The sequence below is a fragment of the Carcharodon carcharias genome, chromosome 5 (genome assembly GCF_017639515.1).
Source record: "Carcharodon carcharias isolate sCarCar2 chromosome 5, sCarCar2.pri, whole genome shotgun sequence".
In the NCBI taxonomy this organism is placed as follows: Eukaryota; Metazoa; Chordata; class Chondrichthyes; order Lamniformes; family Lamnidae; genus Carcharodon; species Carcharodon carcharias.
In genome coordinates this window covers 184979323-185048983 of record NC_054471.1, presented here as the reverse complement: position 1 = coordinate 185048983, position 69661 = coordinate 184979323, and the positions used below count along the sequence as shown (strand labels likewise).

Genomic DNA, 69661 nt, shown 5'->3' with positions numbered 1-69661 from the left:
GTCCTTCTAGATTGTAGCAGTTGTAGGTTTGGAAGGTGTTGCCTAAGGAGCCTTGGTGAGTTTCTGCAGTGCATTTTGTAGATGGTACACACTGCTGCCATTGTTCATTGGTGATGGAATGAGTGAATGTTTGTGGAAGGGGTGCCAATGAAGTGGGTTACTTTGTCCTGGACATTGTCAAGCTTCATGAGTGTTGTTGGAGCTGCACTCAGCAGGCAAACAGAGAGTATTTCATCACGCTCCTGACTTGTGCCTTGTAGATAGTAGACAGGGTTTGGGGGGGTGGGCGTCAGGAGTTGAGTTACTTGCCTCAGGATTCCTAACCTCTGACCTGCTCTTGTAGCCACAGTATTTATATGGCTAGTCCAGTTCAGTTTCTGGTCAACGATAACCCCCCAGGATGTTGATAGTGGGAGATTCAGTGATGGTATTGCCATTTCATGTCAAGGGTCAATGTTAGATTCTCTCTTGTGGGAGATGATCATTGCCTGGCACTTGTGTGGCGCAAATGTTACTTGCCACTTGTCAGCCCAAGTTTGGATATTGTCCAGGTCTTGCTGTATTTGGACATAGACTGCTTCAGTATCTAAGGAGTTGCAAATAGTGCTGAACATTGTGCAATCTTCATTAAACCCCCACTTCTGACCTTATGATGGACTGAAGGTCACTGATGAAGCAGCTGATGATTGTTGGGCCTAGGACACTACCCTGAGGAATTCCTGCAGTGACGTTCTGGAGATTGACCTCCAACAACCACACCCATCTTCTGTGCTAAGTATGACTCCAACCAGCAAAGAGTTTTCTCCCGATTCCAAATTGATTCCAGTTTTGCTAGGGCTCCTTGATGCTGCACTTGGTCAAATGTTGCTTTGATGTCACTCTCACCTCATCTCTGGAGTTCAGCTCTTTTGTCCAGGTTTGAACCAAGACTGTAATGAGGTCAGAAGCTGAGTGACCCTGTCAGAACCCAAACTGGGCGTCAGTGAGCAGGTTATTGCTAGGCAAGTGCCACTTGATAGTACTGTTGATGACCCCTTCCATTGCTTTGCTGATGATGGAGAGTAGACTGATGGGCGGTAATTGTCTGGGTTAGATTTGTCCTGCTATTTATGACAAGGACATACCTGGGCAATTTTCCATGTTGCTGGTAGATGCCAGTGTTGTAACTGTACTGGAACAGCTTGGCTAGGGGTATGGCAAGTCCTGGTGCTCAAATCTTCAGTACTATTGCCAGTATATTGTCAGGGCCATAGGCTTTCCAGTATCTAGTGCCTTCAGCCATTTCTTGATATCATGTGGAGTGAATCGAATTGGCTGAAAACTAGCATTTGTGACACTGGGGAGCTCTGGAGGAGGCTGAAATGGATCATTTCTCAGCATTTCTGGCTGAAGATTGATGCTAATGCTTCAGCCTTATCTGTTGCACTGATGTGCTGGGCTCCCCCATCATTGAGGATGGGGATATTTGTGGAGCTTTCTCCTTCAATGAGTTGTTTAATCTTCCACCACCATTCACGACTGGATGTGGCAAGACTATTTCAGATTTATCGGATACTTTTAATGAGTGGTTAATATTCATTTTCTTGAACCATCATCATGAGCAATCTTATTTAGCATACCATTACAACAAGTTATCACAAAGCATTTTGTATAATGAATTTGTTCTTGATGTTGAATAGCCATTATTATGTGATCAAACATAGCGATCCTTCTGAACCAGTAATGTTTCACAACCCTCAATGAGTTGAATAACTGACTAGTTTGTTATTTTGTAGTGTTGCTTCAGGTAGGAATGTTGTTCAGGAACTTGGAAGTTTTATGAGATTTTTTTTACATAAGACTTCCATTGGAACTTGTAGACAGGGACCTCAGTCCAACATCTCGTCCAAAGCACAGCACTTCCAGAGATGCAGCACACTCTGACCACAACATTGGACTGTCAGTTTAGATTATAACCTCAAATCTTGGTGGGGCACACAAACCCATAGCTTTCTGACCCAGTGACAAGAGTACTAATGGGTGCCACCTGAAACTTGATGCACCTTATATCTATGTTCACATTCAAATCTATTATTTCTTAATCGATCCACTTAATTAACCTGGATCCCTTTGAATGGTATTAACTTCTTTTATATTAATCACGACCAAATAGGCAATAGCATAATGACATGCTACCATGAGTAGTACCCATCCCATATCACTTTGTACTTGTTTTTCCATTCCTTCAATTATGTAACATCAATCTCAATGGGACAATATTCACTTGATTGGGAAATCTCTCACCAACAAAGTAGCATATTTTCATCTGAAGAAGGGTCATAGGGACTTGAAATGTTAACTCTGTTTCTCTCTCCACGGATGCTGCTAGATCTGCTGAGTTTTTCCAGCATTTTCTACTTTTGTTTTAGATTTCCAGCATCCGCTATATTTTCATCTAGATTGGGCACATAAGTAAAACAAACCCAAGACCCCTAAAAAGAAATGCTATGATGCTTATTTCTGAATAAAGGAATTCACAGTTGGCTGGAGGTTTTGCATTCCATTGATGGCTCACTTTTTGCCTTTGCTTGTTTTACCTTCATTTATTTTATCAATGGTGTTACTAATCCTATTGAGGTGTTTATTGTGTAAGTTGAGGTGATTTCCTGGTACTATATTTGGTACTTCATAATAGCACTGGAATGAATACTAGAAGCATGCACAATGTCTGCATATATTTTCACAAGATGTCCAGCATGTCTGCTATCTCCACAAGACATTAATTTGGCATGAGATTGCCATTTTGTTACAGTAACCCTAAATTGAAAGCAATGCAGTTCACATTTTTAGAATGTGACTTACCTGCTGGCAATAGTTGATAAAAATGCTTGGCATGTATTATTCTACCTGATGATCCATTCAGCAAAGCAACGGTCTATTTATGACTTATGACCAGCAACATAAGTGGTCTAAGAATATCAAAGTTGATGACTGCAAATTCTTTGGGTGCTACAGGGACCATTTGGGTTCCAAAATGGTGCATGTATACACCTCTGGTGTGGGCCATTTTTTTTTTATTCATTCACTGGATGTGGGCTTCACTGAGTGGGCCAGCATTCATTGCCCATCCCTAGTTGCCCTTGAGAAGGTGATGGTGAGCTGCTTTATTGAACCACTGCAGTTCCTGTGGTGTAGGTCCACCCTCAGTGCTATTCGGGAGGGAGTTCCAAGATCTTGACCCAGTGGCAGTGAAGGAACGGCGATATATTCCCAAGTCAGGATGGTGAGTGGCTTGGAGGGGAACCTCCTGGTGGTGGTGTTCCCGTCTATCTGCTGCGCTTGTCCTTCTAGATGGTAGTGGTCGTGGGTTTGGAAGGTGCTGTCGAAGGAGCCTTGGTGAATTCCTGCAGTGCAGGAATTTTGAGTAGGGGGCTAGCATAGGTGCAGGGAGAATATGTCAGGGAGAGTAGGCGAGAAGTTTGCAAAGTAGGTAGATCATGACATCACTCAGCATATAACGTTCATTTGATGCCAGCACTGCTCTTTTGGAGCTCAACACACCAGCTAACATTGGCCCTTAACCATGCAAGGCTGAACACCTGCTTAACAATTGGAAGGACCCTCCCCCACACCAATACTATTTAAAGGGATCATCAACTCCTTACAGGTCATTTACTGATTGATTTCTGCTGGCTGTTGCTGCACTTGTAACTCTTTCGAGTACAAACCTGTTTCCATCTGTTTCAGATGAAGTTACGTTGTTTCATAGTTTGCCATTGTGAGATTTGAACTCTCGATCTTGGGGTTACAAACCCAGTACCATAACCACTTGGCTATTTAGGCCAAGCCAAAATTGGTTTCTGTTTACACAGAGTAACTCTTTCAAGTACAAACCTGTTTCCATCTGTTTCAGATGAAGTTACATTGTTTCCCATTGTGAGATTTGAACTCTTGATACTCTTTTGAGTAAACCTGTTTCCATCTGTTTCAGATGAAGTTACATTGTTTCATAGTTTGCCATTGTGAGATTTGAACTCTTGATACTCTTTTGAGTAAACCTGTTTCCATCTGTTTCAGATGAAGTTACATTGTTTCATAGTTTGCCATTGTGAGATTTGAACTCTTGATCTTGGGGTTACAAGCCCAGTACCATAACCACTTGGCTATTTAGGCCAAGCCTTTGCTGCACTTGTAGAAGTGCTTGATTGTTTATTGACATTTAAAGTTGTTGATGTCTGAAGGAATTGGTGTGGCAGATGCTGAAGGACTTCATCCTGACTTCAAGGAATCTGGCTCTCTAACAATGGAGCAATAGTTTCAACTCCTCTCTCACCCCGCCCTGGCCTCAGTACAGCAAGGATGGCATTGCCAGTGACTGTGAAGGTGACTGTGGCTATGAACTTTTGTGCATCTGGCTCCTTCCAGGCTGCAATGACAATATTTGCAACATCTACGCTTGCTGTGCACTGTTGCATAAGGGAGGTCACTGAAGCTCTGTATTCAAACAGTGCTGAATATATTTACAATCTATATTAATGACTTGGATTCAGGGATAGAAGGTACTATAGCTAAATTTGCAGATGACACCAAAATAGGTGGGAAAGTAAGCCGCAATGAAGAAATAAGAAATTTACAAATGGATATGGACAGGTTAGGTGAATGGGCCAAAATTTGGCAGATGGAGTTTAGTGTGAATAAGTGTGAGGTTATCCATTTTGGTTGGAAAAATAAAAAGGCAGATTATTACTTAAATGGAGAGAAATTTCAGAATGCTTCAGTGCAGAGGGAACTAGGTGTCCTCGTGCATGAATCGCTGGAAGCTAGTATGCAGGTACAGCAGGTAATAAGGAAGGCAAATGAAATTTTGGCATTTATTGCTAAAGGAATAGAGTATAAAAATAAGGAAGTGTTGTTGCAACTGTACAAGGCATTGGTGAGACCACACCTGGAGTACTGTGCACAGTTTTGGTCCTCTTACTTGAGGAAGGATGTAGTTGCACTGGAGGTGGTTCAGATGATATTCACTAGATTGAATCCAGAGATGTGGGGCTTGTCTTATGAGGAGAGATTGAGCAGTTTAGGCCTATACTCACTAGAGTTTAGAAGGATGAGAGAAGATCTAATTGAGGTATATAAGATGCTAAAGGGGATAGACAAAGTAGACACGAGTGGATGTTTCCCCTTGTGGGGCATCTTAGAACGAGAGGCCATAGTTTTAGGCTAAGGGGTGGTAAATTTAAATCAGAGCTGAGAAGAAATTACTTTTCTCAAAGGGTCATGAATCCGTGGAATTCAGTACCTCAGAGTGTAGTGGATGCCAGGACGCTGAATAAATTTAAGGAGATAGACAGAATTTTAATTAGTAACGGGTTGAAAGGTTAAGGGGAGAGGGTGGAAAATTGGAGTTGAGGCCAAAGTAAGATCAGCCATGATCGTATTGAATGGTGGGGCAGGCTCGAGGGGCTGAATTGCCTACTCCTGCTCCTAGTTCTTATGCTCTTATATTTTTCATTCTCTTTTGCCAGGGAAAAGCAGGCAGATCAAGCACACAGCTCACTTCCCCATCGATTCACTTGACCGCACGCACATCGTCTTGCTCTGAGGTATATTGCTACCAGAAGGATTTTATTACCTTAACATGTAGCTGGTGTGCGACCATATGAAGCGTACCATGCAGGTCAATACCCGGTATCCTGGCAACAGGCATTTTGCCTTCATCCTGTGAAAGTCAGCTGTACTGTTATGGAGTTGATTTTCCAGGCAACTTTTCTTGGTGGAAACATTGAACTTTATTTACAAGACAGCAGCAACAGATACATGTGTACATCAAGCTCTATAACTAAAGAAGGACTCCCTCCTAGAGGTTCCCTGTGCTACAAACTGATTGGTTTACACAGATCATGTGATCTTACAATGCAATTATTCTTAAGACTATAGTCCTATGTTTATCCAAATTATAATTACTACATTCTTCCCTTTTTAACTTTTCTGTGCATTTTGTATTTACAAGGATATTTATCTCATGACATTACAATACTTACACAGGTCATGAAATTATACGTTCAGTCTTTCAGGTGATTTCCTGGTCTGTTTAGAACATTGTAGCTCCACGACTTCCGAAGCTTTTGCAGGAACTATAGTCTCTGGAACGGCATTAACATCAGGTACCTCATTAGGCACAGGAAGTTCAGTGTTATCCACTCCGACAGAGATATCTGGCATGTCTACCCTAGGTTGAACAACTTCAACAAGAACCACAGGTTCAACAATGGTTACAGGCGAAACATCATTTTGTTGGGTTATCTCCCTTCTTCTTAAATAATCCACATGCTTGTGGGCGATCCGGCCCTCCACTTCCATGTGATACGACAATGGTTCATTCACAGAGCCTACTTTACCAGGTAACCACTTCGATCCTCCATCGAAATTTCTTACATATACTGTTTCTCCAACAGTAAATTGTCGCTCACGACTATGCAAATCATGAGTTGCTTTTTGGTTCCCTTGACTTTCCTCCACCTTCCCCTCCAAATTGGGAAGTATCAGGCTTCGTCTTGTTTGAAGATGACACCTCATCAGTAACTTTGTAGATGTTGCACCTGTAGTAGTGTGGGGGGGTTGTTCTACAGTGAAATAAGAAACAAGCAAGTTTAGTTTCCAACAAGTCACCTGTTAATTTTTTCATTCCAATCTTAAAAGTCAGTACTGCTCTTTCAGCAAATCCGTTAGATGACAGATGGTATGGTGCAGTCTTCACATGTTCGATAACATTTAGTTAGATTTAGAATTAGAAAAGTTGGCTGGAAAATCTAGATGACAAATCTTTGAAATTCAGTGCTAGTAAACACAGTACCATTATCTGAGACGATTACTTCTGGCAATCCATGGATAGAAAATCTTTAGCGTAACTTTTCTATAGTAGTGCTTGACGTTGGCGACTCAAGCTCATAAATGCCTAACCACTTGGAATGAGCATCTATAATCAGTAGAAATGTGATTCCAAGAAAAGGACCGATGTAATCTATGTGCAATCTCACCCAGGGTCTGTGAGGTCTCTCCCTTGGGTGTAATGGCGCTGCCACCAGCAACTTCTGTAGTTGTTGACATTGTATACAATGTTTAACCACCTTCTCGATATCGCTGTCCATTCCCAGCCACCAGATATAACTTTGTACGATTGTCTTCGTTCTTGAGATTCCTGGATGGGCACTGTGTAACTCTACTAAGAGCGGTTCCCTTCCTTGTGAAGGAATTACTACTTGTGCACCCCATAACAGGATACCACCTTGACTGCTCATTTTGTGTCTTTGTTTGAAAAATGGCTTCAATTCATCAGGGACTGGTTCCTGGGGACCATCCAGTTAATACTTGGTCTCTCACTCTAGACAGGACTGGATCATAATGCGTCCAGTTTCTTATCTGTCTGGCACAGACTGGTGAGGAATCCAGGAAATTCATCGCTAATATGATCTCTTGGGGAATTGGGACAACTTCATTGCTCTCCTGCAAAGGAAAGCAGCTTAAGGCATTGGCATTGACCTTATGCATCCCTGGCCTATGCACAAAAATGTATTCATATGCAGATAAAATTAAGGCCTATCTATGAATTTGTGCATAAGCCACAGGAAGGTTAGCCTTTTCTTCACTAAACAGACCCAAGAGTGGTTTGTGGTCTGATACTACGGTGAAGTGTCTCCCATGTACGTTTTTGTGGAATTTTTTAACTCCAAAAATAATCGACAACCCTTCTTTCTCGATTAATGAATATCCTATTTTGGCTGTAGTAAGTGTCCTGGATACATAGCATATCGGCCTCTCTGAACCATCGTCCATCTTGTGCGATAGTACCACTCCCATTCCATAGGGGGACTCATTGCAGGTTAGCACCAATTCCTTTGTTGGGTCGTAGTGCACTAACAAATTTGAAGAGTGCAAGAGCTGTCTGACTTTCATGAAGGCTTCTTGGGTGACCTCCAAACCCAACACTGGTTTTTCTTTAGCAATGAGTGTTAAGGGGCTAGGACTGTTGATAAGTTGGGAAGGAATAATTTACCATCCCTAAGAATGATTTAAGTTCAGAAACATTCTTAGGTGGAGCTGCCTCCTTGATAGCTTTAACCTTCTCTTTAGCAGGGTGTAACTCTTCGGCATCTACCCAGTGCCCCAAATAAATGACTTGACTTGCCTGAAAAGTACACTTTTACTTCTTTAAGCGCACCCCTGCCTCTAAAAATTGTTTCCGGACTTCCTCCAGATTAGCCAAGTATTCAGCTTTCATGAATCCCGTTATTGGTACATCTTTCAGGTAGACCACAATTTGAGGTAGCCTTGTAGCACGCTCTCCATCATCCTCTGGAAAATAGTACAGGCCAAAGAAACACCAAAGGGCAGGCATGTGTATTGATATAACCCTTTGTGGGTGTTTATGGTCACATATTTCTCTGGAGGCATCAGCCAGTTCCAGTTGCTGATATGCGTGACTCATAACTAGCTTGGTATACGTTGTCCCTTCTGCCAAATTAGCATGGAGGTCTTCAATCTTGGGAATAGGATACTTGTTCAGCTTGGCTGCTTTGTTGACTGCTAGCTTATAGTCCCCACAGATCCGGATGGTTTTAGGACAGTGACTATAGGTGCTGCCCACTCTGAGAACTGAACTGCTTTTATGACACCCAGCCTCTCTAGATGATTTAACTCAGCATCAGCCTTCTCTCGCAGAGCATATGGCACCAGTCTTGCTTTCAAGAAATGAGGAGTTGCTTCTGAATCAACATATTTCCACCCTGCTCTCTTGCCCACATGTCTGTCCTTGGCTTGCTGCATTGTTCCAGTGAAGCCCAACGCAAACTGGAGGAACAACACCTCATCTTCCGACTAGGCACTTTACAGCCTTCTGGACTGAATATTGAATTCAACAACTTTAGGTCTTGAGCTCCCTCCTCCATCCCCACCCCCTTTCTGTTTCCCCCTTCCTTTTATTTTTTTCCAATAAATTATATAGATTTTTCTTTTCCCACCTATTTCCATTATTTTTAAATATTTTTAAATCTTTTATGCTCTCCCCACCCCACTAGAGCTATACCTTGAGTGCCCTACCATCCATTCTTAATTAGCACATTCATTTAGATAATATCACCAATTTAACACCTATGTGTTCTTTTGTTCTGCTGTTTGTGACATCTTTTGATGATCTGCTTCTATCACTGCTTGTTTGTCCCTACAACCACACCAACCCCCTCCACTTCTCTCTCTCTCTCTCTTATCCACCCCCCCCCCCCCCAACACACACCTTAAACCAGCTTATGTTTCAACTCTTTCTTGGACTCGAACTCAAGTTCTGTCGAAGGGTCATGAGGACTCGAAACATCAACTCTTTTCTTCTCCGCTGATGCTGCCAGACCTGCTGAGTTTTTCCAGGTAATTCTGTTTTTGTTTATAAATCTTGGTCTGTAGGCCTTTGATTCTCCCCAGTTCATCTTGAAAGATGGTGTCATTTTTCTTAGCAACTCTGGCAGCCCTTCCACTCGCAACTGGAAGATTTCAGACCCATTTAATTTAATCTTTTCCAGCCAATCAGTGCCCCATTAAATCCTACCTTCCCTCTGTTATTGACTATCACAAAATCCTCTTGGCCAGGTGTTTAAAGAAAAAGTACCCCAAACAGACATTTGTAAATCAAACCATTCAAAGTTCCAAACAGAAGTCGGCTGATCACCCCCGTGCATTCCTTTAGGGTCCGTTTTCCATGTGCCTTTGCCTGTCTTAATGCTCCTAAGCAGTGCAACCCCAGAGGCTGAGGCACGGATATCTGCAGACTATCAGTGGAGGAGACTGCAAATGGCATTGGAAAACACCCTCGAGCATCTTTGGTTCAGAAGACCTTGCTGTGGATTTCTCCACCTCGACACATGTGGAAGCATTCTGGGCTGGTTGACGGGCAACAGCGAGGGCACTGACAGAGTGGCAGTGGTGAGAGGATGAATGTTGCCATCTTGAGAGAGCACAACAGGTTTGCGCTCCATGGAACCAGTGACGCTTCTTCAAGTCGGTGTCTCAGCAGTTCTAGTAATCTGCTGGAGAATAAGTTGCTGGACTGCTGTGAGATCCTGCAAGTTCCTTTGAACACTGATATCTGCAGCCTTAATGGCAGCAGTCTGAATCTATGTGGCAGCAAGCTAAGCTTGCATGAGAGCAGTCTGAGTTTGCAAGGTTGCAGGCTGACCTCGCATGACTTTACTCTGAGGTTCCATTGCAACGTCTATACCTAAGGTGGCTTCTGCTTATGTTGCAATGGAAGCTGAGACATAGATGGTACATCATGCATGGGTCCATAAACGTTCTCATGGAGTTGGAAAGAATGAGTCTAAGCACTTGGCAAAGGCTTGTACCAAGTTGTGCAGGACTCTTCCAAGATCCTTGACAGTGACCATAGGCTTCCTGGCAGGCCAGCAAATGCACCAAGTATTTCACTTTGCATACCCACCAGTCTTTATCTACAGGCAACTAACTGAATTCCTTATTTGAGTTCTCTGCAGCAGAGCTTGTGTGCAACCTCACCCTTTGGCAAGCCAACTCCAGTTCTACTCTTGTCCAGTGCCCCAGCTGCAGACCACTCATGCCCAGTGTCTCACCACATGCATATCCTGCTTTTAAACCACTCTCTAAGGCAGGGGTTCTTACTTAATTTTCTTCTGAGGACTTCCTACCTATGTTAAAAAAATCCACAAACACCCATAACACAACACAGGTATTTTGTTCTTTATAAAAATTAGTTGAGTATAATTCTGCTGCTGCTGATGGCCCATTGTGCCACATGGATGTCCAATCTTGAGCTGCTAGATCTGTTTGAAATCTATCCCATTTAGCATGGTGGTAGTGCCACACAACACGATGGAGGATATCCTCATTGTGAAGACGGGACTCTGTCTCCATAAGAACTGTGCAATGGTCACTCCTACCAATGCTGCCATGGACACATGCATCTGTGGCAGGCAGAAAGGTGAGGATGAGGTCAAGTATGTTTTTCCCTCTAGTTGGTTCCCTCACCACCTGCTGCGGACCCAGTCTAGAAGCTATTCCTTTAGGACTCAACCAGCTCAGTCAGCAATGGTGCTACTGAGCCACTCTTGGTGATGGACATTTGAAGTCCCCCAACCAGAGTACATTCTGTGCCCTTGCCACCTTCAGTGCTTCCTCCAAGTGGTGTTCAACTTAGAGGAGCATTGATTCATCAGCTGAAGGGGAGGTGGTGGGCGGTGGGGAGGGGGGGTTGCGATGACAGTACGTGGTAATCAGCTTTCCTTGCACATGTTGACCTGATGCCATGAGACTTCATGGAGGCCGGAGTTGGTGTTAAGGACTCCCAGGGCAACTCCCTCCCAACTGTATACCACTGTGCCGCCACCTCTGCTGGGGCTGTCCTGCCAGTGGGACAGGAGAAACTCAGGGATGGTGATGGTGGAGTCTGGGACATGATCTGTAAGTTATGTTTCCGTGAGTATGACTTTGTCAAGCTGTTGCTTGACCAGTCGGTGAGACATCGCTCCCAATTTCGCCACTAGCCCCCAGACATTAGTAAAGATTACTTTGCAGGGGTGACAGGGCTGAGCTTGCTGTTGTAGTTTCTGGTGCCTAGGTCAATGCCGAGTGGTCCATCCGGTTGACTTTTTAGCAGTTTGGCCATTTTAGAGGGCATTTAAGAGTCAACATTACTGTGGATCTGGAGTCACATGTAAGCCAGGCCATGTGAGGACAGCTCCTTAAAGGACACTCGTAAAAACCCATCTGGTTTACAACAATCGGTAATGATTTCATGGTCTTCATTAGACTTTTAATTCCACATTCAAATTCCATCATCTGCAGTTTCAAACCCAGGTCCCCATTACCCTGGGTCTCTGGATTACCAGCCCAGTGACAATACCACTACGCCACTGCCTCCCTGCACCCTGGCATACTAAGGTTTGGAAAATCCTTTTATGGCAAGCTATATGATGCGAAGGTCACACACAGCACAACCACCCCATAACTGGGGCCAATGCAGGTGCCCATAGCCACACCTTTTATTTGGAGGAAGTGAGATAAGTTTAAGGAGAAATTGTTCAGCGAGAGAACAAGTTCAGCCAAATGGATGGGAGTGGTAAAAGCAAAAATAAAAGCAAAAGACTGCGGATGTTGGAAATCCAAAACAAAAACAAAAATAACCGGAAAAACTCAGCAGGTCTGGCAGCATCTACGGAGAAGAGCACAGTTAACGTTTCTTGTCTGAATGACCCTTCAACAGAACTAAGTAAAAATAGAAGAGAGGTGAAATATAAGCTAGTTGGTGGTGGATGGAGATTGTTCGGACCTCTGTTCGAGGAAGAAGTGGAGGGCCCTCAGACCATCCTGGTGGGGAGTGGAGCTGTAGAGGGATTGGATGTCCATGGTGAAGAGGAGGTGGTTAGGGCCAGGGAACTGGAAATTGTTGATATGACATAGGGCATCAGAGGAATCACAGATGTAGGCATGAAGAGACTGGACAAGGGGAGAGAGTGGATTCAAGATAGGGAGAAATGAGTTCTGTGGGGCAGTAACAGGCTGACACAATTAGTCTGCTGGGACAGTCCTGGTTGTGGAAGGAGGTAAAAGCGGGCTGTCTGGGATTGGGAGACTTTGAGGTTGGAAGCTGTGGAGGGAATGTTTCCAGAGGGGATGAAGTCCTGAAAACAATGGCTTGTTGTTCGGTGGTGCGGTCATGGTCCAGGGGAGGTAGGAAGTGCCTGAGAGTTGGCGCTCAGCCTCTGTGAGGTAGAATTCAGTACACCAGACAACAGCACCATCCTTGTTATGCAGCATTTGAGGTGAACGGCATATGTGCTTTTAAGAGGAAATTACAAAAGTGCATAGAGGAGAAAGGAATAGATGGATATGTGGATGGGAGGAGGCTTATGGTGATGAATAAACGCTGGCAGCTTAGATGCGATGGGCCGAATGGCCTCCTGTGCTGCAACCGTTCCATGAGTTTGACCAAGCGCTTAGCCATGTCTCCGTGACCTTCCGTTTCATTCGGCTGCTGTGAGGCCCCTTGGACTGTTTCATTGCCTTATAAACATGTAGAGAGGCGATTATTGGACTGAATATTGAATTCAACACCTTTAAGTCTTGAGCTCCCTCCTCCACCCCCACCCCCACCCCCACCCCCTTTCTGTTTCTTCCCCCTTCCTTTTCTTTTTTCCAATAATTTATATAGATTTTTTTCCCCACCTATTTCCATTAATTTTAAATCTTTTATGCCCTGCTAGCCTTTCCACCCCACCCCCACTAGAGCTGTACCTTGAGTGCCCTACCATCCATTCTTAATTAGCACATTCGTTTAGATAATATCACCAACTTCAGCACCTCTGTGGAGAAGAAGAGTTGACGTTTCGAGTCCTCATGACCCTTCAACAGAACTAGGTGAATCCAAGGAGAGGGGTGAAATATAACCTGGTTTAAAGTTGGGGAGGGGGGGTGGGTGGGGTGGGTGGTGGGGGGTTGGGTGGGGGGAGAGAAGTGGAAGGGGGTGTGGTTGTAGGGACAAGCAAGCAGTGATAGGAGCAGATAATCAAAAGATGTCACAGACAAAAGAAAAGAACACAGAGGTGTTCAAGTTGGTGATATTATCTAAACGAATGTGCTAATTAAGAATGGATGACTGGAGGAACAGCACCTCATTTTCTGACTAGGCACTTTACAGCCTTCCGGACTGAATATTGTATTCAACAACTTTAGGTCTTGAACTCCCTCCTCCATCCCCACCCCCTCTCTGTTTCTTCCCCCTTCCTTTTGTTTTTTTCCAATAATTTATATAGATTTTTCTTTTCCCACCTATTTCCATTATTTTTAAATTTTTTATGCCCCCCACCCCCAATAGAGCTATACCTTGAGTGCCTGAGTGTCCTACCATCCATTCTTAATTAGCACATTCGTTTAGATAATATCACCAACTTCTGTGTTCTTTTGTCTGTGACATCTTTTGATGATCAGCTCCAATCACTGCTTGCTTGTACCTACAACCACACCACCGCCCCCACCCCCCCCTCCACTTCTCCCCTCCCTCCCTCAAACCAGCTTATATTTCACCCCTTCCTTGGATTCACCTAGTCCTGCTGAAGGGTCATGAGGACTCGAAACGTCAACTATTTTCTTCTCCGCCGATGCTGCCAAACCTGCTGAGTTTTTCCAGGTAATTCTGGTTTTGTTTTGGATTTGCAGCATCCGCAGTTTTTCGTTTTTAATCTATGGTTATTGGTTCATCCCGTCGACGCGACCCGCCTTCCATCCTGTGACGCTGCCTGACTCTGTGCTCCGATTGGCTGCAGATGTGACTCGCAGTGTTGCCGATTCCACCACCCCCCCGCCACTATTGTTGGGAGTGGGGGACGGGTTTGGTGCTGAGGCCGGAATCCTGCAGAGGGCTTGGAACAGGTAGGTGTCTAACTTGTGGTAAGACGACACAGAGACACTGTCAAAAAGTATCCCACAACTGTTACGTTTGCAGCTGTTACATTTACAGCTGTCGGCATTGGTGATCGCTTTTGCTGTGAACTGAGGTTAAGTTGCTGGGCAGGGCAGCAAGTACTTCATTAAAACTGTGGTTTCCCGGTGCAGGGCAGGTAGAAGAGGGGCACCCTAACGGTTACCGAAGGAGCCCAAGGTAACTCGTTGCTAAACACCCCCTTTATTTGCTTCTGCCTCGTTCAACCCTGATGAATATGGCGGATCCACAGCTTTGCAAGGAGGTGTTTTTATTTTCCCCTTCCTGGGGACGGATACGTTCTAATTTGGACAACCGTTGGTTAGTTTCACTACGACCAGACCCATTGGAGCAAATATTTAAGTTTAATCCTTTGATCCGCGGGGCAGCATTTTAATATCAAATAATAACAGAAAATGCCGCAACTAACTCAGCAGCGGGCCAGGCAGCATCGGTGATGAGAAACGGAGATCGCCTTCAGGTCCCAGGACTTTTCACCGGAACTGCAGAAAAGATAGAAATAGATAGATGGGTTTGAGCCAGTGGAAAGGGGAGGTGATATGAGGATGGAGAGTAGGAGAGATTAAGTGATAAAAGACAAAGGGAGTGGTAATGGGAATAGGAAATAAACAAAAGCTGTATCCGCTAAGATAAAAGCAACAAAAGTTCTGTTGAAGAGTCATACGGATTCGATGCGTTGACTGTGTCCCCCTCCACAGATGCTGTCAGACCCGCTGAGTTTTTCCAGCTATTTTTGTTTGTGCACAGGATGTATCCGGATGAGGTGTGAATAGCTGCATAGCATCAATCCAAATGTAACATGAAGGGATGCAGAAAAAGGCAAAACTAAGCGAGCAAAATAAGGGAAACAAGATGGAGCAAACTTTATGATCTGGAGGGTGGGGAGAGTGAAGGAGAGCATGTGTGTGAGGGGCAGGGAGAGTGTGTGTGAGGGGCAGATAGAGTGAGGGAGAGTGTGTGTGAGGGGCAGAAAGAGTGAGGGAGAGTGTGTGTGAGGGGCAGATAGAGTGAGGGAGAGTGTGCGTGAGGGGCAGATAGAGTGAGGGAGAGTGTGCGTGAGGGGCAGATAGAGTGAGGGAGAGTGTGTGTGAGGGGCAGGGAGAGTGAGGGAGAGTGTGTGTGAGGGGCAGGGAGAGTGAGGGAGAGTGTGTGTGAGGGGCAGGGAGAGTGAGGGAGAGTGTGTGTGAGGGGCAGGGAGAGTGAGGGAGAGTGTGTGTGTGAGGGGCAGGGAGAGTGAGGGAGAGTGTGTGTGTGAGGGGCAGGGAGAGTGAGGGAGAGTGTGTGTGTGAGGGGCAGGGAGAGTGAGGGAGAGTGTGTGTGTGAGGGGCAGGGAGAGTGAGGGAGATTGTGTGTGTGTGAGGGGCAGGGAGAGTGAGGGAGATTGTGTGTGTGTGAGGGGCAGGGAGAGTGAGGGAGAGTGTGTGTGTGTGAGGGGCAGGGAGAGTGAGGGAGATTGTGTGTGTGTGAGGGGCAGGGAGAGTGAGGGAGAGTGTGTGTGTGAGGGGCAGGGAGAGTGAGGGAGAGTGTGTGTGTGAGGGGCAGGGAGAGTGAGGGAGAGTGTGTGTGTGAGGGGCAGGGAGAGTGAGGGAGAGTGTGTGTGTGAGGGGCAGGGAGAGTGAGGGAGAGTGTGTGTGTGAGGGGCAGGGAGAGTGAGGGAGAGTGTGTGTGTGAGGGGCAGGGAGAGTGAGGGAGAGTGTGTGTGTGAGGGGCAGGGAGAGTGAGGGAGAGTGTGTGTGTGAGGGGCAGGGAGAGTGAGGGAGAGTGTGTGTGTGAGGGGCAGGGAGAGTGAGGGAGAGTGTGTGTGTGAGGGGCAGGGAGAGTGAGGGAGAGTGTGTGTGTGAGGGGCAGGGAGAGTGAGGGAGAGTGTGTGTGTGAGGGGCAGGGAGAGTGAGGGAGAGTGTGTGTGTGAGGGGCAGGGAGAGTGAGGGAGAGTGTGTGTGTGAGGGGCAGGGAGAGTGAGGGAGAGTGTGTGTGTGAGGGGCAGGGAGAGTGAGGGAGAGTGTGTGTGTGAGGGGCAGGGAGAGTGAGGGAGAGTGTGTGTGTGAGGGGCAGGGAGAGTGAGGGAGAGTGTGTGTGTGAGGGGCAGGGAGAGTGAGGGAGAGTGTGTGTGTGAGTGGCGGGGAGAGTGAGGGAGAGTGTGTGTGTGAGTGGCGGGGAGAGTGTGTGTATGAGGGGCGGAGAGAGTGAGGGAGAGTGTGTGTGTGAGTGGCGGGGAGAGTGAGGGAGAGTGTGTGTGTGAGTGGCGGGGAGAGTGAGGGAGAGTGTGTGTGTGAGGGGCAGGGAGAGTGTGTGTATGAGGGGCGGAGAGGGTGAGGGAGAGAGTGTGTGTGAGGGGAGGGTGAGGGAGAGTGTGTGTGTGAGGGGCAGGGAGGGTGAGGGAGAGTGTGTGTGTGAGGGGCGGGGAGGGTGAGGGAGAGTGTGTGTGTGAGGGGCGGGGAGGGTGAGGGAGAGTGTGTGTGTGAGGGGCAGGGAGAGTGTGTGTATGAGGGGCGGAGAGAGTGAGGGAGAGTGTGTGTGTGAGTGGCGGGGAGAGTGAGGGAGAGTGTGTGTGTGAGTGGCGGGGAGAGTGAGGGAGAGTGTGTGTGTGAGGGGCAGGGAGAGTGTGTGTATGAGGGGCGGAGAGGGTGAGGGAGAGAGTGTGTGTGAGGGGAGGGTGAGGGAGAGTGTGTGTGTGAGGGGCAGGGAGGGTGAGGGAGAGTGTGTGTGTGAGGGGCGGGGAGGGTGAGGGAGAGTGTGTGTGTGAGGGGCGGGGAGGGTGAGGGAGAGTGTGTGTGTGAGGGGCGGGGAGGGTGAGGGAGAGTGTGTGTGTGAGGGGCGGGGAGGGTGAGGGAGAGTGTGTGTGTGAGGGGCGGGGAGGGTGAGGGAGAGTGTGTGTGTGAGGGGCGGGGAGGGTGAGGGAGAGTGTGTGTGTGAGGGGCGGGGAGGGTGAGGGAGAGTGTGTGTGTGAGGGGCGGGGAGGGTGAGGGAGAGTGTGTGTGTGAGGGGCGGGGAGGGTGAGGGAGAGTGTGTGTGTGAGGGGCGGGGAGGGTGAGGGAGAGTGTGTGTGTGAGGGGCGGGGAGGGTGAGGGAGAGTGTGTGTGTGAGGGGCGGGGAGGGTGAGGGAGAGTGTGTGTGTGAGGGGCGGGGAGGGTGAGGGAGAGTGTGTGTGAGGGGCGGGGAGGGTGAGGGAGAGTGTGTGTGTGAGGGGCGGGGAGGGTGAGGGAGAGTGTGTGTGTGAGGGGCGGGGAGGGTGAGGGAGAGTGTGTGTGTGAGGGGCGGGGAGGGTGAGGGAGAGTGTGTGTGTGAGGGGCAGGGAGAGTGTGTGTATGAGGGGCGGAGAGGGTGAGGGAGAGAGTGTGTGTGAGGGGAGGGTGAGGGAGAGTGTGTGTGTGAGGGGCAGGGAGGGTGAGGGAGAGTGTGTGTGTGAGGGGCGGGGAGGGTGAGGGAGAGTGTGTGTGTGAGGGGCGGGGAGGGTGAGGGAGAGTGTGTGTGTGAGGGGCGGGGAGGGTGAGGGAGAGTGTGTGTGTGAGGGGCGGGGAGGGTGAGGGAGAGTGTGTGTGTGAGGGGCGGGGAGGGTGAGGGAGAGTGTGTGTGTGAGGGGCGGGGAGGGTGAGGGAGAGTGTGTGTGTGAGGGGCGGGGAGGGTGAGGGAGAGTGTGTGTGTGAGGGGCGGGGAGGGTGAGGGAGAGTGTGTGTGTGAGGGGCGGGGAGGGTGAGGGAGAGTGTGTGTGTGAGGGGCGGGGAGGGTGAGGGAGAGTGTGTGTGTGAGGGGCGGGGAGGGTGAGGGAGAGTGTGTGTGTGAGGGGCGGGGAGGGTGAGGGAGAGTGTGTGTGTGAGGGGCGGGGAGGGTGAGGGAGAGTGTGTGTGAGGGGCGGGGAGGGTGAGGGAGAGTGTGTGTGTGAGGGGCGGGGAGGGTGAGGGAGAGTGTGTGTGTGAGGGGCGGGGAGGGTGAGGGAGAGTGTGTGTGTGAGGGGCGGGGAGGGTGAGGGAGAGTGTGTGTGTGAGGGGCGGGGAGGGTGAGGGAGAGTGTGTGTGTGAGGGGCGGGGAGGGTGAGTGTGTGTGTGTGTGTGAGGGGCGGGGAGGGTGAGTGTGTGTGTGTGTGTGAGGGGCGGGGAGGGTGAGTGAGTGCGTGTGTGAGGGGCGGGGAGGGTGAGGGTGAGTGCGTGTGTGAGGGGCGGGGAGGGTGAGGGAGAGTGCGTGTGTGAGGGGCGGGGAGGGTGAGGGTGAGTGCGTGTGTGAGGGGCGGGGAGGGTGAGGGAGAGTGCGTGTGTGAGGGGCGGGGAGGGTGAGGGAGAGTGCGTGTGTGAGGGGCGGGGAGGGTGAGGGAGAGTGCGTGTGTGAGGGGCGGGGAGGGTGAGGGAGAGTGCGTGTGTGAGGGGCGGGGAGGATGAGGGAGAGTGCGTGTGTGAGGGGCGGGGAGGGTGAGGGAGAGTGCGTGTGTGAGGGGCGGGGAGGGTGAGGGAGAGTGCGTGTGTGAGGGGCGGGGAGGGTGAGGGAGAGTGCGTGTGTGAGGGGCGGGGAGGGTGAGGGAGAGAGTGTGTGTGTGAGGGGCGGGGAGGGTGAGGGAGAGAGTGTGTGTGTGAGGGGTGGGGAGAGTGAGGGAGAGCATGTGTGAGGGGTGGGGAGAGTGAGGGAGAGCGTGTGTGTGAGGGGCGGGGAGGGTGCACGTGTGTGAGGGGCGGGGAGGGTGCACGTGTGTGAGGGGCGGGGAGGGTGCACGTGTGTGAGGGGCGGGGAGGGTGTGTGCGTGTGTGTGTGAGGGGCGGGGAGGGTGTGTGTGCGTGTGTGTGTGAGGGGCGGGGAGGGTGAGTGTGTGTGTGTGTGTGAGGGGCGGGGAGGGTGAGGGTGAGTGTGTGTGTGAGGGGTGGGGAGGGTGAGTGTGTGTGTGAGGGGCGGGGAGGGTGAGTGTGTGTGTGTGTGTGAGGGGCGGGGAGGGTGAGTGTGTGTGTGTGTGTGAGGGGCGGGGAGGGTGAGGGTGAGGGTGAGTGTGTGTGTGAGGGGTGGGGAGGGTGAGTGTGTGTGTGAGGGGCGGGGAGGGTGAGTGTGTGTGTGTGTGTGAGGGGCGGGGAGGGTGAGTGTGTGTGTGTGTGTGAGGGGCGGGGAGGGTGAGTGTGTGTGTGTGTGTGAGGGGCGGGGAGGGTGAGTGAGTGTGTGTGTGAGGGGCGGGGAGGGTGAGGGTGAGTGTGTGTGTGAGGGGCGGGGAGGGTGAGGGTGAGTGCGTGTGTGAGGGGCGGGGAGGGTGAGGGAGAGTGCGTGTGTGAGGGGCGGGGAGGGTGAGGGAGAGTGCGTGTGTGAATGGCGGGGAGGGTGAGGGAGAGTGCGTGTGTGAGGGGCGGGGAGGGTGAGGGAGAGTGCGTGTGTGAGGGGCGGGGTGGGTGAGGGAGAGTGCGAGTGTGAGGGGCGGGGAGGGTGAGGGAGAGTGCGTGTGTGAGGGGCGGGGAGGGTGAGGGAGAGTGCGTGTGTGAGGGGCGGGGAGGGTGAGGGAGAGTGCGTGTGTGAGGGGCGGGGAGGGTGAGGGAGAGTGCGTGTGTGAGGGGAGGGTGAGGGAGAGTGTGTGTGTGAGGGGCGGGGAGGGTGAGGGAGAGAGTGTGTGTGTGAGGGGCGGGGAGGGTGAGGGAGAGAGTGTGTGTGTGAGGGGTGGGGAGAGTGAGGGAGAGCATGTGTGAGGGGTGGGGAGAGTGAGGGAGAGCGTGTGTGTGAGGGGCGGGGAGGGTGCACGTGTGTGAGGGGCGGGGAGGGTGCACGTGTGTGAGGGGCGGGGAGGGTGCACGTGTGTGAGGGGCGGGGAGGGTGTGTGTGCGTGTGTGTGTGAGGGGCGGGGAGGGTGTGTGTGCGTGTGTGTGTGAGGGGCGGGGAGGGTGTGTGTGCGTGTGTGTGTGAGGGGCGGGGAGGGTGAGTGTGTGTGTGAGGGGCGGGGAGGGTGAGTGTGTGTGTGAGGGGCGGGGAGGGTGAGTGTGTGTGTGAGGGGCGGGGAGGGTGAGTGTGTGTGTGAGGGGCGGGGAGGGTGAGTGTGTGTGTGAGGGGCGGGGAGGGTGAGTGTGTGTGTGTGAGGGGCGGGGAGGGTGAGTGTGTGTGTGTGAGGGGCGGGGAGGGTGAGTGTGTGTGTGTGAGGGGCGGGGAGGGTGAGTGTGTGTGTGTGAGGGGCGGGGAGGGTGAGTGTGTGTGTGTGTGTGAGGGGCGGGGAGGGTGAGTGTGTGTGTGTGAGGGGCGGGGAGGGTGAGTGTGTGTGTGTGAGGGGCGGGGAGGGTGAGTGTGTGTGTGTGAGGGGCGGGGAGGGTGAGTGTGTGTGTGTGAGGGGCGGGGAGGGTGAGTGTGTATGTGTGAGGGGCGGGGAGGGTGAGTGTGTGTGTGTGAGGGGCGGGGAGGGTGAGTGTGTGTGTGTGAGGGGCGGGGAGGGTGAGTGTGTGTGTGTGAGGGGCGGGGAGGGTGTGTGTGTGTGTGAGGGGCGGGGAGGGTGAGTGTGTGTGTGTGAGGGGCGGGGAGGGTGAGTGTGTGTGTGTGAGGGGCGGGGAGGGTGAGTGTGTGTGTGTGAGGGGCGGGGAGGGTGAGTGTGTGTGTGTGAGGGGCGGGGAGGGTGAGTGTGTGTGTGTGAGGGGCGGGGAGGGTGAGTGTGTGTGTGTGAGGGGCGGGGAGGGTGAGTGTGTGTGTGTGAGGGGCGGGGAGGGTGAGTGTGTGTGTGTGAGGGGCGGGGAGGGTGAGTGTGTGTGTGTGAGGGGCGGGGAGGGTGAGTGTGTGTGTGTGAGGGGCGGGGAGGGTGAGTCTGTGTGTGTGAGGGGCGGGGAGGGTGAGTGTGTGTGTGTGAGGGGCGGGGAGGGTGAGTGTGTGTGTGTGAGGGGCGGGGAGGGTGAGTGTGTGTGTGTGTGAGGGGCGGGGAGGGTGAGTGTGTGTGTGTGTGTGAGGGGCGGGGAGGGTGAGTGTGTGTGTGTGTGTGTGAGGGGCGGGGAGGGTGAGTGTGTGTGTGTGTGTGTGAGGGGCGGGGAGGGTGAGTGTGTGTGTGTGTGTGTGTGTGTGTGAGAGGGGCGGGGAGGGTGAGTGTGTGTGTGTGTGTGAGGGGCGGGGAGGGTGAGTGTGTGTGTGTGTGTGTGTGAGGGGCGGGGAGGGTGAGTGTGTGTGTGTGTGTGTGTGAGGGGCGGGGAGGGTGTGTGTGTGTGTGTGTGAGGGGCGGGGAGGGTGAGTGTGTGTGTGTGTGTGTGAGGGGCGGGGAGGGTGAGGGTGAGTGTGTGTGTGTGTGTGTGAGGGGCGGGGAGGGTGAGTGTGTGTGTGTGTGTGTGAGGGGCGGGGAGGGTGAGTGTGTGTGTGTGTGTGTGAGGGGCGGGGAGGGTGAGTGTGTGTGTGTGTGTGTGTGAGGGGCGGGGAGGGTGAGTGTGTGTGTGTGTGTGTGTGTGAGGGGCGGGGAGGGTGAGTGTGTGTGTGTGTGTGTGAGGGGCGGGGAGGGTGAGTGTGTGTGTGTGTGTGTGAGGGGCGGGGAGGGTGAGTGTGTGTGTGTGTGTGTGAGGGGCGGGGAGGGTGTGTGTGTGTGTGTGTGAGGGGCGGGGAGGGTGAGTGTGTGTGTGTGTGTGTGTGTGTGAGGGGCGGGCAGGGTGAGTGTGTGTGTGTGTGTGAGGGGCGGGGAGGGTGTGTGTGTGTGTGTGAGGGGCGGGGAGGGTGAGTGTGTGTGTGTGTGAGGGGCGGGGAGGGTGAGTGTGTGTGTGTGTGAGGGGCGGGGAGGGTGAGTGTGTGTGTGTGAGGGGCGGGGAGGGTTAGTGTGTGTGTGTGTGAGGGGCGGGGAGGGTGAGTGTGTGTGTGTGTGAGGGGCGGGGAGGGTGAGTGTGTGTGTGTGTGAGGGGCGGGGAGGGTGAGTGTGTGTGTGAGGGGCGGGGAGGGTGAGTGTGTGTGTGAGGGGCGGGGAGGGTGTGTGTGTGTGTGAGGGGCGGGGAGGGTGTGTGTGTGTGTGAGGGGCGGGGAGGGTGTGTGTGTGTGTGAGGGGCGGGGAGGGTGTGTGTGTGTGTGAGGGGCGGGGAGGGTGTGTGTGTGTGTGAGGGGCGGGGAGGGTGTGTGTGTGTGTGAGGGGCGGGGAGGGTGTGTGTGTGTGTGAGGGGCGGGGAGGGTGTATGTGTGTGTGAGGGGCGGGGAGGGTGTATGTGTGTGTGTGTGTGAGGGGCGGGGAGGGTGAGTGTGTGTGTGTGAGGGGCGGGGAGGGTGAGTGTGTGTGTGTGAGGGGCGGGGAGGGTGAGTGTGTGTGTGAGGGGCGGGGAGGGGGAGGGTGAGTGTGTGTGTGAGGGGCGGGGAGGGGGAGGGTGAGTGTGTGTGTGAGGGGCGGGGAGGGTGAGGGTGAGTGTGTGTGTGAGGGGCGGGGAGGGTGAGGGTGAGTGTGTGTGTGAGGGGCGGGGAGGGTGAGGGTGAGTGTGTGTGTGAGGGGCGGGGAGGGTGTGTGTGTGTGTGTGAGGGGCGGGGAGGGTGAGTGTGTGTGTGTGAGGGGCGGGGAGGGTGAGTGTGTGTGTGTGAGGGGCGGGGAGGGTGAGTGTGTGTGTGTGAGGGGCGGGGAGGGTGAGTGTGTGTGTGTGAGGGGCGGGGAGGGTGAGTGTGTGTGTGTGAGGGGCGGGGAGGGTGAGTGTGTGTGTGTGAGGGGCGGGGAGGGTGAGTGTGTGTGTGTGAGGGGCGGGGAGGGTGAGTGTGTGTGTGAGGGGCGGGGAGGGTGAGTGTGTGTGTGTGAGGGGCGGGGAGGGTGAGTGTGTGTGTGAGGGGCGGGGAGGGTGAGTGTGTGTGTGAGGGGCGGGGAGGGTGAGTGTGTGTGTGAGGGGCGGGGAGGGTGAGTGTGTGTGTGAGGGGCGGGGAGGGTGAGGGAGAGTGTGTGTGTGAGGGGCGGGGAGGGTGAGGGAGAGTGTGTGTGAGGGGCGGGGAGGGTGAGGGAGAGTGTGTGTGTGAGGGGCGGGGAGGGTGAGGGAGAGTGTGTGTGTGAGGGGCGGGGAGGGTGAGGGAGAGTGTGTGTGTGAGGGGCGGGGAGGGTGAGGGAGAGTGTGTGTGTGAGGGGCTGGGAGGGTGAGGGAGAGTGTGTGTGTGAGGGGCGGGGAGGGTGAGGGAGAGTGTGTGTGTGAGGGGCGGGGAGGGTGAGTGTGTGTGTGTGTGTGAGGGGCGGGGAGGGTGAGTGTGTGTGTGTGTGTGAGGGGCGGGGAGGGTGAGTGAGTGCGTGTGTGAGGGGCGGGGAGGGTGAGGGTGAGTGCGTGTGTGAGGGGCGGGGAGGGTGAGGGTGAGTGCGTGTGTGAGGGGCGGGGAGGGTGAGGGAGAGTGCGTGTGTGAGGGGCGGGGAGGGTGAGGGAGAGTGCGTGTGTGAGGGGCGGGGAGGGTGAGGGTGAGTGCGTGTGTGAGGGGCGGGGAGGGTGAGGGAGAGTGCGTGTGTGAGGGGCGGGGAGGGTGAGGGAGAGTGCGTGTGTGAGGGGCGGGGAGGGTGAGGGAGAGTGCGTGTGTGAGGGGCGGGGAGGGTGAGGGAGAGTGCGTGTGTGAGGGGCGGGGAGGGTGAGGGAGAGTGCGTGTGTGAGGGGCGGGGAGGGTGAGGGAGAGTGCGTGTGTGAGGGGCGGGGAGGGTGAGGGAGAGTGCGTGTGTGAGGGGCGGGGAGGGTGAGGGAGAGTGCGTGTGTGAGGGGCGGGGAGGGTGAGGGAGAGTGCGTGTGTGAGGGGCGGGGAGGGTGAGGGAGAGTGCGTGTGTGAGGGGCGGGGAGGGTGAGGGAGAGTGGTGTGTGAGGGGCGGGGAGGGTGAGGGAGAGTGCGTGTGTGAGGGGCGGGGAGGGTGAGGGAGAGTGCGTGTGTGAGGGGCGGGGAGGGTGAGGGAGAGAGTGTGTGTGTGAGGGGCGGGGAGGGTGAGGGAGAGAGTGTGTGTGTGAGGGGTGGGGAGAGTGAGGGAGAGCATGTGTGAGGGGTGGGGAGAGTGAGGGAGAGCGTGTGTGTGAGGGGCGGGGAGGGTGCACGTGTGTGAGGGGCGGGGAGGGTGCACGTGTGTGAGGGGCGGGGAGGGTGCACGTGTGTGAGGGGCGGGGAGGGTGCACGTGTGTGAGGGGCGGGGAGGGTGTGTGCGTGTGTGTGTGAGGGGCGGGGAGGGTGTGTGTGCGTGTGTGTGTGAGGGGCGGGGAGGGTGAGTGTGTGTGTGTGTGTGAGGGGCGGGGAGGGTGAGGGTGAGTGTGTGTGTGAGGGGTGGGGAGGGTGAGTGTGTGTGTGAGGGGCGGGGAGGGTGAGTGTGTGTGTGTGTGAGGGGCGGGGAGGGTGAGTGTGTGTGTGTGTGTGAGGGGCGGGGAGGGTGAGGGTGAGGGTGAGTGTGTGTGTGAGGGGTGGGGAGGGTGAGTGTGTGTGTGAGGGGCGGGGAGGGTGAGTGTGTGTGTGTGTGTGAGGGGCGGGGAGGGTGAGTGTGTGTGTGTGTGTGAGGGGCGGGGAGGGTGAGTGTGTGTGTGTGTGTGAGGGGCGGGGAGGGTGAGTGAGTGTGTGTGTGAGGGGCGGGGAGGGTGAGGGTGAGTGTGTGTGTGAGGGGCGGGGAGGGTGAGGGTGAGTGCGTGTGTGAGGGGCGGGGAGGGTGAGGGAGAGTGCGTGTGTGAGGGGCGGGGAGGGTGAGGGAGAGTGCGTGTGTGAGGGGCGGGGAGGGTGAGGGAGAGTGCGTGTGTGAGGGGCGGGGAGGGTGAGGGAGAGTGCGTGTGTGAGGGGGGGGGTGGGTGAGGGAGAGTGCGAGTGTGAGGGGCGGGGAGGGTGAGGGAGAGTGCGTGTGTGAGGGGCGGGGAGGGTGAGGGAGAGTGCGTGTGTGAGGGGCGGGGAGGGTGAGGGAGAGTGCGTGTGTGAGGGGCGGGGAGGGTGAGGGAGAGTGCGTGTGTGAGGGGAGGGTGAGGGAGAGTGTGTGTGTGAGGGGCGGGGAGGGTGAGGGAGAGAGTGTGTGTGTGAGGGGCGGGGAGGGTGAGGGAGAGAGTGTGTGTGTGAGGGGTGGGGAGAGTGAGGGAGAGCGTGTGTGTGAGGGGCGGGGAGGGTGCACGTGTGTGAGGGGCGGGGAGGGTGCACGTGTGTGAGGGGCGGGGAGGGTGCACGTGTGTGAGGGGCGGGGAGGGTGTGTGTGCGTGTGTGTGTGAGGGGCGGGGAGGGTGTGTGTGCGTGTGTGTGTGAGGGGCGGGGAGGGTGAGTGTGTGTGTGAGGGGCGGGGAGGGTGAGTGTGTGTGTGAGGGGCGGGGAGGGTGAGTGTGTGTGTGAGGGGCGGGGAGGGTGAGTGTGTGTGTGAGGGGTGGGGAGGGTGAGTGTGTGTGTGAGGGGCGGGGAGGGTGAGTGTGTGTGTGAGGGGCGGGGAGGGTGAGTGTGTGTGTGTGAGGGGCGGGGAGGGTGAGTGTGTGTGTGTGAGGGGCGGGGAGGGTGAGTGTGTGTGTGTGAGGGGCGGGGAGGGTGAGTGTGTGTGTGTGAGGGGCGGGGAGGGTGAGTGTGTGTGTGTGAGGGGCGGGGAGGGTGAGTGTGTGTGTGTGAGGGGCGGGGAGGGTGAGTGTGTGTGTGTGAGGGGCGGGGAGGGTGAGTGTGTGTGTGTGAGGGGCGGGGAGGGTGAGTGTGTGTGTGTGAGGGGCGGGGAGGGTGAGTGTGTGTGTGTGAGGGGCGGGGAGGGTGAGTGTGTGTGTGTGAGGGGCGGGGAGGGTGAGTGTGTGTGTGTGAGGGGCGGGGAGGGTGAGTGTGTGTGTGTGAGGGGCGGGGAGGGTGAGTGTGTGTGTGTGAGGGGCGGGGAGGGTGAGTGTGTGTGTGTGAGGGGCGGGGAGGGTGAGTGTGTGTGTGTGAGGGGCGGGGAGGGTGAGTGTGTGTGTGAGGGGCGGGGAGGGTGAGTGTGTGTGTGTGAGGGGCGGGGAGGGTGAGTGTGTGTGTGTGAGGGGCGGGGAGGGTGAGTGTGTGTGTGTGAGGGGCGGGGAGGGTGAGTGTGTGTGTGTGTGTGTGAGGGGCGGGGAGGGTGAGTGTGTGTGTGTGTGTGAGGGGCGGGGAGGGTGAGTGTGTGTGTGTGTGTGTGAGGGGCGGGGAGGGTGAGTGTGTGTGTGTGTGTGTGTGTGAGGGGCGGGGAGGGTGAGTGTGTGTGTGTGTGTGTGTGTGAGGGGCGGGGAGGGTGAGTGTGTGTGTGTGTGTGAGGGGCGGGGAGGGTGAGTGTGTGTGTGTGTGTGTGTGTGTGAGGGGCGGGGAGGGTGTGTGTGTGTGTGTGTGTGAGGGGCGGGGAGGGTGAGTGTGTGTGTGTGTGTGTGAGGGGCGGGGAGGGTGAGGGTGAGTGTGTGTGTGTGTGTGTGAGGGGCGGGGAGGGTGAGTGTGTGTGTGAGGGGCGGGGAGGGTGAGTGTGTGTGTGAGGGGCGGGGAGGGTGAGTGTGTGTGTGAGGGGCGGGGAGGGTGAGTGTGTGTGTGAGGGGCGGGGAGGGTGAGTGTGTGTGTGAGGGGCGGGGAGGGTGAGTGTGTGTGTGAGGGGCGGGGAGGGTGAGTGTGTGTGTGAGGGGCGGGGAGGGTGAGTGTGTGTGTGAGGGGCGGGGAGGGTGAGTGTGTGTGTGAGGGGCGGGGAGGGTGAGTGTGTGTGTGAGGGGCGGGGAGGGTGTGTGTGTGTGTGAGGGGCGGGGAGGGTGTGTGTGTGTGTGAGGGGCGGGGAGGGTGTGTGTGTGTGTGAGGGGCGGGGAGGGTGTATGTGTGTGTGTGAGGGGCGGGGAGGGTGTATGTGTGTGTGTGAGGGGCGGGGAGGGTGAGTGTGTGTGTGAGGGGCGGGGAGGGTGAGTGTGTGTGTGAGGGGCGGGGAGGGTGAGTGTGTGTGTGTGAGGGGCGGGGAGGGTGAGTGAGTGTGTGAGGGGCGGGGAGGGTGAGTGTGTGTGTGAGGGGCGGGGAGGGTGAGTGTGTGTGAGGGGCGGGGAGGGTGAGTGTGTGTGTGAGGGGCGGGGAGGGTGAGTGTGTGTGTGAGGGGCGGGGAGGGTGAGTGTGTGTGTGAGGGGCGGGGAGGGTGAGTGCGTGTGTGTGTGAGGGGAGGGGAGGGTGAGTGAGTGTGTGTGAGGGGCGGGGAGGGTGAGTGAGTGTGTGTGAGGGGCGGGGAGGGTGAGTGAGTGTGTGTGTGAGGGGCGGGGAGGGTGAGTGAGTGTGTGTGTGAGGGGCGGGGAGGGTGAGTGAGTGTGTGTGTGAGGGGCGGGGAGGGTGAGTGAGTGTGTGTGTGAGGGGCGGGGAGGGTGAGTGAGTGTGTGTGTGAGGGGCGGGGAGGGTGAGTGAGTGTGTGTGTGAGGGGCGGGGAGGGTGAGTGAGTGTGTGTGTGAGGGGCGGGGAGGGTGAGTGAGTGTGTGTGTGAGGGGCGGGGAGGGTGAGTGAGTGTGTGTGTGAGGGGCGGGGAGGGTGAGTGAGTGTGTGTGTGAGGGGCGGGGAGGGTGAGTGAGTGTGTGTGTGAGGGGCGGGGAGGGTGAGTGAGTGTGTGTGTGAGGGGCGGGGAGGGTGAGTGAGTGTGTGTGTGAGGGGCGGGGAGGGTGAGTGAGTGTGTGTGTGAGGGGCGGGGAGGGTGAGTGAGTGTGTGTGTGAGGGGCGGGGAGGGTGAGTGAGTGTGTGTGTGAGGGGCGGGGAGGGTGAGTGAGTGTGTGTGTGAGGGGCGGGGAGAGGGTGTGTGTGAGGGGCGGGGAGAGGGTGTGTGTGTTTGAGGGGCGGGGAGGGTGCGCGTGTGAGGGTGGGGAGGGTGAGGGAGAGGGTGTGTGTGAGGGGCGGAGAGAGGGTGTGTGTCAGGGGCGGAGAGAGGGTGTGTGTGAGGGGCGGGGAGAGGGTGTGTGTGAGGGGCGGGGAGAGGGTGTGTGTGAGGGGCGGGGAGAGGGTGTGTGTGAGGGGCGCGGAGAGGGTGTGTGTGAGGGGCGGGGAGGCTGAGGGTGTGTGTGAGGGTGGGGAGGGTGGGGAGGGTGAGGGAGAGTGTGAGGGGTGGGGAGAGTGTGTGTGTGTGGGGCGGGCAGCGCAAGCGAAGGAGGGTGTGTGAGAGGGGCTGGGAGGATGAGGGTGAGTGTGTGTGTGTGAGGGGCGGGGAGGTTGAGTGTGTGTGTGAGGGGCGGGGAGGTTGAGTGTGTGTGTGAGGGGCGGGGAGGTTGAGTGTGTGTGTGAGGGGCGGGGAGGTTGAGTGTGTGTGTGAGGGGCGGGGAGGTTGAGTGTGTGTGTGAGGGGCGGGGAGGGTGAGTGTGTGTGTGAGGGGCGGGGAGGGTGAGGGAGAGAGTGTGTGTGTGAGGGGTGGGGAGTGAGGGAGAGCATGTGTGAGGGGTGGGGAGAGTGAGGGAGAGCGTGTGTGTGAGGGGCGGGGAGGGTGCGTGTGTGTGAGGGGCGGGGAGGGTGCACGTGAGTGAGGGGCGGGGAGGGTGCACGTGAGTGAGTGGCGGGGAGGGTGCACGTGTGTGAGGGGCGGGGAGGGTGCACGTGTGTGAGGGGCGGGGAGGGTGCACGTGTGTGAGGGGCGGGGAGGGTGTGTGTGTGTGTGTGTGTGTGTGGGGCGGGGAGGGTGTGTGTGTGTGTGTGTGTGTGTGTGAGGGGCGGGGAGGGTGCACGTGTGTGAGGGGCGGGGAGGGTGCACGTGTGTGAGGGGCGGGGAGGGTGCACGTGTGTGAGGGGCGGGGAGGGTGCACGTGTGTGAGGGGCGGGGAGGGTGCACGTGTGTGAGGGGCGGGGAGGGTGCACGTGTGTGAGGGGCGGGGAGGGTGCACGTGTGTGAGGGGCGGGGAGGGTGCACGTGTGTGAGGGGCGGGGAGGGTGCACGTGTGTGAGGGGCGGGGAGGGTGCACGTGTGTGAGGGGCGGGGAGGGTGCACGTGTGTGGGGGGCGGGGAGGGTGCACGTGTGTGAGGGGCGGGGAGGGTGCACGTGTGTGAGGGGCGGGGAGGGTGCACGTGTGTGAGGGGCGGGGAGGGTGCACGTGTGTGAGGGGCGGGGAGGGTGCACGTGTGTGAGGGGCGGGGAGGGGGTGTGTGTGTGTGTGAGGGGCGGGGAGGGTGAGTGTGTGTGTGAGGGGCGGGGAGGGTGAGTGTGTGTGTGAGGGGCGGGGAGGGTGAGTGTGTGTGTGAGGGGCGGGGAGGGTGAGTGTGTGTGTGAGGGGCGGGGAGGGTGTGTGTGTGTGTGAGGGGCGGGGAGGGTGAGTGTGTGTGTGAGGGGCGGGGAGGTTGAGTGTGTGTGTGAGGGGCGGGGAGGGTGAGTGTGTGTGTGAGGGGCAGGGAGGGTGAGGGAGAGCATGTGTGAGGGGCCGGGAGAGTGAGGGAGAGCGTGTGTGTGAGGGGCGGGGAGGGTGCACGTGTGTGAGGGGCGGGGAGGGTGTACGTGTATGAGGGGCGGGGAGGGTGTGTGTGTGTGTGTGTGAGGGGCGGGGAGGGGGTGTGTGTGTGTGTGTGTGAGGGGCGGGGAGGGTGCACGTGTGTGAGGGGCGGGGAGGGTGCACGTGTGTGAGGGGCGGGGAGGGTGCACGTGTGTGAGGGGCGGGGAGGGTGCACGTGTGTGAGGGGCGGGGAGGGTGCACGTGTGTGAGGGGCGGGGAGGGTGCACGTGTGTGAGGGGCGGGGAGGGTGCACGTGTGTGAGGGGCGGGGAGGGTGCACGTGTGTGAGGGGCGGGGAGGGTGCACGTGTGTGAGGGGCGGGGAGGGTGCACGTGTGTGAGGGGCGGGGAGGGTGTGTGTGTGTGTGTGTGAGGGGCGGGGAGGGTGTGTGTGTGTGTGTGTGAGGGGCGGGGAGGGGGTGAGTGTGTGTGTGAGGGGGGGGGAGGGTGTGAGTGTGTGTGTGAGGGGAGTGGAGGGTGAGTGTGTGTGTGAGGGGCGGGGAGGGTGAGTGTGTGTGTGAGGGGCGGGGAGGGTGTGTGTGTGTGTGTGTGGGGCGGGGAGGGTGAGTGTGTGTGTGTGAGGGGCGGGGAGGGTGAGTGTGTGTGTGAGGGGCGGGGAGGGTGAGTGTGTGTGTGAGGGGCGGGGAGGGTGAGTGTGTGTGTGAGGGGCGGGGAGGGTGAGTGTGTGTGTGAGGGGCGGGGAGGGTGAGTGTGTGTGTGAGGGGCGGGGAGGGTGAGTGTGTGTGTGAGGGGCGGGGAGGGTGAGTGTGTGTGTGAGGGGCGGGGAGGGTGAGTGTGTGTGTGAGGGGCGGGGAGGGTGAGTGTGTGTGTGAGGGGCGGGGAGGGTGAGTGTGTGTGTGAGGGGCGGGGAGGGTGAGTGTGTGTGTGAGGGGCGGGGAGGGTGAGTGTGTGTGTGAGGGGCGGGGAGGGTGAGTGTGTGTGTGAGGGGCGGGGAGGGTGAGTGTGTGTGTGAGGGGCGGGGAGGGTGAGTGTGTGTGTGAGGGGCGGGGAGGGTGAGTGTGTGTGTGAGGGGCGGGGAGGAAGAGTGTGTGTGTGAGGGGCGGGGAGGGTGAGTGTGTGTGTGAGGGGCGGGGAGGGTGAGTGTGTGTGTGAGGGGCGGGGAGGGTGAGTGTGTGTGTGAGGGGCGGGGAGGGTGTGTGTGTGTGAGGGGCGGGGAGGGTGAGTGAGTGTGTGTGTGAGGGGCGGGGAGGGTGAGTGAGTGTGTGTGAGGGGCGGGGAGGGTGAGTGAGTGTGTGTGTGTGAGGGGCGGGGAGGGTGAGTGAGTGTGGGTGTGAGGGGCGGGGAGGGTGAGTGAGTGTGGGTGTGAGGGGCGGGGAGTGTGTGTGTGAGGGGCGGGGAGTGTGTGTGTGAGGGGCGGGGATTGTGAGTGAGTGTGTGTGTGAGGGGCGGGGAGGGTGAGTGAGTGTGTGTGTGAGGGGCGGGGAGGGTGAGTGAGTGTGTGTGTGAGGGGCGGGGAGAGGGTGTGTGTGAGGGGCGGGGAGGGTGAGTGTGTGTGAGGGGCGGGGAGGGTGAGTGTGTGTGTGAGGGGCGGGGAGGGTGAGTGTGTATGTGAGGGGCGGGGAGGGTGAGTGTGTGTGTGAGGGGCGGGGAGGGTGAGTGTGTGTGTGAGGGGCAGGGAGGGTGAGTGTGTGTGTGAGGGGCGGGGAGGGTGAGGGTGTGTGTGAGGGGCGGGGAGGGTGCACGTGTGAGGGTGGGGAGGGTGAGGGAGAGGGTGTGTGTGAGGGGCGGGGAGAGGGTGTGTGTGAGGGGCGGGGAGAGGGTGTGTGTGAGGGGCGGGGAGAGGGTGTGTGTGAGGGGCGGGGAGAGGGTGTGTGTGAGGGGCGGGGAGAGGGTGTGTGTGAGGGGCGGGGAGAGGGTGTGTGTGAGGGGCGGGGAGAGGGTGTGTGTGAGGGGCGGGGAGGCTGAGGGTGTGTGTGAGGGGTGGGGAGGGTGTGCGTGTGAGGGTGGGGAGGGTGAGGGAGAGTGTGAGGGGTGGGGAGAGTGTGTGTGTGAGGGGCGGGCAGCGCAAGCGAAGGAGGGTGTGTGAGAGGGGCTGGGAGGATGAGGGTGAGTGTGTGTGTGTGAGGGGCGGGGAGGGTGAGTGCGTGTGTGAGGGGCGGGGAGGGTGAGTGCGTGTGTGAGGGGCGGGGAGGGTGAGTGCGTGTGTGAGGGGCGGGGAGGTTGAGTGTGTGTGTGGGGGCGGGGAGGTTGAGTGTGTGTGTGAGGGGCGGGGAGGTTGAGTGTGTGTGTGAGGGGCGGGGAGGTTGAGTGTGTGTGTGAGGGGCGGGGAGGGTGAGTGTGTGTGTGAGGGGCGGGGAGGGTGAGGGAGAGAGTGTGTGTGTGAGGGGTGGGGAGTGAGGTAGAGCATGTGTGAGGGGTGGGGAGAATGAGGGAGAGCGTGTGTGTGAGGGGCGGGGAGGGTGCGTGTGTGTGAGGGGCGGGGAGGGTGCGTGTGTGTGAGGGGCGGGGAGGGTGCACGTGTGTGAGGGGCGGGGAGGGTGCACGTGTGTGAGGGGCGGGGAGGGTGCACGTGTGTGAGGGGCGGGGAGGGTGCACGTGTGTGAGGGGCGGGGAGGGTGTGTGTGTGTGTGTGAGGGGCGGGGAGGGTGAGTGTGTGTGTGAGGGGCGGGGAGGGTGTGTGTGTGTGAGGGGCGGGGAGGGTGTGTGTGTGTGAGGGGCGGGGAGGGTGAGTGTGTGTGTGAGGGGCGGGGAGGGTGAGTGTGTGTGTGTGAGGGGCGGGGAGGGTGAGTGTGTGTGTGAGGGGCGGGGAGGGTGAGTGTGTGTGTGAGGGGCGGGGAGGGTGAGTGTGTGTGTGAGGGGCGGGGGGGGGTGTGTGTGTGTGTGTGTGAGGGGCGGGGAGGGTGAGTGTGTGTGTGAGGGGCGGGGAGGGTGAGTGTGTGTGTGAGGGGCGGGGAGGGTGAGTGTGTGTGTGAGGGGCGGTGGGGGGTGTGTGTGTGTGTGTGTGAGGGGCGGGGAGGGTGAGTGTGTGTGTGAGGGGCGGTGAGGGTGAGTGTGTGTGTGAGGGGCGGGGAGGGTGAGTGTGTGTGTGAGGGGCGGGGAGGGTGAGTGTGTGTGTGAGGGGCGGGGAGGGTGAGTGTGTGTGTGAGGGGCGGGGAGGGTGAGTGTGTGTGTGAGGGGCGGGGAGGGTGAGTGTGTGTGTGAGGGGCGGGGAGGGTGAGTGTGTGTGTGAGGGGCGGGGAGGGTGAGTGTGTGTGTGAGGGGCGGGGAGGGTGAGTGTGTGTGTGAGGGGCGGGGAGGGTGAGTGTGTGTGTGAGGGGCGGGGAGGGTGAGTGTGTGTGTGAGGGGCGGGGAGGGTGAGTGTGTGTGTGAGGGGCGGGGAGGGTGAGTGTGTGTATGAGGGGCGGGGAGGGTGAGTGTGTGTGTCAGGGGCGGGGAGGGTGAGTGTGTGTGTGAGGGGCGGGGAGCGTGTGTGTGTGTGTGTGTGTGTGTGTGTGTGTGTGTGTGTGTGTGTGTGTGTGTGTGTGTGTGAGAGGGGCGGGGAGGGTGAGTGTGTGTGTGAGGGGCGGGGAGGTGAGTGTGTGTGTGAGGGGCGGGGAGGGTGAGTGAGTGTGTGTGTGAGGGGCGGGGAGGGTGAGTGAGTGTGTGTGTGAGGGGCGGGGAGGGTGAGTGAGTGTGTGTGTGAGGGGCGGGGAGGGTGAGTGAGTGTGTGTGTGAGGGGCGGGGAGGGTGAGTGAGTGTGTGTGTGAGGGGCGGGGAGGGTGATTGAGTGTGTGTGTGAGGGGCGAGGAGGGTGAGTGAGTGTGTGTGTGAGGGGCGGGGAGGGTGAGTGAGTGTGTGTGAGGGGCGGGGAGGGTGAGTGAGTGTGTGTGTGAGGGGCGGGGAGGGTGAGTGAGTGTGTGTGTGAGGGGCGGGGAGGGTGAGTGAGTGTGTGTGTGAGGGGCGGGGAGGGTGAGTGAGTGTGTGTGTGAGGGGCGGGGAGGGTGAGTGAGTGTGTGTGTGAGGGGCGGGGAGGGTGAGTGAGTGTGTGTGTGAGGGGCGGGGAGGGTGAGTGAGTGTGTGTGTGAGGGGCGGGGAGGGTGAGTGAGTGTGTGTGTGAGGGGCGGGGAGGGTGAGTGAGTGTGTGTGTGAGGGGCGGGGAGGGTGAGTGAGTGTGTGTGTGAGGGGCGGGGAGGGTGAGTGAGTGTGTGTGTGAGGGGCGGGAAGGGTGAGTGAGTGTGTGTGTGAGGGGCGGGGAGGGTGAGTGAGTGTGTGTGTGAGGGGCGGGGAGGGTGAGTGAGTGTGTGTGTGAGGGGCGGGGAGGGTGAGTGAGTGTGTGTGTGAGGGGCGGGGAGGGTGAGTGAGTGTGTGTGTGAGGGGCGGGGAGGGTGAGTGAGTGTGTGTGTGAGGGGCGGGGAGGGTGAGTGAGTGTGTGTGTGAGGGGCGGGGAGGGTGAGTGAGTGTGTGTGTGAGGGGCGGGGAGGGTGAGTGAGTGTGTGTGTGAGGGGCGGGGAGGGTGAGTGAGTGTGTGTGTGAGGGGCGGGGAGGGTGAGTGAGTGTGTGTGTGAGGGGCGGGGAGGGTGAGTGAGTGTGTGTGTGAGGGGCGGGGAGGGTGAGTGAGTGTGTGTGTGAGGGGCGGGGAGGGTGAGTGAGTGTGTGTGTGAGGGGCGGGGAGGGTGAGTGAGTGTGTGTGTGAGGGGCGGGGAGGGTGAGTGAGTGTGTGTGTGAGGGGCGGGGAGGGTGAGTGAGTGTGTGTGTGAGGGGCGGGGAGGGTGAGTGAGTGTGTGTGTGAGGGGCGGGGAGGGTGAGTGAGTGTGTGTGTGAGGGGCGGGGAGGGTGAGTGAGTGTGTGTGTGAGGGGGGGGAGGGTGAGTGAGTGTGTGTGTGAGGGGCGGGGAGGGTGAGTGAGTGTGTGTGTGAGGGGCGGGGAGGGTGAGTGAGTGTGTGTGTGAGGGGCGGGGAGGGTGAGTGAGTGTGTGTGTGAGGGGCGGGGAGGGTGAGTGAGTGTGTGTGTGAGGGGCGGGGAGGGTGAGTGAGTGTGTGTGTGAGGGGCGGGGAGGGTGCGTGAGTGTGTGTGTGAGGGGCGGGGAGGGTGCGTGAGTGTGTGTGTGAGGGGCGGGGAGGGTGCGTGAGTGTGTGTGTGAGGGGCGGGGAGGGTGAGTGAGTGTGTGTGTGAGGGGCGGGGAGGGTGAGTGAGTGTGTGTGTGAGGGGCGGGGAGGGTGAGTGAGTGTGTGTGTGAGGGGCGGGGAGGGTGAGTGAGTGTGTGTGTGAGGGGCGGGGAGGGTGAGTGAGTGTGTGTGTGAGGGGCGGGGAGGGTGAGTGAGTGTGTGTGTGAGGGGCGGGGAGGGTGAGTGAGTGTGTGTGTGAGGGGCGGGGAGGGTGAGTGAGTGTGTGTGTGAGGGGCGGGGAGGGTGAGTGAGGGTGTGTGTGAGGGGCGGGGAGGGTGAGTGAGGGTGTGTGTGAGGGGCGGGGAGGGTGAGTGAGGGTGTGTGTGAGGGGCGGGGAGGGTGAGTGAGTGTGTGTGTGAGGGGCGGGGAGGGTGAGTGAGTGTGTGTGTGAGGGGCGGGGAGGGTGAGTGAGTGTGTGTGTGAGGGGCGGGGAGGGTGAGTGAGTGTGTGTGTGAGGGGCGGGGAGGGTGCGTGAGTGTGTGTGTGAGGGGCTGGGAGGGTGCGTGAGTGTGTGTGTGAGGGGCGGGGAGGGTGCGTGAGTGTGTGTGTGAGGGGCGGGGAGGGTGAGTGAGTGTGTGTGTGAGGGGCGGGGAGGGTGAGTGAGTGTGTGTGTGAGGGGCGGGGAGGGTGAGTGAGTGTGTGTGTGAGGGGCGGGGAGGGTGAGTGAGTGTGTGTGTGAGGGGCGGGGAGGGTGAGTGAGTGTGTGTGTGAGGGGCGGGGAGGGTGAGTGAGGGTGTGTGTGAGGGGCGGGGAGGGTGAGTGAGGGTGTGTGTGAGGGGCGGGGAGGGTGAGTGAGGGTGTGTGTGAGGGGCGGGGGGGGTGAGTGAGGGTGTGTGTGAGGGGCGGGGAGGGTGAGTGAGGGTGTGTGTGAGGGGCGGGGAGGGGGTGTGTGTGAGGGGCGGGGAGGGGGTGTGTGTGAGGGGCGGGGAGGGGATGTGTGTGAGGGGCGGGGAGGGGGTGTGTGTGAGGGGCGGGGAGGGGGTGTGTGTGAGGGGCGGGGAGGGGGTGTGTGTGAGGGGCTGGGAGGGGGTGTGTGTGAGGGGCGGGGAGAGGGTGTGTGTGAGGGGCGGGGAGAGGGTGTGTGTGAGGGGCGGGGAGAGGGTGTGTTTGAGGGGCGGGGAGGCTGAGGGTGTGTGTGAGGGGCGGGGAGGGTGTGCGTGTGAGGGTGGGGAGGGTGAGGGAGAGTGTGATGGGTGGGGAGAGTGTGTGTGTGTGGTGCGGGCAGCGCAAGCGACGGAGGGTGTGTGAGAGGGGCTGGGAGGATGAGGGTGAGTGTGTGTGTGTGAGGGGCGGGGAGGGTGAGTGTGTGTGAGGGGCGGGGAGGGTGAGTGTGTGTGTGAGGGGCGGGGAGGGTGAGTGTGTGTGTGAGGGGCGGGGAGGGTGAGTGTGTGTGTGAGGGGCGGGGAGGGTGAGTGTGTGTGTCAGGGGCGGGGAGGGTGAGTGTGTGTGTGAGGGGCGGGGAGCGTGTGTGTGTGTGTGTGTGTGTGTGTGTGTGTGTGTGTGTGTGTGTGTGAGGGGCGGGGAGGGTGAGTGTGTGTGTGAGGGGCGGGGAGGGTGAGTGTGTGTGTGAGGGGCGGGGAGGGTGAGTGTGTGTGTGAGGGGCGGGGAGGGTGAGTGTGTGGGTGAGGGGCGGGGAGGGTGAGTGTGTGGGTGAGGGGCGGGGAGGGTGAGTGTGTGGGTGAGGGGCGGGGAGGGTGAGTGTGCGGGTGAGGGGCGGGGAGGGTGAGTGTGCGGGTGAGGGGCGGGGAGGGTGAGTGTGCGGGTGAGGGGCGGGGAGGGTGAGTGTGTGGGTGAGGGGCGGGGAGGGTGAGTGTGTGGGTGAGGGGTGGGGAGGGTGAGTGTGTGGGTGAGGGGCGGGGAGGGTGAGTGTGTGGGTGAGGGGCGGGGAGGGTGAGTGTGTGGGTGAGGGGCGGGGAGGGTGAGTGTGTGGGTGAGGGGCGGGGAGGGTGAGTGTGTGGGTGAGGGGCGGGGAGGGTGAGTGTGTGGGTGAGGGGCGGGGAGGGTGAGTGTGTGGGTGAGGGGCGGGGAGGGTGAGGGAGGGGATGCGTGGCGGGACAGTGAGGGAGGGAGGGTGTTTGAATGTGTCTATATGTGGGAGGATGCAGTGTTATGTGCAGTCCTGTGGGGCTGTATGTGCAGGCTCGCCGAGCTTTGGAGGCCATGTGGGGCCGGGAGGTGGTGTCCTGTGTGTGTGCGGAGCTTAGGAGAAGGGCGCCTGCGTAATTGTGACGGGGGAGCGGGGGCGTGTGTGTGTGAGCGAGTGGGAGGGGGCCTGTGTTTGTACAGAGCAGGAGGGCGGGATCCTTGGTCGGGGCATTTGTGTGGGCAGGGGGCAGGGAGTCGGGCGGTGGAGGTGGGATCGTGAGCTGATGGCATCCCTGCGCGGTGGGTGGGGTCGTTTCTGTGTGTGTGTGGGAGGGGTCACGTGAGCAGAGCGTGCGGGGAGGGTTTCTGTGTCTGTGCTGAGCAGGGTTGCTGGGCCTGCGGGGAGGGTTGGGGGATGCAGGGTGTATGTGGCAGGTGGCGAGGATAGTTTGGGGCGTGTGTGGGTGGGAGCAGCATTGTGTGTGTGTGTGTGTGTGCGTGTGCGTGCACGTGCAAGACAGGGGGCCTGTGTGTGTGGGTGGGGCAGGCCTTGTGCCAGGGGGTGGGCGGGGGCTGGTGCGGTACATGGTAATCAGCCTATGTTTGATCTGATGCCATGAGCTCGCATGTTGAGGACTCCCAGAACAATTCACTCCTGACTGTATAGCACTGTGCCTGGGACATTGTCTGTTAGATAGGTTTTTGTGAGTGGGACTAGCCTGTGAGACAGCTCTTCCAACTTTGGCACTAGCCCCCAGTAAGGAGGACTTTGTAGGTTTGACAGGGCTGAGATTGCTGTTGTTGATTCTGCTGCCTAGGTTGAAGCTGGGTGGTCTGTCCGGTTCCATTCCTTTTAGGCTTTTTTCTCAAGCAGTTTGGATACAACTGGGATGGGCCATTTCCAGAGGGCATTTAAGAGTCAACCACATTGCTGTGGGCCTGGAGTTGCATGTAGGCCAGATCAGATTTCCATCCCAAAAGGACATTAGTGAGCCAAATGGGTTTTTACAACAATCGACAATGGTTTCATGGTTATCATTAGACTTTTAATTCCAGATTTTTATTCATTTCACCATATACCATGGTGGGATTCAAGCCCAGTTCCCCAGAGCATCACCCTGGGTCTCTGGATTACTAGTCCAGCGACAATACCACCACAGGCGGGCAGGAAAGTGGAGTTACGGCTATAATCAGATCAAGTATATCATTATTGAATGGTGGAGCAGGCTTGAGAGGCCAAATGACCTACTCTTGTTTCTTATGATCTTATATTCTTTGTAGCCTTCACTGGATAATATGAAACCCTCATGATCATTCCAACATCGTGAAACAAATCTATTTGTTATTAAAAAGTAGCAGCTGCTGGTTCTTAACATTTTGCATGATTATAGAAACATTGTTTTTTTTAAACAGGCGAATGAAAAATGGCTTCTCCTCCCCACAACTTTTCTTGGATTGAACCCCATAAACTAGCTGGAATGGCTATGCCACAATTACCTGCTCACTACCAGTATTTGTATGACAATGGCATTCAACACTTGGTCACACTTTGTGAGAGGAAGCCACCATACCGTGATTCCTGTCCAGCAGTGAAGATCCACCATATAAAAATTGATGACTTTTGCTCGCCCTCTTTTGAACAAATCGAAAGATTTCTTGCAATTGTTGAGGAAGCCAATGCAAAGGGTGAGGTATGGGTGGACGTTTATCGCTTCTCTATATTGAAATTCATACCTGACGTTCCTCAGTTGTGTGCTGGTCAGACTGTTTTTTTAGACTTACAGAACTATCCCGTCAATGGAAAATACCACTTGCTTAGCCTGTTGTTCAGATTTTTGGGATGCTTTGCCTTTTCAGGGTAATTTGAGGTAGACTGGGCACTTCTCAGGTACAAAAGTGGCGGCCTTTTGCCTGATGCACAGCGAGCAATGATCCGATCAGGATAGCCATTACCCTGTAGGATAGCTTCAGTGCACTCTATTCCTGTGTCGAACTTGCAAGGTGAGAAACTGGCTAGGGCCCTATTTACAAGATTGCTGATAAGGCCAATCTTCTGAAATTTCAGTGTCGGTATGATGCCAGGGTATGTAGGCCGTACATCCCAACTATTGGCTAATTGAATCAAACAGCATTTTCCTTCGGATGTTCGTAATAGGCAGAGTACAGACCGTACTCAACCAGCCCCTGTCTACTGTTAGATGATGTGATTCTGCGATTGAGCAGCACTTGCTGAACAATCCTGAGTGCGCCAATAGCTACACCAACAATAATCAGTCAAGCTTGTAACGTGACTCATTGACACTTGCTGGAGGCAACATGCATTCATTTGCAGGGACCGGTTCTCTGGAAACAAAAGGAATATGCTCAGGCTTTGCACCTTTTTTGAATTAGCGGGGAATTGATTGTTCCCCATTGCTTTCTCCGTGGCAACCCCTTGGCCAATCAGAGTCAAAGTCAGACCAGTTTGTCCTGATGAGTGCAAGACAAGAGGTTTTGGCAACATGTCTCTCTTTTCAGCAATATTCAAATTCTGTACAGCCAAGCCACAGTTTTTATTTTGCTTTTATAAATTGTGTTATCTTTCTCTTGTTTTTATTTTTTCACTGTTGTCATGTTTCTTACTTTGAAAGTTAGCACAGTATAGTTGATGTGTTTTCTACATCTACTTAAATATCAGATTCAGATCGATGACTAGTGGAGTTCCGCAGGGGTCAGTGTTGGGACCACAACTTTTCACTTTATACATTAATGATATAGATGAAGGAACTGAGGGCATCCTGGCTAAGTTTGCAGATGATACAAAGATAGGTGGAGGGACAGGTAGTATTGAGGACCAGGGAGGCTGCAGAAGGCTTTGGACAGACTAGGAGAATGGACAAAGAAGTGGCAGATGGAATACAACGTGGGGAAGTGTGAGGTCATGCACTTTGGTAGGAAGAATAGAGACATAGACTATTTTCTAAATGGGGAGAGAATTCAGAAATCTGGAGTGAAAAAGGACTTGGGAGTCCCAGTCCAGGATTCTCTTAAGGTTAACTTGCAGGTTAAGTCGGTAGTTAGGAAGGTAAATGCAATGTTGGCATTTATTTCGAGAGGACTAGAATATAAAAGCAGGGATGTGCTGCTGAGGCTTTATAAGGCTCTGGTCAGACCACATTTAGAATATTGTGAGCAATTTTGGGCCCTGTATCTCAGAAAGGATGCTCTGGCCCTGGAGAGGGTCCAGAGGAGGTTCACGAGAGCGATCCCAGGAATGAAAGGCTTAACATATGAGGAACTTTTGAGGACTCTGGGTCTGTCCTCGATGGAGTTTAGAAGGATGAGGGGGGATCTGATTGAAACTTACAGAATACTGAAAGGCCTGGATAGAGTGGACGTGGGGAAGATGTTTCCATTAGTAGGAGAGACTAGGACCTGAGGGCACAGTCTCAGAGTAAAGGGAAGACCTTTTAGAACAGAGATGAGGAGAAACCTCTTTTGCCAGAGAGTGGTAAATCTATGGAATTCATTGCCACAGAAGGCTGTGGAGGCCAGGTCATTGAGTGTATTTAAGACCGAGATAGATAGGTTCTTGATTGGTAAGGGGATCAAAGGTTACGGGGAGAAGGCGGGAGAATGGGGTTGAGTAACTTATCAGCCATGATTGAATGGCGGAGCAGACTCGATGGGCCGAATGGCCTAATTTCTGCTCCTATGTCTTATGGTCTTATGATATGCAAATGAGAAATGTTGGGACTAATCCTTCTCATACACCCACTCTCCATTGTCAGAAATAATTGCTTTGAGAGATTGGTGAAATTTTCTCATTAGAGACAATTGAGTTCAAGTTATACAATAAACTTTATTCATTCCATCATATTGTGCTGAATAAATCTATTCTCATTGTGTTAAATCAGTCAGAACCTTTAAAATATACTATCCTGAAGCATTGGATAGTATGCTTTATTTTTAACTCTGGGACTTTGATTTAAATTTAGCCTTGGCTAATGGAAAGAAAATATCTCTGCCAGTCTCCCACAAATGAGCTTGGCATTTCTATCTTGTCTGTAATGCTTGTGACATGAAGAATACACGAGACTATCGTCCTACAGTCACAGAGTTGCAACTTTTTTCCATCCTATTTTTAATTTTTCATTATATTCATTTAATTCCTCAGCTATATCCTGAGGCATTAAATTAATACCTTATTTAATACTCCATGTCCCCTAAATGTTCGCCTACTGACACTTGATCCACTTGGCCCACCTTATTCCCAAGTACAAAGTCTAGCAGTGCCCCTTTTTTCAATGGACTGGAAACATATTGCTGTAGAAAAGTTTCCTTAACACACTGCAGAAAACCTTTCCCTTATCTGCCCTTACCCAAATATAAACTGGGATAATGGTAATGTAATTAAAGTCCCCCATTGTAATGACTGTCTCATTTTTGTACCTCGCTGTAATTTCTTTGCAAATATATTTCTTTATATCCATCCCACTACAGATGTACAGACGTACGCTCTATTTAGGTGCAACCAGTCTGCCCAAACAGGTCCCATTCTCCTCCACAGCCAGTCCCAGTGTCCAAGAATCTAAAGCACCCCATCCCTGCACCATCTTTCCAGTCAAACATTCATGTACTTTATCATCCTGTTAATATACTACCTCGTGCGTGGTACTGGGAATAATCCAGAGGTTACTACTTTTGAGGCCTTGCTTGCTAATTTGCAACCTAGCTCACTAAATTCTGAATGCAGGACCACTTCCCTCTGTCTGCCTGTGTCATTTGTACCAATGTGAACCACGAATGCTGGCTGTTCACCCTCCCCCATTAGGGTGCTCTTCAGCAGCTCATTGACATTGAGAGTAATTGATATTAAGTATCTTCCAAAAGGTTTAATTTAATTTAAAGGGGTAAGTCATGGCAGGAGAGCTCAAAGCCATGGTGTGCTCCTCCTGCTCTATGTGGGAAGCTAGGCACATTTCCAGTGCTCAGGGCCAGCATGTGTGCGGGAAGTATCTCCAGCTGCAGCTCCTGGAATCCTGGGTTTTGGAGCTGGAACGGCAGCTGGGAACACTGTGGAGCGTCCATGAGATGGAGAGTATTGTGGATAGCACGTATAGAGAGGTGGTCAAACCGCAGGCTGAGTCCACAAGCAGGAAGGGAATGGGTGACCACCAGGCAAAGCAAGAGGACTGGGCAGGCAGTGCAGGAATCTCCTGTGGCTATTCCCCTGATATGCCGCTTTGGACACTGTTGTGGGGAATGGTGGGGGAGTCCAGAACCAAGGGTCATAGTATGGATATGGGGTAGACCACTTAGGACTGAGATGAGAAATTTCTTCACCCAGAGAGTGGTGAGCCTGTGGAATTTGTTACCACAGAAAGTAGTTGATATCAAAACATTGTATGTTTTCCAGAAGGAGTTAGATATAGGTCTTGGGGTGAAAGGGATCAAAGGATATGGGGGGAAAGCGGGAGAAGGCTATTGAGTTGGATGATCAGCCATGATCATTATGAATGGTGGAGCAGGCTCGAAGGAGCCTCCTGCTCCTATTTTCTATGACACCCTTGACCCTGGCACCAAGGAGGCAACACATCACCCTTGAATCATGTCTGCAGCCTCAGAAACACCTATCTATTCCCCTAACTATCAAATCACCTAACACTTGCTCTTCTCATCTTTTTTGTACCCCCCTGTATAGCGGAGCCACCTGCCATGGACTTGGCTCTGGCTGTATTCCTCAAGTGAACCAATATCTCATCGGTATTCAGAAACACACTGGTTGGAGAATGGTATGTAATGGGATGTGCACTACCCCCCCTGTTCCCTTTTCACTGTCTAGTGGTCACTCATCCCCCCCTCTCCCTGCATACTCTTAAGCTGTGGGGTAACCACATCTATGATGTGCTATCCACAAACCTTTCAACCATATGCACGCACTGCAGTGAGGCCAGCTGCTGTTCAAGTCCTGAAACCCAGAGCTCAGGCTGTTGCAACTGATGACACTTCTTGGACAAATGGTTAGTCAGAACACATGAATCCCCCTGGAGTTCCCACACAGCACTGGATGTGCACTCTAGATGCTGGAGCAGCTAAAAAAGGGACTGGGGTGTTTTGTTGACCCCTTTAATCACATTTTGATTTAAAGTTTGTAAGTTTCCTTTAAACTTTGTTCTTGGTTTTATAGCTGACCTGAATTAGGGGCTGTGTCTGATTTATCCCAATTTTGTTGATTTGGTTTTCATTTAAAAGATTATCAAGAGTTCAAATCTCACAATGGCAAACTATGAAACAACGTAACTTCATCTGAAACAGATGGAAACGGGTTTGTACTCGAAAGAGTTACTAGTGGTAATAAGCTTTACTTAAAAATAAAAAAGTAAGACTCACCAGCTACTCACTTTTTACTTGTTAAAAACATTAACTATTAAAAATGTTTGTAAAATTCCCAGTTGTTTTAGATCCAATCCCTAAGCAGCAATACTCACCAGCCAATCAACTTATGACTTTCCTTTGTCACAGCTTGATTTTTTTTTTTAAACTCGGCGCTCTGCAGCTGCAGCTCCCCCCTGACTCTGTTCCTGGCTCTGTCTCGAAGCTAAGTGAAAGGCCCCTCCCCAGGCTGGCTCTCAATTTATTCTATTCCCTTAGTTTTAATGATTCCCTTCCAAGTCTGCCTCTGTATCCGTTCCCAGTCTTCAAGGTAAATCCTCTACTGTTGTGATTTTGGGCTCTGATTTAATTAGACCGCCAGTTTTGGCTGTTTTTTTAAATTCCTGCAGGCAGAATAAATGTTCTGCACCTACTCCTCCCTCCACTGATCGACAGGCACTCTGTTTTGAAATAAAAATGGAAGCTTCCTGCGTGTCAACGGAACTGGAAGTTTTCGTTATGACATCTGCTGCGCCATGAATGTTTGGCTGGGTTCCAAGTGCTTAGGCTCAACAGGTGGTCTTAGAACTATTGAAACTTTTTGGAGAATATCATAACAGAATGTTATCTTTGCCATTTCTTGTTGGTTTATAAACCGTATAGGCACTTACAGGATTACATTTCTTTTTCTCTTGGGTTTTTTGTCCATTCAGGGTTTTCTTAGATTATTAGAGGTTTAATGTTTTAAAATACTTCCCACTGCTATTATTTAGCCCCTGAGGAATGCACGTGGTGCATACTGCACCATGTGTATAGTGGCTGCGGAGGATACATGGGAGACAGAGAAGGCACGAGGTGGCATGACCAATCTGAGGGGGCATGAATGAAATTGGGGGCACTGAGGGGGCAAGGGTGATTTGAAGGACATAGAGGATACATGGGGGGGCATTGAAAGGGCATGGCCAATCTGAAGGGGTGTGGAGGACACGGGGAGCACAGAAGGGTAGCATGGGTGATCTGAGGGGGCACGTGCTGGCATGGAGGGTGGGCATGGTTGTGAGGCAGCCTTTAAACAATTTTGGGAGCTGGGATACTGTGTTGGAGAACCAAGGCAGGCCTGCTAACTGGCCCCCTCCTCTGCACCCACGCAGTCCACAGCAGCTCGCAAAATGCACTGTGAATGCAACCTCTGTGTGAAAAGACAAAGGTGGCTTGTGAAGTCGCACATGGGTTGCGTGTGCTGCTTGCAAGTCGCGAAAGTGCACAGACCAGGTTTACCCTGTCCTAAGCGAAGATTCGGTCCAAAGCCGCCAGTATAATTGCCTTTAAATGGAAACGTACTGGACCGAGCATATGACCTTCAATAATTCTTTTGCCACTGAAGTGGAATACTGTATGTTGCTTAACATTGATTCACTTAATTGTTGTTTCACTTTAATGTCGTTAACAAAGTGGTGTCAGTACACCCATTAAACATTCCCAGTTTCATTTTAATGTCGTTTGCCACTGGCTTCCTTTTCTGTGGCCTGTTTGTGCACATGACCTTTTCCTGCGGCACTTTGGCTCTCGGCCTTAGCCTCTCTTCCTCCTATGCCCAGCCTTGCCTCTGCCCCACTCTCACCTCATACCCTCTGTTCTGAGTCTGTTCATGCTGGTCCGCTCCTGGCTCCTGCTGTTGGCTTGGTCACTGGCTCTGCTGCTGAAGTCATGGGCTCCATCTATTGGCAGCTGTTGGTTGGTGCAGGTAGCCTTGACTGAAGTTGCTACCTGCACGACCAACTTCTGCCACTAGATGGAGGCTGGTCAATCTAAAAGTACATTTTGATATTGGTGAATGTACTCTTCTAATTATTCTAAACATTTAACATTGTACAGTATTGTACATTGTATTTCTTTCATATTTAGTGATATATTTTAATTTGCAAGTTACTTTTAGCCAGAAATGCACAGCGCTGCACATGTATGATACAGGACTTCAACTTGTATAGTGTTTGTTTTTTCCCAAGCAAGAAACAGCTGAAGGAACCTAACTCTGGCTTTAACATTTGATTCATATGGTAACCTATGATCCGCTTAAAGTCACAATTTTCAGGAGCACAGCCACCGCATTGGCAGCTCATCGGCACCTCCTTGAGGGCAACTAGGGATGGGGAGCAAATGCAGGCCTTGACAGTGACATTCACATCCCATGAGCAAATAATTAAAATAAATAATGCAGTGTTCACCCTTTTGAAGGCTACTATTGAATCTGCAAGAGGGCCGTTTAGCTCAGTTGGCTGGATGGCTAATGTGTGGTTCATAGTAACAGCCAACATCATGGGTTCCAGGGTTCAAAATTCACCCTCCAAAAGTCCCCAAAAACCTTGCAAATATTCAACGACAAGGTCAACCACAGAGAGAGAGAGAGAGGTTGTCCACGCATGTGGGAGAGACAGAATCCGTGGGGAACAGCTCCCCCCTGATCACTTCCCAGCTCAGCCATGCTGGCCGCTCCAGCTCCTCCAAGCGTGGGTTCTTTCCCTCCCGCTCTGTCTCCCTCAAGAGACCAGATTCTGTGGTTGGAGAAGCAGTCAGAGCAGAAGGTGGGAACCTGGATTTGGAGGAGTTATTCTGGTCAGTCCTGCTGCCGCCATGGAGGAGACTTTCCGCTGCGCCTTCACCAATCCTTGGGCATCCTCTGGGAGGCCAAGAAGAATAATCGGAAAATGGTGGGGGGTGCGGGGGGGGGGAGAAGAGGAGGGAGTCCCTGCCATTTCTAGGCCAGAACAGGCTTGGGGGAGCCGTCGCTCAGCCTCGTGGGGATGTTGCGCAAGGTGCATGTCTGTCGGGCTGGTGGCCCTAGTCTCGGCTGAGGGCGGGGGGCTAAGCCTGAGTCTCGGCTGAGGGCGGGGGATGGGCCTGAGTCTCGGCTGAGGGCGGGGGGCTAAGCCTGAGTCTCGGCTGAGGGCGGGGGATGGGCCTGAGTCTTGGCTGAGGGCAGGGGTTGGGCCTGTGCCTCAGCTGGCTGGGGTTAGAGAGGGGTTGGAGTTAGGGGGTGGTGCTGGACCAAGTCTTGGCCACGGTCAGGGGTTAGTCTCGGCCTGGAAGAGTGGGCGGGCCTGAGCCTCAGCCAAGGAGTCGGGGGTCAAGCTGAGCCTCGGCGGGGATATGTGGGGGGGGTTGGGGTGGCTGTGGGGGATGGGACGAGGTCTGGGGGCGGGGGTCGCAGCTTACAAAAGTGGATCCTTAGTCTCGCCTGCTGATTTGAGTGGGTGGGCGGGGGTTTGTGTTGGGACGTAGCATGTGTATGTCTGCTGGGGACGGGGGGGATGGGGGGGGGGAGTGTTACTGCACCTTCTGCCACCAGGGAATTTGGAGAGCTAGACTGAAACCTACATGAGTAGTTAAACAACGGATTTTCATATTTACGCACAGATTTCCATATTTACATGCAATGGTAGCTTTATGATCTCCTGGAGCGATGCTTTATTCGTGCTTATTTCGTTTTCAACTTAATTAAATGCTAATTCTCACCATCTAGTTCTTTTTGTTTAAATGCCTGTCTTTTTATTTTTGATATGGCACAAAGAACCATTATTTATGTTCCTTTAGTCTGTCCAATCTGTCTCATTAAAGTGTGGGTGATCATGAGAGGAGACGCTTTGGCTCAGAAAATGCCACTGAATTATGAAGTATACTTGAATTAGTCCATTTGTTGCATGATGGCTAACTTAATGTTACACAATTAACTTGTGTGTTCTCCCCTTATTGCAGAGTTGGACCTTTGGAAGTCTGATGCTGACTCTGTTCTTCAGCAGTCACTTTAAAAAGAAGTATTGAAGGGATAGAAATTTGAAACTGGCAGAACAAAAGCAAAAGAGTTTAATTGTTCGCGGTTAATTTTTTAATAGGGGTGACACGCGTGAGACTCATTCCCAATAAGTTACCTTGTGACAAGTGGTTTGAATTTTCATTTTGGAGACTGAGTATGGGAGATTTATTTATAATAAAACATCTTACTAAAACATCTTGTCTATAGATCGCAATTTAAAAGATTTAACATATATACAGACATAGCTAAAGAAGGAAACCCCCAAAAGAATTCATCACAAATTGTGATAAATACCCAGTTCGTCGTTCATGTTAATATTTTAGACGTAATATTCAGTTCGGGGAAAATTTAAGTTTAACTATAGAAAATGGGATAAATGCAACTAAAACAGCTTGGAGTCCATTACACTTAAAAGGCTGGAGCCATGTTGACTTATGGGGTTAACAGCTGGAAAGGTTAAGAGCTATAAAACAGCTGGTGGGCTTAACTAGCTGGGGAGCTGAAGATGTGGAGCGGAATTTTCCATTCTGGGACTGAGTCCCGGGGCGGGAACCGGGAGTGTTTCCCACTGTGGAGGCTGGCGGAACTCGTGCCATATCGCACCACGCTGGCCTCATTAATTATGCAGTTGGGAATTCCCTGATGTTTCTCGTTATTGGATGTTGCACACCCTGATGTCATATCTGGGCGCCATACTTAAAAGGTACTTGGACATCATACCTACCCACCATTGAAGGAGGAGATGGCCCAGGGACCTCCAGCCCTCAGGTTCAGTGACACATCCTTGGAAGTCCTGCTCAATGCAGTGGAGGCCAGGAGGGGCGTCCTCTGTGCAGAGGATGGAAGGAGGAAGCCCAGCCATCATACCAAGCCTGCCTGGGGGGAGATCTCCAGGGAGGTCAATGCCCAGGGCCTCTTCCAGAGCCCCTGCGGTGCCACAAACAGATGAATGACCTCATCTGCTCCATCAGGGTACATGAACCCACAACTGCTCCCACTCCCCTCAAGGAATGGCACAGGGGACATGGGCCTCAGTGGTAAAGGGAAACATTTATGCAGCCCATGCATAAAAGAGCTATTGCTGCATAGGCCCACTGGTCCATCTAGTCTACATGTGGGTCACTGTGGGTCCCTGACCCTTCCCCAGCTCAGATGCCGTCTGGGAGGGGTTTGGGTGGGACGTGGGCAAGGGCTTGAGGGCATCAGCAAGTACCGTGAATGACATGCCTCTGTGAGCCTTATCCTTATATCTGCGTGGGCTCACTGCTCTGGAGGGTACTGCCCCAGAGCCCTTGTGGACAACCTGCAGCCCAACAATCACACAATCCAGTGGGTTATTTGTAAGAGCGGAAGCATGCGGAAGATACCTGAAACCCAATTGCTCTCAGCCCCACCTTCTCTCTTTGAGGCACAGAAAGCGAGAGAGAAGATGGGAGGGGCCCGGCCTGACCTCAAAACCTCACTGACTTCAAGGCTAGGGAGGGCCCAGATGGGAGGGCCCAACCACCCAGGTTGGTGGGTGGCCTCTGTCCAGTGAGATCCATGCATGTCACATAGAAACCTAAGGGCCATGAGTTCCTCCATGCTGGAGACAGTCCATTGCAGTCGGTCGCTCTCTCCTCTCTTAAAGGGGCCAGCAGGCGGAGGGCAAGGGAGCAAGAGGAGGCCCTGTTCAGCAGCTCATCCAGCCTGCAGAGAACTGAGGACATTGGGGGGGGAGGAAGAAAGTGCGCCTGTACAGGTGTCACAGCACTCACCACCCTCCACCAGCGCAGATACACACACCTTGGTGGGTGCCAGATGTAGTTCAGGCTGAGTCTCGCCTTCCAGTGGTCACCACATGGACACGTGTCTGCAGCAGGAGGAAGCAGGGTCGGCCAGACTCATCGGCACTCAGAGGGCTGCTGGAGAATAGGCACCCGCGACATCCGAGTCAGATGATGAGCCTCTGGGATGGGCCCTGCATGAGATGCTGGGGAAGCTGAGAGAGGCGCGGGGGGAACATCAGGCACAGGGGGGGTCGGAGGACCCCGGCAGAGTGGCATGTGATGCGGAGAAGTCCCTCCACCTACTCTCTGAGGTGGTGCTGACATGCACGCACATCGAGGTCTCCATGGGGAGGGTGGCAGACACCATGGAGAACCTGGTCCAACAGAACACCCAGTTTCTGCCAGAGATGTGCACAGACCTGCACTTCATCACTGTAGCCTTGGGTGAGCTTTTGCTGTGGTTACACGAGAGGGGGATGGGACACAACCTCCCTCCAGGCGCCCATTTCCCTCAAGGAGTCCGGCGGGGGCCCTCGGGCCTCCAAAGGGAAGAGGGGCGGCTGTTGGGCACGCCTGGGACCTCCGCTCAGGGCTGAAGAGGGGGTCCGGCCCTTCAGGACCCCCCCCCCTTGCTTGTGACCCCTTCAGCTTTATCCCCTGTGACTGTAGAGGGAGCGGCTGACCTTCAGGACAGTCAAAGTTAGCCGGGGTCCTCCAAGCCTCGGGTCTCCGGAGGACAGCCACCAAGGTCATTGAAGGCACTGGGGGTAAACTGGTCAGCAGGTTGCCTCCCCCCCTGCTGCGGGTGTCAGGGGGAATCCTCCAAGGGTCACCAAGGGTTGGTCTATGTCCCCCGGAATCAGGCATGTGCAGGGAGGTAAAGGTCTTTGCCAGGGCCCTTGCGAGCTGTGTGCACAAGTTTTCCCGCGCACACTGAGCCTTTACCCTTCGTCCGCTCATCTGTCCCAAGGCACTAGCACTGTCAGTATTACGTGCTGGGGTTCCTCTTCAGTTGTCCAGTTGAGCTGACCTACATCCCCACCCACCCCCCCCGATGACCCAACCCCCATGCAGCATCTCGAGATCTCCTCCACAAGGCTCTGCATAGTTGCAAGCAGTCATGGTTGTCATTAACTTCCCGCTGCAGTCAAATACCTTTTCCCCTCCCCAGTGACACACACACACCCACCCCCCCACCCCATAACCTTTGTAATATTTGACCTTCCCGTGGTTACCCTTCAACCCTCCCCCATTACCCTCGGTCCGTGCAAGTGAACATCAAAGTCCCCTACCTTCCTGAGGAACTCACCCCCCCTGTGACTGGGGATCTGCCCCCTCTCAATATGCAGACCTCCAGAATCCGCTCCTCCTTCCACATCCCCTCCAACAATCTTCAGCACCTCTTCACCCGTCATTGTTGAACCCTTGCCCTCCCACCCTACCAGCGATCACTGCCCCCTTCAACCCTCGCCATCCGTTCCTATCACCGATTTCTGGAGTATACCCTCCCCCCAGGACATGTCTATTCACAGCACAGACCCCTCCCTCTGAATCCCTTTCCCCTCTTTCCCCCCCCATGCAGTTCACACCTGCACAACAACACCCCACCGTCAGCACAACAGCACGCCCCTTCCCACCCACCCACTCCATACCACCTCACCCATTCCACGACCCCCGCCGCATCTCGCTTTTTTCTGTCCCACCCTCAATCATCTCCTCCTTCCCTCCCACCCATCCCCCAGGTCTCCACACCTGCTTCACTTCATTCCCCTCCTCCCTGTCTAATCCCGCCCCCAGCGCAGACCATCGCTGCCCAAGAGCGCCTCCTGCTGCGCGAGGGTCCACCTGGCGGATGCTGCACCCACCCACTGCTGCGTGTGGTGTTCCAGGGTCCACAGTCGCTGGAGGCCTCCACCCCAGGTCTCTGCAGGCTGCCCCGGCTACTTCGGCTAAGTCCTGGTATGTCCACGCCGCTTTGATCCAGACCCGTTCGGGACCTTGGGGTGAAATCCCCCTGGCGGCACAGGTGATGGGGTGGGGGAGGGGGAGGGTGGAAATTCCAGTCGGGCTTTCAACTGCATCCCATTAACGGGATGCACAGTGGTTTCGGTCCAGCCTCTCTGGCGGGAATGGCAACCTGCCAAGACGGGCAGGAGTGCACCTTCCCACTAATTTTACGCTGGTGGGAAACCGATTTTTTTTTTGCTCCCACCACATTGTCCCATCCACCCCCGACTCCATCCGCCATTAAACCCACTGCAGGGGGAGCTGGAAATTTCCACCTTAATTGTCTACACTGCTTGCAAGGAAGTGCTGTCCGGAGAGACGTTTTGTTTTGGGGGCTGGGGCTAAATTAGTAAAAGCATTCAGCGAGCCCTGAAAGGCTATGTCATCGTGGAGTTGGGTGGAGCTTAAGAAGGTTTCTCCGGTTGCAATTTATCTGTCTGCTGGGAGAGGGGGTGGGTTGCAGTTTGGATCTCGTGCGGCTCATACTTCACCGAGAAGCCCTGAGACCTGTTAACAGGCCTTTGAGGCAGTTGGGGCTCAGAGAAGCCCTGGAGAGTGAGTTGAGAAGGTGGCAGAAGGTCACTGGTCCGGTGCCAGGCAGGTAAGCGTCAGAAGCCTGGGGAGGCATTTATGGCTCAGCACAGCCGGGAACCTGAAGTTCGAAGAAACCCAGGGGCAGCGCAAGCTGAGTGAAGCTAGCAGTCTGCGGAACGGTTGGAATTGTGCCAGTAAGCAGAGGCAGGAACCGCGGTCTCGAAGAGTCTGAACCATCGGAAGGTGAGCAGTCATTGAGGCAGTCAGAGTCTGAGTAGCATTCGAGGGAATTCAGAGGCTTGATTTTTGAAAGTGAGGAGTCGAAAACCCTTGTGCAGGAGACAGTTTTGACAAGATTTTTGTGATTTGTAATGGTCACTGACGTCTGGGTGAGTTGCTGAGAAATCCATGGGATTTGTCTTGGCCGCATCTGCCATTTAATGTGCGATGTGGTGTGTTTGACCACAGCTTGCCTGTTAGAATTAACATGAGGTCAATATAAATTAAGTGTTAGAGTATAGGATAGATATTGTAAATTTTACTTTCCTGACTATGCACAGTGAAGTTTTTTTCTTTGTTTAAAACCGTGGAATCTTTGGCTTTATTCTCTTGGTGGGTAACTGGGATTTCAAACTTTGTCTACTTAAAACAAAAATTTACAGGTCCTTAACCAGATTTTAACAGAATACAGAAGGTAAACTTACTATATGACTGTATCGCCTAATAAAGGAGTTAGTAAGAATGAATAAGGATCCCCCAAAAACCAAACAATGGCCCCTGTAAATCAAAAAGTAGCCTCAGGAAAATCTCTAAAGATCCCTTGGGGAAATAAAATAATTATTTTGACTCCCGGCAGACTCAATTCCTGTTCCGGCTGAGGTAGACTTCGGACCTCCCTCCTCAGCTTGCCCCTAAGAGTGGAAGGCAAAAACTACCAAGAAAGCATCTCTGGGAATAGCATTAGCAGACAATGAGCAAATGGTACTCCTTCAGGCAGTGCGCACATACCGGGCAGAATTGTCTGCCTTTCGGGCGGGTGGACCCGACCCAATCCCTGCCCCATTTTAAGTGGCCAAATTAAGGGCCGCCCAGCGTGATGTCCGCCGGGAAGCGCTATGCGCTCCCTGTTCCGGGGCGGGATTCCCCAAATGTGAGAGTGCGCTCTTTTGCGCATGCGCACAATAGAGTGCACATCTCCCTGAGGCTAAGCGCTGCCTCAGGGAGGTCGCTAAAAATAATAAAATCCTTAACATGTCCCCCTCATGTGACAATGTCACATGAGAGGGGACATGTTAATAAATTTCACTGAAACTTTAATAGACTTTTTTAAAACAGACATGAAACCTCATCCCGCCGGTGGATGAGGTTTCACATTTTTTTCAGAAGTCCGCTGGGGCTCCTGGCCTGCTCGTCAGCCTTAAGGTTGGATGGGCAGGTTCTTTAATTGTTTTAATTATCCTGTCCGTGGCCTCAGTTGGCGGACAGCTGGGTCTGAAATTCATTTGTTTCAATGCGAGAAGTATAACAGGCAAGGCAGATGAGCTTAGAGCTTGGATTAGTACTTGGAACTACGATGTTATTGCTATTACAGAGACTTGGTTGAAGGATGGACAGAATTGGCGGATAAACGTTCCAGGATTTAGATGCTTCAGGCAGGATAGAGAGGGATGTAGAAGAGGTGGGGGGATTTAGGATATTCAATCCAACACCAATTGTGCATAAAAAATTGTGCATAAGCTACTGGATGTCAAAATACGGAATCAAATCAATACTCACATGGGGTATGGTCCATTAAAGACAACCCAGATGGATTAGTAAAAAAAAAAATCAATTCTGACAAATTTAGCTGAGTAAATAAAGGAGTGCACTGATTAACAAAATGCAACAACTGTTCTATTGATTTTCAAAAAGTATGCATGAAGCTACATAAGATCATAAGAACGTAGGAAATAGGAGTAGGCTATATAGCCCCTCAAGCCTGTTCCACCATACAATAAGGTTATGATTGATTATCAGCCTTAACTCCACTTTCCTGTCTGATCCCCATTTCCTTTGATTCCCTTAGAATCTAGGGGTGTTATTTTCTTGGCCATTGACAGGTCAGTGGGCGGACAGCTGAACTCGCTGTGTCCCCGCCTTCCTGAAAATTTAAATGGGGTGGGATGACGTCGGGGGTTTCCCCCTGATGTCATCCCATGTCATTTTGCCATCGGCAAGCGGGCCCCGCCCCCTTCTCGCCAACGACAAAATCCAGCCCACTATGCATTGAACCTGCCTTCACCACACTTAGTCTGTGCATTCCAAATCTTAACTGCTAATTGTATATTAGTTGTATTTAATTGTATGCAGGTTGTGGGCATTAACTGGGGATTCACTTGTGTCTCTATATACGTAACAAAAAAGTGAAGAGGTACATGTTTGTAATGTATATCTCTGTAAATAAATGTTTATGAAAGTGTGTAAAGATTGTTTCCAGGTATACCTTTTAACTTGCTTTCTGGATTAGAACATTACCATCATAGCATATAGAAAAAAAAAGTCTCTCTTGTGCTGCCTCTTGTTCCTTTTTCAGTCATCTTAAATTTATGTCCTCTGGTTATTGACCTTTCAGCCATTGGAAACAGTTTATCTTTATTTTTTGTTTAAACACTTCATGATTTTAAAAGCCTAGAGCAAATCTCCTTTTAACCATCATTGCAATAACTTCTCCAGTCTATCTACGTAACAGTAAACCCTCATCCATGGAACCATTCTAGTACCTCCCCCAAAGCCTTCACGCTGCTACTAAATCACGGTGTCCAGAATCATTCTAGCTGAGGCCAAACTGATGTTTTATATAGGTTCAGCATAACTTCCGGGCTTTTCTAATCCTGTTTCTACTAACGACGCCTAGAATCCCATAGGCTTTCTTAACTGCTTTGTTAATCTGTCCTGCCCCCTTAAAGATTTATGTGCAAACACTCTCAGAACTTGTCTCTGTCTGCTTGCACACCCTTTAATTAATATGAATTTCATCTCCTCATTCTTCCTACCAGAATATATCAATGAATAAAAGCAAAAAAACTGTGGATGCTGGAAATCCAAAACAAAACTAAAAATACTTGGAAAGCTCAGCAGGTCTGGCAGCATCTGCAGAGAGGAACACAGTTAACGTTTCGAGTCCGTATGACTCTTCAACAGAACTAAGTAAAAATAGAACAGAGGTGAAATATAAGCTGCAATGAATGCCATGTGCCCAAATGCCACCAGCCTGTGTATATCCTCTTGAAGTCTGTTACTATCTCCCTCATTGCATAGTATACTTCCAAGTTTTATGTCATCTCCAAATTTCAAAATTCGGCACCGAACACCAAGTTCAGGTCATGAATATATTTTCATCAAAACAATGGTCTAGTACTGAACCCTTATACCTCCCTCCAATCTGAAAAACTGCAATTCATCACAGTCTTGTTTTCTACCTCTTAGCCAATTTTGTATACGTGTTTCTATTGCCCCTTATATCCCATCAGCTTCAATTTTGTTAACAATCCTAATATGTGGCACTTTATCAAATGCTTCTTGAAAATCCATATAGAGAACATCAACTGCACTCCCTCATTCACCCTTTGTTAACTCATCAAAAATCAAGCTAATCAAACATGTTTTTCCCTTAGCAAATGTCCTTTATTAGTCTATGCTTACCCAAGTGTCTGTTAAGTTCCTCCTGGGTTATTATTCCTAAAAGCTCCCCCCACCATTAGGCTAAACTAATGCACCTGTACTTAATTAGGTTATCCTTCTCTTTTTTAGAACAAACAATGGTTCAATCCATTGGTACCATCTACCATTGACTCTCGCCAGTCTACGCCCCCCCCCCCCCCCCCATCTTGCCCACTCTCTTGCCCATCCTTTCTATTCTCACCTGGTGTCCCCAAACCGCCGCACCCACTTTCGGCCATTGCCCCCAATCACTCTCACCAAGGTACAGATGGCTCAGTGACTCTGTTCTCAACTCGTCCTTTGAGCTATTTGTGGCATAAAAATAATTGGAGCTGAAGGTTGAAGAAAAGAATCAAACTCACAATGCAATGCTTCAAGTTCTGGATCAATATTTTCTCTTCTTTTCAACTTTAACTTTATGAATTGTGGTACTTAGCATTTGTTGTCAAAAAAATCTTTCTCTACGTGATACAGTAAGCAAGACAACGAGAGTCATCCGAAATGCTGACGTTAAAAGTAACAAATGCCTAAAGCTGATTCGACTTCTGAGATTCAGCCAGATGAACACATTAGCAGCCTTGCATTGTGTGTTCTACTTCAATGCTAATTAGTTCATTGGTTAACATTAACTTTACCCTGCCAGTACTTTTTTGCACGGTGGAGAATTTATAAAGGATAATTAAAGGTAAAATTACTAAATATCTAGATGAAGAGAAAATGATTAGAAGCAGGCAACAAGGACTTCAGAAAGGAATATCATGCTTGGCATGCCCAATAGAGTTATTTGAGGAGGTAACCCATAAGGTAAGTAGGGAAATGCAGGGGCTGGGTAACCCGTGAACTTTCAGAAAGCCTTTAACAAGCTACAGAAGAGACTATTGGAGGAGATTAAAGGGAAAGGAATTTGGGGAAGAGAAAAAAAATTGAATTATTCCTGAAGACCGAAGAGAGCTGATTAGGGGGGATATTGGTAAGATGGGGGGGATATTGATAAGATGGTGGAATGGGCACAAAAGTGATAGATGATGTTCAATATTAATAAATGTACTGTGGAACATTTTTTAAACAATGTTTTGAATGGGGAAGAGCTGGGTGTTGTGGAAGAGCAGAGGAATTTGGGGGTTCGGGTTCATAGGATACTTATAACAGTACCCCCATTGGATATGGCCATAAACAGAGGTAATGGAATGGTGAATAGCGAACTTTCATAACCAATGATTTTTCAAGATGTGAAAATCAGGATGTAATATAGCTGTTTAAAAACCTAAGACCGTAGTCAGAGTATCCTGCAATTTTGGGCTCTACATTATAGGAAGGATGTCAAGATATTAATTGGAACAGATAGGAAAGTTAGAGAGAAACTATTCCTGCTGGCTGAGGAGTTTAGGTCTAGGCACAGTCTTAAAAATTAGAGCCAGACATTTTGGGAATGAAATTAGGAAACACTTCAACACATAAATGGCAGTAGAAGTTTAGAACTGTCTTCTGCAATGGCAATTGATCAAGTGTTAATTTCAAATCTGAGGTTGACAGATTTTTGTTAACCAAAGATATTAAAGGATTTGGGGCAAAGATTGGTACCTGAAATTAGATCACAATTGGCGAAACAGGCTCGAGGAGCTAAATGACCTACCGTTGTTTCTACGTTCCTATATTAGTGGATAGAAATAAACTGTTTTCAGTGATTGAGGGGTCTATAATAAGGGAATGTGGATAGATTGAGATATAGGGTAGAGAACAGGAGAAACATTTTAAATAGAGGATTGTGAAGCTATCAAATGCATTATCTGAGTTAGTGATTTATATATAGACCATGTCAATGATTAAGAAATGTTACTTAGGTGGTTGAAGGAAAAAAGGGTTATGGGAACAGTGGGTCATTGGAATTATACATGAAACTGAGCCATATAGCCCTATTGTGTTAAAATTACGTAGACATTATACATGATTAACCTTTTAAAGCCTTTGCTTGTTATACTTTTAAACCAAGTAATTGATATTTACCCAACTTGTTCATGCTTCATTTTTCCTTGTAATTGTAAATAAATCTATTATTTTCTTTACTCTACAAATTACTCCAATCCATGTATAATATGGCATGACATCTCTGCAAATAAGGCATTGTTAATGCTCATAGTCGTGAAACTCTTGCAAGGACAAATTAAATATAGACCTTGGGGATTGTAAAGGGCAAGAAGCATCTAAAGAAACTGCTGTATATAACCCCAAAAGTTCAAAAAAATTGTAGCACCTGGGAATGGTGCATTTGTTAAAAAAGGATTATGCAAGGGTATTTTCTTTGTGTTTAAAATTAGATCTGACACCGTAGTCTCCAGAGTAACTTTTGCTTGATTGAAGTTGAAATCACAGCTGTACCAAAGCTGATTTGCTGTGCCTAGAAGCTATAGTAGTTTGCAGCTGAATGATGTTACTCATGATGGGCAATAACAACTAACCCAAAGGAATTTGTACTACTGGTATTCATCTTTGTTGATGGACTTTAGAAGTAAGTGCAGAATTCCCCTAAGCTTTATCACAGTGGCATCACTTATTCCCTAAAACACTGAATTTCTGAGTTAATATTGAACCATAGCTTTGAAATTACTGTTGCTTATGTTCACATATCAATACTTAAACTTATACACCACTAAATAACGGGATATCTTTAAACAGTAAAGGAATTCTATACAAATACACCTCAGCTTGTTGATAATATTGCTAACAGTAATTCCTAGCCTTTTATAGGGCAATTCAGGATACAGGCTTTGGTCACCCATTGCATTCTACACTTGTGTGGTGGTGATGAATTGACTTGTACAGACTTACTGGAACCATTGTGACATATAAACATTTGAAGTTAATAATGTGCATACGTAATTTGTCTGGCTGGCTGAGTAAGCTGGCTAATTGAATGAACTGTTGGTTCCTTGCAACAGCGCAAAGGGAAATATCTTTTTGTAATTTAACAAAAGCAATTTGTTTAATAATATTAGATTTTTTGAGATTCAGTATATTCCACTGATTGGGAAGTATTGCAATATTACAGTGCACTGTGAGGATAACCTTGACTGAGTTATCATTTACTGGCTTGTTCACCGATAAAGATAGTACAGAGTAAGCCGGAATGTTTATAACATCGGCAATGGATCTCAAACCTTGGAAAGGTTTTCTGCATACTTGTCTTTCTTTTTGAGAATAGTGCTATGTGCACATTGCCAGTTACAAATTTTAATAATTTATCAATGAAGTGGTGAATTGCTAGTGGACTAAACAAGAGAGGGCAGTGCTCACTGGCTTGTTTTATCTCATCTGTTTCCAGGGAGTTGGAGTCCACTGTCTCCATGGTTTTGGGAGAACTGGAACAATGCTTGCTTGTTATCTTGTGAAAAGCAAGAAAATAACAGGAGTTGACGCAATTGCAGAAATACGAAGAATTCGTCGTGGCTCTATAGAAACCAGTGAACAAGAAAAGTCAATTATACAATTTCATCATCATATAAAATAAGTAATTTTTCATATTACCGTACAAATATTTTGTTCAGATTTTTCTAACAGGATAGCTATTTAAAAACATTTGTTTATTCAAAGTGATGGCTAGTACAGGTTACTTTGAAGGATGAAATGAATCTTGGCACTTCTGGGATGCTTTATTTATGTTCACCGCTATAAAGTTGTAGTTTTTTTTTTAGTTTCCTGGTGAATTTATCCATAATTATCACTTATTGTGGTAATTAATTTGATCAGAAGAACTGGCTTGCTGCTTGTGATGAAAGTATAATAATTTCCATAATATTTTTATGGTTTCTTGTGAAGTAGTTGGGGCTGTGTGTGTGATGTAATTACATTTGGAGCCAAGAAGACTGCAAGTTTGAATTCATCAAAAGCTAGATATTTGACATGCTAATGAGTAAACATGGATGCTGGTTTAGCATGTAAGGTGTGCAGGGAATTTGCATTTTTAGATAAATGAAGAGATTTGGATTTCAAAGGGATCTTAGTCTGTTTACAACTAGCCAGATTAGCAAGGCTTAGGAGTGTTTATTTTTCCCAAAGGTTACTGACAATATATTGGCAGCATGAAAGTTTTTATATTATGAGGAAGAAATAGCTTCAAAGACATATGGGACATTAGAATTTACATATTAAAAAGAGAGAAACATATATGAAAGAGAATGAACGGCCATGTGGCTGAAGTCCATGTAAGATCTAACAGGAGTGTGTGAAATAGTCTTAATGAAGCCTCCGGCATTTGTGCGTAAGTCTGCTATATAATGAAACTGAAGTTGGGGAAAAGCCATGTGCAATTCCACTGTCAAATAGGTATTGTTAATTTTCTGGTTCTGTTTTAAATCTAAAATCTATTTTGGACCATTGCCTTAAAGGAGGTGTAACTGAGGATCATGTTGGTCAGACATTTTAGGAGTTATTATAATAGTGAGTAATTGTAGTGTAATGTATGTGCTTCACATCTTTTATTTTGTTAATTGTTAATAAATATTTTAATTTTTAAACTCTCAAGTTCTTTGTGAACTTATTACTTCTGAATTCAGTGCACACATCTCGTAATAAATACAAATTGCAAAACCGCTGTGATAGCGTGACCAAGTTTTCCTCATGGATTTGGTCCAACTGGTAACACATCATCTGCCACATCATAACTGCTACAACTTTTATATACCAAAATATATATGCCTCACTGTTGTAATATGACATCCTAACCTATAATGGTGCTGGATTGCACTGTCTGCTTGAGAGGATGTGCGTTTTAAGGTTTACTGTGATATGCATGAATGAAATGGTTGTGCAAATGTGTTAATGGATAATCTTGCTTCAAAAGATGTTTAAGCCTGCAAGGATGGTTTCCTTCCAAATTAAGAGGCATTAAAATATACTTTACTATATGCTCACTGAACCTAATTCATTTTAAGGAAATTATTTATGAAGTTGTGTGTGTTTCTTTTTCCTCTGAACCATTTGGATAGTATTGTTGCTAAAAAAAAATTCTAGGTCAATGACTCTCTATAATGTAATAATCTAATGCCATCAGGTGAAATTGATATGCTCTCTCATGCCTCCTAGTGGCTTTCCAAGAGCATTTTTGCCTGAAGCCTGAAAACAAATCATCTATTTTCAACTGGGGCCTTGTTCAACAAGGTAGATCGAAAAAAAGGAAGAATATGCAAATATAAAAAGAGGGGAATAAGTACTCCCATTTCCCAACCCCTTTTTTGATGGTAATTATAGCATATCTCTTCTCACCTGCTCCAAATAACTTTGAAGCCTACTTGACCTGAATAACACCTGCAACTATTTCATAGCTCTTTAATGCACCTTACCTGTTGCTTGAGAAAATGTAATACCTCTGGCTAACAACACTTTGCTTGATGTTTCTGAAATTTTAATTTTAAAAAGCATGTTGCAGCACCCTGTTTATACAAAAAAAACTGCTTTGCCATTTCATAGTTCTACTTTCAATCTTGAAATTTCTAGGATTACAGTTTATTTGACACTAGAAACATTCAATTAGCAGAGAATAAGCATTCATTTTACATTCCTATTAATTTGCTAAGCCTTTTGGTCTCTGCCTCCTTGAGCTGAATTTGAATTCTAAAAACTAATATTTCTCTGTTCAATCAAGAAAATCCAAGAACCATGAAACAATGTTTAGCAGGAGCTGTATGAATAAAAACCTGGAAGTCTGGGAGTCCCCAAGAGCTTTGGAGTTTCACACTTTTATTTAAGTGGGTTCCTGACTGGAAGACACGTTGACAGGGTCCCTGTTAGATGGGGAAAGCTGCAGCAGAGGCTGTAGCCAAGGAGTAGGTAGATTTCCTGTTGCTTGGAGATCACAACAAGAAGCAAGAAACTCATCAATTTATAATTAACATTGAGTGTGAGAATAGAATTTTGGAAAAAATCCTTTCTGCCGGAGGTTATTGTACAAGACAAAGATGGAGCATACATGTTAAGAATGGGGCAAGAAGGCTATTTAATTTGGACCATGAGCATAATACTGGAAAAAAAATTACAAAAATTTGCAAGTCAGGAGGAATATAAACAATATTAAAGATTTCTGCATTGGACAGAAAAGTCTTTTGGAAAAGTAATTAATTATGGGTCAGTTGATAACTTTAAAAAAGGTGGGTGGAAGGAGCTGGGTTGCAAGTCATCTTACTGGCAGAGCAGCTTGAGGGCTGAATGTTCCATGTTCCTTTGCCTATATCTAGTTCAGAGAGTGACAGTGGGTGCATGCAGTCCTCGTTTGGTGCCTTCTTACCTGCCAGGCGTCCTATTGTGGTTTTCTCCAGAAAACAAAGATCATAGGGACTGTGGGTTTCTAAATAAAAATAGCAATGACTAAAACGGAGTTGAAACCCTTTTTTCCTCCCAACTGGACAAAAGCAAAAATGTTTGTCTGCAACAAAAAGGTGCAACAAATAGTGCTAAAACTTCCTTTATAAACTTGATGTATATGTTTTGTCCCTTTTAAAATTTATCCTGCATCCTGGATTCCAATCTTGTATGCACAAATTGATGCAACTGCACAATAATAATTGCACTAGAAAATTTTATGGGCAGCAACATAACACCATATTCAGCTCATCAACATATTACAATTAAACTTTGACCTGTGTCCGGCAGGATCATCCTGCTGCCTTCATATTTCTGACTGGAAGTGTAAATGATGTACTTTATCTCATCTGCCTATAATCAATCACTTTTTGTTTATGGTAGGTTTTTCTCCGACACTAGTTAGACCACACCTAGAACATTGTGAACAGTTTTGGTCCCCTTATCTAAGGAAAGATATACTGGCATTGGAGGCAGTCCAGAGAATGTTCACTAGGTTGATCCCGGGTATGGAAGGATTTTCTTATGAGGAGAGGTTGAGTGGGTTGGGCCTGTACTCACTGGAGTTTAGAAGAATGAGAGGCAACCTTATTGAAACATGTAAGATTCTTAGGGGGCTTGACAGGGTAGATGCTGAGAGGTTGTTTCCCCTTGTGGGAGAGTCTAGGACCAGAGGGCATAATCTCAGAGTAAGGGGTCACCCATTTAACAGAGATATGAAGGAGAAATTTCTTCTCTGGGGGTGGTGAATCAGTGGAATTCTTTACCACAAAGGGCTATAGAGGCTGGTTGTTAAATATATTCTAGGTTGAGATACAGATTTTTAATCAGTAAGTGAATCAAGGGTTATAGGGGAAAAGGCAGGAACGTGGAGTTGAGGATTATCAGGTCAGCCATGATCTCTTTGAATGGCAGAGCAGACTCGATGGGTTAAGTGGCCTACTTCTGCTCCTATGTCTTATCATCTTATAACACCCATTTGTAGGGTATAACCAATTGAAAATGTATGTACAGCTATGCAGGATTAAACACGACAAGCAAATGTTTTCCCAAAGAATGATGGCTATTCAAAAGTGAACTCGTCTGAACCAATCATAGGGCAGTTAACATTTTTTAAAGTGGATGAATATTTTGACATAGACAAGTATTGTCATAAGGTAGAATATAAATATTCAAATGCTGTGTGGAGCTTAATGGTCCTTGCAGAATCATGAAAATTCATTTCAAGGAGAGCAAATGGTCGATGATGCATAATGCACAATATAACATTATAGTGTCTCAAAACCGACAACCTTGGGATTGAGTCTGTGCCAGATTTCTGGGAAAATAATAGAACATTAATTCAATTAATAGGCAACAGCTGAAATCAAGTGATTAAGTTTATTTTTGTTTAAAAAAATACATAAAGAAATAATATTTGGGGGAAAAATGTGCTTGTGCTTATTTCAAAGTACGGGTTTGCTAATGAGGCTACCAAAGTGCCACAGTTTCCTGTATGAGTGGAAACATGACCCACGAGCTATTTCAAAGAATTTTGAGCACAGTGCAGGAAGCCGTTGGGCCTGATTGGCGGATTCTGTGTGGGCTGGCATTTCGGGCCAGCTGAGTCAGGAGGATTGGTCAGTTCGGGTTGGGTGGGGTCAAGGGTCACTCAGACCGGTAGGCGCACAGGAAAAGACCAGCGAAGCTGTTAACTAGTCCAATGCACCACCACACAATGCAGCACTGAGCCAAATTGTCCCAGTAAGTTGGTTTTCCCATTCAATTACCATTAAAATTGATGCATGGCAGCTTTTTAAAAATGTCTGGTTTTCGGACAACTCCAGTCTTTGGTAGCTGAATTTGAGGCACTATTTGGATCATGTTGAGTTTACTTGATTCATCTTTGGGGAAGGGGAGGAAGATGCTTTGCAGATCTTTTCCTCCAGGGATTAAAAATGATGGGTATATTCCATGGTGTAGCAGACAATGTTGAAAGACCTGTTTGGCAAAAGGGTCTTTTTTGTTTGGTGCTTTGTTTTAAATAATTATGTTCTTAAAATTAGTCTGCACTGGATGCTGCTTTGAGTCCATTTTGAGTACTTAAGTTGGAGTTTGTTGAGTGAGGGAGTTTTAAGGGTTAATTTAATTTAAGGGCTAATTTCTAGCTAATTTCCCTCTCAAAACTAGTCTTTTCTTTAATTTGGCAATTAAATATAACTTGCTGTTTGGATTGGGAAAAGTTGAGATTTATTTCAGCTTTAAAATGGATTTACAGGCTCTCCTTGGAGGTGTAGATAGTTAATTAGATAACTGGTGTAAACTAGTTTTCAGAAGCTTGAATCAGGAAGCATAAGAACAGCCCACCTTCAACGCTGCTTTTCTCTGCACTGAAGTGCTGCTTTGGGTGCATTTGAGTGCTGAAGTTGGAATTTGGCGAATGAGAGAGTTTGGTGAAGGGGGGAGGAAGATGTTCCTATCTTTTTCTACCTTTCCTCAGCCTCCAATAGCTGGCTCTTCCTCTGCTACAGGGCAAGACGCTGATTAAATTTTATAGGAGCCCATAAAGCAGTGGAGAGAGAGAACTGGGAGTTTACAGATAAAACCTAAAATTGACATCACAGGAGTCCCTTGAATTAATTGATTGGTAAGCATAGGCCTTTCTGGACTCAGCACAGAAGAGATGATTGGTGAGTGACAGGTGAGTTATTATATACCTTACTGTAGTAAACACTTTATATAAACTTTAAGGTATGCCAGTGCAGCTTGGCCATGGGGGATGTGCATCCTGCGTGACGTGGGAAGTTGTGCAGGCACAAAGTGCCCTCGATGACTACATCTCCAGGAAGTGTCACCAGCGGCAGAAACTTCAGCTCTAGATTGCAGAACTTGAGCGAGAACTGAAATCACTGTCGGCATCCACAAGGCTGGGGATTATATGGATCACATGTTTAGAGATGTGGTCACACTGAAACTAAAAGTATACAGGAAGAGGGAGAGTGGGTAAGAGAAATGGACAGGAGCTGCAGGAATCATTGGAGGCTATCTCGCTCTCTAACTTCTTTTCCATTTTGGATACTGGTGAGCCAGAAAGTCCCTCAGAGAACTGTGGTGAGAGCCAGGTTCATGTCACCGTAAGTGGCTCAGCTGCACAGGGAGGGAGGAGGAAGAGTGGAAATGCTATAGTAGTAGAGGATTCCATGGAGGAGCAGACAGCCATTTTTGCAGCCGTAGACGTAACTCCAGGATGGCATGTTGCCTCCCTGGTGCCAGGGTCAAGGACATCAGAGCGGCTGCAGAACATTTTTTTGGGGGAGGGTGAACAGCCAGAGGCTGTGGTTCATATTGGGATCAATGACATAGGTAGGAAAAGGGATGAGGTACTGATAGCAGATTTTAGAGAGTTAGGAAGGGAATTAAAAAGCAGGACCTCAAGAGCAGTAATCTCACGATTACCCCCAGTGCCATGTGCTAGTGAGCAGGAAGATTGAGCAGTTCAACATGTGGCTGGACAAATGGAGTAGGAGGGAGGGATGGGATACACCTTAACAGGACTGAGACTAATGGCCTCGCGAGGAGGTTTGCTAGTGCTGCTGAGGGTTTAAACTAGATTGGTAGGGGAATGGGAATCTGAGAGGAAATTGAGTGGAGAGGAGAAAAACTGGTAGTGGAAAGTAGCGATAAGGGGGTATGTCAGATTAGTATCAAGGCAAATAGAATACTTGGAGATCTTGATAGAATTAGAGTAGGCAATATTAAGTCAATGGATGTGTCAGAATAAGGGGCATTTTTTTTTTAAAAGCCTAAATCAGGGTAAATGTACATTTATGTGAATGCATGCAGTGTGGCTAATAAGATTGGTGAACTTCAGGCACAGGTTGATATTATTGCTATAACAGAGACCTGGCTCAAAGAAGGGCAAGACTGGGCATTAACTATTCCTGGCTACAAGGTGTTTAGGAAAGACAGGAAAGGAAGAAAGGGTGGGGGGAGGGGGGGATGGTGGTGGGGGGAGGTGGTGGTGAGTGGTTAAAGATGGCATTACAGTATCGGAGAGTGAGGGTGTTCCAGGACAGAATCTCTCTGGCTAGAGGTAAGGAATGAAAAAGGTGCAATAATATTGAACCGTGTAGTAGACAGGCCAACAATTAGTGGAAGGGTGTGGAGAAGCAAATTTGCAAAGAAATTACGGAGAGCTGCAAGAATTAGAGTAATTATAATGGATGACTTCAATTATCCAAAAATATCCAAAAATTATCCAAGGGATAGGAATACTGCAAAGAGACAAGAGGGTCGAGAGTTCCTAGAATGTGTTCAAGATGACTTTCTGCAGCAATATGTTTCTGGTGCAATGAGATGTCAGGCACTGTTGGACCTGGTTCTGGGGATGAGTTGGCCCAAGTAGATCAAATATCAGCGGGAGAGCATTTAGGGCACAGTGAGCTTTGTATCATAAGGTTCAGGTTGGCCATGGAAAAGGACAAAGAACAATTCAGAGCAGGGACAACCTCGATGGGATGAGAACGCACCTGAGTCAAATGAGCTGGAATCAAATGCTGGCAGAAAAGACAACGGCTGAACAATGGGCCGCCTTCAAAGAAACTGTTTTGCAGGCAGTAACCACATTCCCTTGAAAGGGAAAGGTAGGACAACTAAGTACAGATCACCCCGATGACGAGAGCTAGGTAAAGATGAAAAGGAAGAAGTGCGCATACGACAAATGTCAGGTAGAAAATACAATGGAGAATCAAGCAGAAGATGGAAGGACCAGAGGGTAAGTGAAAAAGCTAATAAGATAAGCAAGGAGAGAGCATGAAAAGAGGTTGACAGCAAACATAAAAGGGAATCCCAAGGTCTTCTATAAGCATGTAAGTAATAAAAGGGTGGTAAAAGAGTAGAAGCCAATTAGGGATTTTAAAAAAGGGAACTTGCATGTGGAGGCAGGTGAAGCAGAGGAGGTATTAAATGAGTACTTTCCATCTGCCTTTGAAAGGGAAGAAGATGCTGCCCAGGCAGTCCAAGAGAAACAGGCAGGTGGTTCAGGAGTCCCCTGGGGTCCTGCTCGCAAATCGGTATTCCATTTTGGAGGCTGTTTTGGCACTGTTTCCTCCAGGGAGTGCAGACAGAGCCAAGCTTCAGGCACCACAAGCAGCCTGCCTGTACAGGAGGGGAGCAAGTGCAATAGTAATAGGGGATTCTATAGTCAGGGGAACAGATAGGCATTACTGTGGCCGTCAACATGACTCCAGGATGGTGTTGCCTCCCTGGTGCCAGGGTCTGGGATGTCACTGGCTGCAGGGCATCCTGAAGGGGGAGGGTGATAAGGCAGAGGTCATGGTCCATGTTGGTACCAATGACATAGGTAGAAAGAGGGATGAGGCCTTGCATCAAGAATTCAGGGAGTTAGGCAGTAAACTAAAAAGCAAGACCTCTCGGGTTGTAATCTCTGGATTACTCCCAGTGCCATGTGCTAGCGAGCTCAGAAATAGGAGAATAGCGCAGATGAATACGTGGCTTAAGAGTTGGTGCAGGAACGAGGGTTTTATATTCCTGGATCACTGGGACCATTTCTGGGGAAGGTGGGACATGTACAAGCAGGATAGGGACACATCATAATACAGTAAAACAATCAAGTCAGAGGGAGTACAGCTGCATTAAGTTTCAAGGGAGTAAGGCAAGGCTGAATGGCCTCTACTTTAATGCCAGGAGTATTACAGGTAAAATGGATGAGTTAAGGGTGAGGATTGACACGTGGGATTGTGATATAGTAGTCATCAATGAGATGTGGTTAAGGGAGGGGCAGGGTTGGCAGCTCAACATTCCGGGATATAGAATATTCAGGCGAGACAGGAGGGGGTAAAAGAGGAGGAGGCATTGCATTATTAGTTAAGGAGTCAGTTACTGCAGTAAGGAGAGATGATATCTTGGAGGGGGCATCGAATGAAGCTCTGTGGGTAAAGCTTAGGAATAAAAAGGGGCAGCCACATTATTAGGTGTTTATTATAAACCCCAGATAGTCAGTGGGAAATTGAGGAGCACATATGTGCACAATTTGTGGAGGTGTGTAAAAACAATAACAATAGGGTAATTATATGAGGTGATTTCAACTTTCCCAACATTAATTGGGATAGACAATAGTGTTAAGGGCTTGGATGGAGTGGATTTCTTGAAATGTGTACAGAGGAACTTTTTAGGTCAATATGTAGAGGGTTCAACAAGGGATGGTGCAGTGCTGGACCTAATTCTGGGGAATGAAGCTGGACAGGTGGCGGAAGTGGTGGTGGGGGAGCATTTTAGTGATAGCGACCACAACATGGTACAATTTAAGCTTGTTATGGACAAAGAAATAGACAAGTTGCAGAAAAAAGTTTTGGATTGGGGGAGAGCAGATTTTAGTAAAATAAGGCAGGATCTGGCCAGGGTAGACTGGGAACAGCTACTTGTGGGGAAATCTACAGAGGAGCAGTTGGGGCATTCAAAACGAAAATGGGGAGGGTACAGGCTCAACATGTTCTCTCTAGGGTGATAGGAAGGAGCAACAAGCCCAGAGAACCATGGATGACCAAAGATATTCAGGATATGATGAGAAAAAAAGAGAGGCTTTTAGCAAGTACAAGGGAAGCAAATCAGCAGAGGCATTAGTGGAGCACCGAAAGTGCAGGGTGGAGATAAGAAAGCAATTAGGAGAGCAAAGAGGGGATATGAGAAAGCTCTGGCTGGTAAAAATAGGGAAAATCCCAAGATATTCCATAAGTATATCAATGCGAAGAGGATAACCAGGGAAAGAGTAGGGCCCATTGGGGACCAAGGGGCAATCTATGGGTGGAGCCAGAGCTAGAATGTTGAGAGAATACTTCACATCCATCTGCACCCAAGAGAATGAGGATGAAGGTATGGAACTGCGAGAGAGACTGCGAGGCTCTTGAGCAAATTGATATAGGGAGTGACAAGGTATTGGAGGTGTTGGCAGGCTTAAAAGTGGACAAACCTCCAGGTCCGGATGATTTGTGTTCTAGCCTGCTGAGGGAGGCAAGGGAGGAGATCGCAGGGGCTCTGACCCAAATTTTTAATTCCTCTCTGGCCACAGGGGAGGTGCCAGAGGACTAGAGAACAGCTATTGAATATTGATGTGGGGATCAAACCTGAAAAATATAGATTATTGGGATGGAGTGAAGTGAGTTATGATTTGTTGCTTTGAAGTACATAGCCTGTTTTTGTGTTGCATATTCTGTTTGGTCCAAGTCATTATGTCTTTTCAACCATAAGGGTCTTTTGTATCATTTCTATATGGCACTTACCATTTATTTCAGTATTATCACTTGTACCATGCATCACTTGCATTTTATATCTTAGCAGTCACTATGTAAGGCTCCATTTGCAGATGACTCTTAAAAGCACTTTAACTTTTACCACTCGCTTCCCAAAGAAAGGAAAGATAATTGCTGCCATGTTTAAGTTGACTGTCATTAACTTACCTAGCATAAAACCATGGAGTGATACAGCACAAATCGAGGCCATTCAGTCCATTATATCCAAACTGGCTCTTTGGTGTAGCGATCCAATTAGTCCCATTTCCCTACTCTTTCCTCAAATTATTCCCGCAAATTATTCCACTTCAAGTGTTTGTTCAATCCCCTTTAAAAAGATCCTATCTATCTATCTATCTCCACCACCCTTTCATGCAGTTTCTCCCAGATCATAACTTAAGGGGAAAAAAAACAGTTATATCATATCTGCTTCTTTTACCAATCACATTAAACCTATGTCCACTAGGTACTGACCCTTCAGCCACTGGAAACAGTTTTACCTTATTTACTCTATCAAAACCCTTCATGTTTTTGAATACCTCTATCAAGCCTCCCCTAACCTTCTCTGGTCTAAAAACAATCCTAGCTTCCCTTGTTACTTGACATAACTGACGTCGCACATTCTGGTACAGTCTGGTAAATCTCCTCTATGCCTTCTCAAAGGCCTTGACATCTTTCCTAAAGTATAAGGCAAAGAATGACCACTACTCCAAATGGGACCTAACCAGTGTTGTAGTGTATTCTATGGCTCTATTAATAAAGCAAATAATCCCATTTGCCTTTTTAACAGCCTTCTCAGCTTGTACTGCCACTTTCAAAGATGCGTGTGTAAACCTCCAGACCTCTTTGTTGCTGCAGCCCCTTTAAAGGTACCATTTAGTTTTATCACCTTGCCTCATCCTTTTACTTCACACCTGTGTTAAATTTCATCTGCTAT

The 69661-nt window shown here is 51.3% G+C and overlaps 1 protein-coding gene across 2 annotated transcripts; it reads left to right on the top strand.

The window, feature by feature from the left end:
• The first annotated feature begins 14307 nt into the window (after nucleotides 1-14307).
• dusp23b (dual specificity phosphatase 23b) lies at nucleotides 14308-59598 on the top strand. Of its 2 annotated transcripts, XM_041188158.1 has the most exons (4): nucleotides 14308-14424; nucleotides 38327-38604; nucleotides 42597-42687; nucleotides 47021-47090. In XM_041188158.1, the coding sequence occupies exons 2-4, from the start codon at nucleotides 38338-38340 to the stop codon at nucleotides 47071-47073; spliced, it is 411 nt and encodes a 136-aa protein (XP_041044092.1). In that variant the 5' UTR covers nucleotides 14308-14424; nucleotides 38327-38337; the 3' UTR covers nucleotides 47074-47090. The 2 variants fall into 2 exon arrangements, with proteins under 2 accessions (XP_041044092.1, XP_041044091.1); XM_041188157.1 differs by lacking the exons at nucleotides 42597-42687; nucleotides 47021-47090 and adding an exon at nucleotides 58407-59598.
• The last annotated feature ends 10063 nt before the right edge of the window (nucleotides 59599-69661 follow it).

Excerpts from the sequence above, each read along its gene's own strand:
- dusp23b (XM_041188157.1), top strand. The coding sequence starts at position 38,338 with ATGGCTTCTCCTCCCCACAACTTTTCTTGGATTGAACCCCATAAACTA. Across the intron at positions 38,605-58,406 it reads AAGCCAATGCAAAGGGTGAG|GGAGTTGGAGTCCACTGTCT; the intron begins GTATGGGTGGAC and ends ATCTGTTTCCAG.